The sequence below is a fragment of the Apium graveolens genome, chromosome 7, assembly GCF_009905375.1.
Source record: "Apium graveolens cultivar Ventura chromosome 7, ASM990537v1, whole genome shotgun sequence".
In the NCBI taxonomy this organism is placed as follows: domain Eukaryota; kingdom Viridiplantae; phylum Streptophyta; class Magnoliopsida; order Apiales; family Apiaceae; genus Apium; species Apium graveolens.
Genome location: NC_133653.1, coordinates 122,009,299 through 122,081,387, shown reverse-complemented (window position 1 = coordinate 122,081,387; position 72,089 = coordinate 122,009,299). Strand labels below are relative to the sequence as shown.

General features: G+C 33.4%; 2 protein-coding genes and 1 long non-coding RNA gene across 4 annotated transcripts; all 3 read right to left on the bottom strand.

Annotated features, from left to right (window-relative positions):
* Positions 1-14,955: 14,955 nt before the first annotated feature.
* On the bottom strand, positions 14,956-15,958 carry LOC141672797 (uncharacterized). The gene is made up of 2 exons (XR_012555707.1): positions 15,753-15,958; positions 14,956-15,282 (listed from the first exon to the last, which is right to left on the bottom strand). It is a non-coding gene; the product is annotated as an uncharacterized LOC141672797 (long non-coding RNA).
* A 3,110-nt stretch (positions 15,959-19,068) lies between these two features.
* LOC141672199 (putative proline-rich receptor-like protein kinase PERK6) lies at positions 19,069-23,343 on the bottom strand. Of its 2 annotated transcripts, none has more exons than XM_074478737.1 (9): positions 23,267-23,343; positions 22,575-23,023; positions 21,862-22,401; positions 21,661-21,747; positions 21,495-21,565; positions 21,311-21,387; positions 21,056-21,200; positions 20,530-20,691; positions 19,069-19,757 (listed from the first exon to the last, which is right to left on the bottom strand). In XM_074478737.1, the coding sequence occupies exons 2-9, from the start codon at positions 22,942-22,944 to the stop codon at positions 19,497-19,499; spliced, it is 1,713 nt and encodes a 570-aa protein (XP_074334838.1). In that variant the 5' UTR covers positions 22,945-23,023; positions 23,267-23,343; the 3' UTR covers positions 19,069-19,496. The 2 variants fall into 2 exon arrangements, with proteins under 2 accessions (XP_074334838.1, XP_074334836.1); XM_074478735.1 differs by having other exon boundaries at positions 22,575-23,026; positions 23,267-23,325.
* A 25,789-nt stretch (positions 23,344-49,132) lies between these two features.
* Positions 49,133-62,687, bottom strand: LOC141672243 (uncharacterized). Its single transcript, XM_074478800.1, has 10 exons — positions 62,523-62,687; positions 61,820-61,934; positions 61,172-61,239; positions 57,635-57,712; positions 55,527-55,591; positions 51,890-51,956; positions 51,621-51,803; positions 50,987-51,043; positions 50,769-50,864; positions 49,133-49,528 (listed from the first exon to the last, which is right to left on the bottom strand). Exons 1-10 carry the CDS (start codon positions 62,526-62,528, stop codon positions 49,394-49,396), a joined length of 870 nt encoding a protein of 289 aa, XP_074334901.1. The 5' UTR covers positions 62,529-62,687; the 3' UTR covers positions 49,133-49,393.
* Positions 62,688-72,089: the final 9,402 nt, after the last annotated feature.

The window sequence follows — 72,089 nt, the reverse complement described above, 5'->3', positions numbered from 1 at the left end:
GACATTGATAAATGAGTCTTTTCCCGATGAGCAGCTGTTTGGAGTGCAAGAAGAAGAACCATGGTTTGCAGACATTGTGAACTATCTTATGAGTAATATCATGCCTCTCGACTTATCTTATGCTCAAAGGAAGAAGTTTCTTCATGAGGTGAAGTGGTATATGTGGGATGAGCCATTTCTTTTTCACCAAGGAGCTGACCAAATCATCAGGAGATGTATTCCCTACAGCAAAACGGGGGGGATCTTGCGAAATTTCCACTCAACGGCTTATGGAGGACATTATGGTGGAGAAAAGACAGCAGCTCATGTTCTTCAAGCAGGTTTCTTTTGGCCAACATTGTTTAAAGATGTTCATCAGTTCGTTTTGAAATGTTATCGATGTCAACGTATGGGTAATATGTCTAAAAAGGATGAGATGCCTCTTAATGTGCTTTTCGAGGTTGAGGTCTTCGATGTCTGGGGAATTGACTTCATGGGGCCATTTGTCTCATCTTGTAACAATCAGTATATCTTGTTGGCAGTTGATTATGTGTCAAAATGGGTTGAAGTTAAGGCGTTGCCAACAAACGATGCAAAAGTGGTGCTTAATTTTCTTCATAAGCAAATATTCACAAGGTTTGGAACTCCAAGAGTCATAATCAGTGATGAGGGGTCGCATTTTTACAATCACACGTTCACTGCTATGATAAAAAGGTATAATGTGAATCATCGTATTGCTACGGCTTATCATCCTCAGACAAATGGTCAAGTATCTAACAGAGAGATCAAGCTCATTTTGGAGAAAGTGGTATGTCCATCAAGGAAGGGTTGGTCTTTAAAGCTTGATGAAGCTGTTTGGGCGTATAGAACAACATATAAGACCCCATTGGGAATGTCGCCATTTCAGTTGGTGTATGGTAAGGGGTGTCATTTGCCTGTAGACTTGGATGCAGCTGAAAAGAGGAGGATGCTTCAGTTAAATGAACTTGACGAGTTTCAACTTCAAGCTTATGAAAACAACAAGATGTATAAGGAGAAAGTCAAGAGGTGGCACGATCGGGGTCTAGTGCTCAAGAAATTTGTGTCAGGGCAACAAGTTCTTTTATTCAACTCTCGTCTCCGTCTTTTACCTGGAAAGTTGAAGTCAAGATGGTCAGGGCCCTTCATAATCAAAACTGTGTTTCCATATGGAGCGGTGGAAATTTTTGAGAATGATCCGGGCCAAATATTCAAGGTAAATGGTCAACGGTTGAAGCATTATTATGGTGACACGGCAACCCGTGAGGTGGTTAGTGTCATTTTATTGTCCACTTGATCTCAAGATTCTATGTCGAGCTAGCGACGTAAAAGAAGCGCTTTTTGGGAGGCACCTCAAGTTTGTTGTACATTAGTAAGTAGAGGAAGCAAGAAGAAAAGATAAAATCACAAAAAAAATCAAAAAATTAGAAAAATACAGGTCTGACTACAGAAGCCTGGCGCGCTCGCGCTGTCCCAGCGCGCGGTCGCGCCATTTACACAGAAACACCGCACGCCCGTGTTGTTACAGCGCACGGCCGCACCGGTTTGGCAGAAGTAGCGCGCGCACGCACCATCCCATCGCGTGCCCGCGCCGTGTCCCGACTTTGGAAAAAAAGTTTAAGGCAGTTTAGGGGGGGAAACGGGAATTTTGTCCCAAAATCAATTCCTAACCGAATTTTACTCCCCCATATCCCATAATTCCCTCTCCAAATCAAACCCATTACTCCCATTATTCCCATAATCAAATCCCACTTCTATTCCATATCTAATTCTCTTTTCACTACCTATATATACATACACCCCATACACAAACTTCTTCACCAATTAACAAACTCTCAAACACAAATTTTCTCTCAAACATAACTCTTATTCTCTCTAATCAATTTTCATGGCACCCAAGAGACAAAGAACTCAAGTCGATAGCAGCGCCACCGATTCTTCAACTTCGAGTGGTGTGAGGCCCAGGTTTTCTACTCCCGAGGCTGAGGAGGAGTACACGAGGCTTCTCGCGAAGCCTATTGCTAAGGAGAGAGGGTGCCTGCCATCTGGGAACGATGGTAAGCTTTTGGAGATGGGCTGGGTTCCTTTTTGCGAGGCACCAGCCGCTGTGCCTATGAGTGTGGTTCGCGAGTTCTATGCGAACACCAGGGCCGAGAAGAATGGTTTCACTGTGGTGCGAGGGAGGATGGTGGAGTATAGTGCAGAGGCTATCAGGACCGTGATTGAGCAGCCCGCGAGGAAGGTGGGGCAGGATACCTGGAATGATAAGACTCCAGAGGACTTTGATCTGGATCTTATTATTGCCACTCTGTGTCGGCCCGACACATATTGGAAGATCAAGAGGGGCACAACCACCGAGTATTCTATGTTCCCGGCATCCGGCATGAACAGGTTTTCCCGTGCATGGAACGCTTTTACATGTGCTAAAATCATGCCATCTTCGCATGAGCATGAGGTTACTGTGGAACGTGCACGTCTGCTATGGGGCATTTTGCAGGGTGATTATATAGATTTGGGGATGGTGATACACCAGGGGATTCTGAGGTTTTTGAGGAGGAGAACTACGGGGTCTATTCCGTATGCGTCAGTGGTGACAAAGCTATGTGTGGCATGAAAGTGTTTGTCCTAAATCCAATCATGTATGATGAGTTAGGAAGAACTTTCTTGTATTCCTATTTGATTTCATTTTGAATTAATAAAAGACTTGTTATATTTTTATGGGCTTTATCTATTTAAAGTGTATTAAATAAGATGTACCATAGTTTAGAGTAAAGCTTTTTATGGATTATGATGAGATCATAATAGTGAGACCTAAAAGATGATAACTCTAAACTTAAATAGTTCCCGGTCATAGGATTAGGTTTATTCTGGGCATAGGGATTTGTGTATAGAGATAGTTAACGTCAATAGAGGATCTACCCCTTCCAGTATAGGAAGAGAATATCCTATGTTATTCTTAGTATGCGAGTTCTGGAATCTCTGGCCAGAGTGTATGAAATTAGAAAGGAGTTTCTAATTTGCATTAATATGAACTTTGCATTATGAATAAGAAATCATATGATTAAATTTGATAGGCTTGACACGAGATCCATGCCTTGTATTTATTCGGGATATTATAAGGGTAGAAGGAATTCATTGTACGGCAACTATTCACTGACAGGTTCTTGGTATTCTAAGCAGTGAATTCATATTATCCGGATAGTCGCGATATGTTGAGAAGCATCACTCACGATGTAGAATAAATATAATTAATCAGTTAATTATATTTAGTGAATTTTAATATTCATATAAATAATTAATAAAAGTTTATTATTATTTATTTCTACTACCGGCATAATATTGAACCTACAGGGTCACACCATAAAAGAATATTTTTTTTGATGAAAAATGAGAGAGAGAATTATTTTCTAAATAGTTAAGAAAAAGAAATAATGATTAAAATAGTTTTAATTATTATTAAAGTATTTTATGAAGATAAAATGTGGAATGTGGGGGTTAATATATATAAAGATATATTATAAAACCCTAGGAGAGTCCTATAAATAGAATGAGATGGATGGCTCATAAAACATACACACACAATTTTGGTTTTGTGAAAACCCTAGCCTCCATCTTCTTCTTCTCTCTCTCTCCCAAAATTCCATTTTTATAAAAGCTTAGTTTTATAAAAAGGTTCATCGAAGCGGATCATTCTTGGTGGATACCGGTAGAGTGCTTCACACACTGAGGAGCAACTGCTAGCACTCCAATTTTATAAAGCTTCGATTCACGAGGTATGATTTCGATTCCTCAGTTTTTCCCTTTTATATGTTTTTCTATATGTGCGGTATATGGTTTTTACGGAATAATTGTTATTTCACGCTTCCGCTCATCCATAAATTCCTTCATTGGCATCAGAGCTAGGTTCTGCATATAGAGGTTTATATAAAAAAATTCAGATTTTTTAATGCATGTATGGATTTGTTATGATTTTTGCAAATTTATTTGGATTTAATTATGAATTAATTCGAAATAATTTTTGCATGAGATTTTGACTACTGATCTGGGTTCTACAAGTATTGTAGATCATCTAGGTATTTTTTTTCATAATTTTGTGATGTGTAGATTATTTGGTATGAATTTTTTAAAATCGTTTTAATTAAAATTCATGAAATAATTATGCATGTGAATAATTATGATTAAAATTTGCACAAAGACCCATGGCTGATTTAGTATTTTTCTGCTACTCCCTGATTTGAGAAATCATATTATTTTAATTTTTATTAATTTATTAATTTAATGTTAATTAATTTATTAATAATAAAATTAAAATAATAAATTAATAAAGAGTTATTAATAAGGTAGTAAAGGGAAAGGGGGGTTACATCTCCTAATTGTAACAGCAGCAAAAGGAAGCAGCAGGACTGTTAGCACGCAGAGAAAAAAAAACTGATGCAGAGCAACGGTCGGCCAGGTACGGGCGCGTGAGGCGCACGCGCGGGGGTGTTGCGCATTCCCGGAATGCGTTACACCCTGTTGCGCATTTCCGGGATGCGTTACACCCTTTAATGGCTTAAAAGGGCTGTAACGCATTACCAGAATGCGTTACAGGGATTGTAACGCAATCCTGTAATGCGTTACAACCCATCTGTCTTTTTAAAAATTTGATTTTTGGGAGTTTCGTAACTCTGTTTTGGGCGTGCAATATATCGTTGGATTCGTTTTTCCGAGACGGATCTAATGGAGTGGTCAAATATTTTTTATATAAAAGTTTTGAACTGTTTATATTCCCGAAAGTGTTTTAAAGCATGTTTTAATTGTTTTAATTACTTTTAAATGCTATAATAAATCCATACATCATTATATCAATGTGTGACATGATATTACTTGCATGCTTACTTGTTTATTTATTTTTATATATGAGATATATGCCTGTGTTTACCATGCGATGATAGATTTAGGTGAACTTAAATCAATATAAGGCGTGCTCTAGAAAATCTAGAATAGGAATCGTTTCTTGCCTTGACAATAATATTATGAATACAATCATGAGATTCTTGTGTTTATGAAACACGTAATTAAATATGAATTTTCAATTTTGAGAGAAAAGATGATTCTGTCAACAACAGATTTCTATCTGTAAGAAAGGGTTATTAAGTGACGCCTCTTGACAATGCTCCACCCGATCTGGGAATCATCTAATTATCGATTGTTGATTTGAAATATTTAATTTAAAAGGAAGAATCTCTTTATAATATGATTATGATTGTAACGTAATATAATCCCTCTAAAATTAAATAATATCAAGTAGTAATTGGCCAATGACACAACGGGCTTGTGTCGGTCATAACCTTCCAACATGATAGAAAGTGGTTCTTATTTTTAAATCATTGTCGTTTCGTGCTACAACCGAGGGCTTTGATTTCGAAATAAGAAATACTTGTCTATTACATAGAGATGTGTACATTGAATTAGAATCTAAAGGTCGTTACGTGCTACAGCCGTGGGCCGTTGGAGACTGATTCAGTTGTACGAAATGTTGGGTTAGACTTGACTTAAAATATTGAGTTTGTCGTGCTACAGCCGTGACTCAATTATTCAAGAGGCTAAAATTATATTAGGGAATAACATTAGATGTAATTGACAAGAGTTGTCTGCCTATTGAACATCACATGACGTTCCGTGCTACAATCGAGGTTGTGTAATGGAATGTAGGATCCCTATTCCCACTAGCATTATGAATGCCTAATTTTCACTTAGGGGGTGTATAAATTAGATAAACTAGTGGGAGCCACTTATGAATAAAGACCCGATTCATATAGTGTTTTGAAATGAAATTGAATATTTGTTATGTGTTGTTATGTGTTTATCATTTACAGATTTACTATATACGTTATGTCTTCTGCACTATCACTCCGGAGTATACTAGATGCTCACAAGTTGACTGGTCCTAATTTTGCTGACTGGCTTCGAAACTTGAGAATTGTTCTCAGGGTGGAGAAGCTGGAATATGTGCTTGACTCACCTAAGCCTACTGAACCTGCTAACGATGCACATAATGAGGAACATGTTGTGTATCGTAAGTGGATAGATGATGCAAATGTTGCTCAATGCATCATGCTAGCTTCCATGAACATTGAGCTACAGAAGCAGAATGAGCATATGGATGCTCAAACTATCCTTATGCATCTACAAGAGTTGTATGATGTGGCAGGGAGGACAGCTCGATATGAGATATCGAAGGAGCTGTTCGGTTGTAGGATGTCTGAGGGATCATCCGTGAATGACCATGTACTTAAGATGATCAATTTGATTGAACGTCTTGGACAACTTGGTTTTGCCATGGATGGGGAGCTGAGCCAAGACTTGGTCTTGCAATCACTTTCGGGTTCGTTTTCGCAGTTTGTTGTGAACTTTCACATGAATAAGCTGGATGTCAGCCTGGCTGAACTCCACAACATGTTGAAGACTGCAGAATCGAATTTTCCCCCTAAGAAGAGTTCTATTCTTCTAATTGGTGAAGGTTCCAATCCTAAGAAAAGGAAGAAGAACCCTTCCAAGAAGAAGAAAGTAGGTGAGAAAAAGCCTGTTCCACCAAAAGCTGAAGACCCCAAGAGCAAAGTTGTTTGCTTTCACTGTAACAAGGTGGGGCACTGGAAGAGGAACTGCAAGGTTTACCTTGCAGAGTTGAAGAAGAAGAAGGGGAGTGAGACTACCGCTTTTGATTCAGGTATGTTCATGATAGAAATGAATATGTCATTAAGTCAAATTTCTACTTGGGTATTAGATACCGCCTGTGGTTCTTACATCTGCAATTCGTTGCAGAGACTAAGGAGAAGTAGGACTCTTGAGGAAGAGGAGGTGATTCTATGGATGGGAAATGGAGCAAGAGTTGCTGTTGAAGCTATAGGATCATTTCATTTACATATGCCTACGGGCAAGACCATTGTTTTAAATAATTGTTATTTTGTTCCTTCGATTGTGAGGAATATTATTTCTATTCCCATGTTAGACTTGGATGGATTTTCGTTTGTTATTCAGAATAATAAATGTTCAATTCTTAGAGATAACGTTCTTTATGGAAATGGTATTTTAAATAATGGTCTGTATGTATGTGACATAATTTACTTCAGATTGAACAAACTAATAAAAGAAAAGGGATGATGAAAATCTCACTTTCTTTTGGCACTGCAGACTTGGTCATATTAGTGAAAATAGACTGCGGACATTGCATAAGGAAGGGTTACTTGATCCCTTTTGATTTTGAATCATATCCTACATGCGAGTCTTGTCTATTGGGTAAAATGACCAAATCTCCATTTAGTGGACATGGAGAGAGGGCTGCAGATTTGCTAGGATTGGTACACACAGATGTATGTGGACCAATGTCTACGCAAGCCATGGGTGGATTTTCATACTTCATTACTTTCATAGATGATAGATCTAGATTCGGATATGTGTTTGATGAAACACAAGTCTGATGCCTTTGAAAAGTTCAAAGAGTATAAGTATGAAGTGGAGAAACAAACCAAAAATGGTATTATAACTCTTCGATCAGATCGAGGTGGTGAACACTTGAATGGAGAGTTTCTGGATTATCTCAAAGAAAAGGGTATAGTCTCCCAGTGGACTCCTCCAGATTGGTATCTGAAAGGAGAAATCGAACTTTGTTAGACATGGTTCGGTCCATGATGAGCTATGCGAATCTTCCAGTATTCCTATGGGGTTATGCATTGGAAACCTCAGCATATTTACTGAATAAGGTGCCTTCCAAATCTGTTCCTCAAACTCTATATGAGATATGGAAAGAAAGGAAACCGAGTCTTAAACACGTTAAGATTTGGGGATGTCCAGCTTATGTCAAGAAAGTTGACCCAGATAAGCTGGAATCTTGATCCGTAAAATGTAATTTTGTGGGATATCCTAAAGAGATTTTGGGGTATTACTTTTACTATGATCATCGGGTGTTTGTCTTCAGACATGCTACCTTCTTGGAAAAGGAGTTTATCCTTGAAGGAAACAGTGGGAGCAAAATTGAACTTGATGAAGTTTAAGAAGCACAAACTACTACGGATCAAGTGGAAACACCTGTTCAGACTAAACAACCTTCTGTGGAACAGCCCGTTTGTAGGTCAGAGAGAGTGTCTCGCCAACCTGAGAGGTATTATGGCCTTGTCATTGAGAATGACAATGAGTTGTCAATCATTGATGATGACAACCCTGTGACCTATAATGAGGCCATGAGTAGTGTTGACTCAGAAAAATGGCAAAGTGCCATGAAATCCGAAATGGAATCTATGTATACGGTATACAAAGGAAAGATTAGAGCAGATGGCCAGGTGGAGACCTTTAAAGTCAGGCTTGTGGCAAAAGGATTCAAACAAAGGCAATGGATTGACTTTGATGAAACCTTTTACCTGTAGCCCTATTAAAATCAGTTCGGATTTTGCTTGCGATTGCTGCTTACTACGACTATGAGATCTGGAAAATGGCCAGATGGTTTTCTTTCCAAGGGAAATGAAAACCTAGTGTGTAAGCTGCTGCGAACCATATGTGGTTTAAAGCAAGCTTCTCGTAGATGGAACATCCGTTTTGATGAGACAATCAAAGAGTTTGGGTTTATCAAAAACGTAGATGAACCATGTGTCTACAAGAGGGTTAGTGGGAGCGCGGTAACATTTCTTGTATGTATTGAAAGAGAGTTGACACACATAACAACGTAGCAGACCCACTCACAAAGTCATTGTCTCAGATTCACTTTGATCGTCATAAAGAAAAGATGGGTATTAGATACCAGGGTGATTGGCTTTAGTTCAAGTGGGAGATTGAAAGTGTTTGTCCTAAATCCAATCATGTATGATGAGTTAGGAAGAACTTTATTGTATTCCTATTTGATTTCATTTTGAATTAATAAAAGACTTGTTATATTTTTATGGGCTTTATCTATTTAAAGTGTATTAAATAAGATGTACCATAGTTTAGAGTAAAGCTTTTTATGGATTATGATGAGATCATAATAGTGAGACCTAAAAGATGATAACTCTAAACTTAAATAGTTCCCGGTCATAGGATTACTAACTGGTAATTAATAATCCACAAAAATTTGTACATACTATGCTTGCTCCCTTCAGGAGGATGTCTGTTCTCATAGGCATTTGTGTGGTGACACTATAGCTAGTATGTAGGTGCTTATTAGGGAATAAGTTCACTGAATATGACTCGATAACTTGAACAACTAATGGAGATTACTCACGTGTCAATAGTTATTCACTGAGTGATAGTTGTACAAGTGTCCTTAGACTTGAGATCGTTAAAGGTATCTTATATATAATGAACTGTGCTTTGGTTTAGTCCTTAGTCTCAAGGACATCCATTAGGTCTATTCTGGGCATAGGGATTTGTGTATAGAGATAGTTAACGTCAATAGAAGATCTACCCCTTCCAGTATAGGAAGAGAATATCCTATGTTATTCTTAGTATGCGAGTTCTGGAATCTCTGGCCAGAGTGTATGAAATTAGAAAGGAGTTTCTAATTTGCATTAATATGAACTTTGCATTATGAATAAGAAATCATATGATTAAATTTGATAGGCTTGACACGAGATCCATGCCTTGTATTTATTCGGGATATTATAAGGGTAGAAGGAATTCATTGTACGGCAACTATTCACTGACAGGTTCTTGGTATTCTAAGCAGTGAATTCATATTATCCGGATAGTCGCGATATGTTGAGAAGCATCACTCACGATGTAGAATAAATATAATTAATCAGTTAATTATATTTAGTGAATTTTAATATTCATATAAATAATTAATAAAAGTTTATTATTATTTATTTCTACTACCGGCATAATATTGAACCTACAGGGTCACACCATAAAAGAATATTTTCTTTGATGAAAAATGAGAGAGAGAATTATTTTCTAAATAGTTAAGAAAAAAAAATAATGATTAAAATAGTTTTAATTATTATTAAAGCATTTTATGAAGATAAAATGTGGAATGTGGGGGTTAATATATATAAAGATATATTATAAAACCCTAGAAGAGTCCTATAAATAGAATGAGATGGATGGCTCATAAAACATACACACACAATTTTGGTTTTGTGAAAACCCTAGCCTCCATCTTCTTCTTCTCTCTCTCTCCCAAAACTCCATTTTTATAAAAGCTTAGGTTTATAAAAAGGTTCATCGAAGCGGATCGTTATTGGTGGATACCGGTAGAGTGCTTCACACACTGAGGAGCAACTGCTAGCACTCCAATTTTATAAAGCTTCGATTCACGAGGTATGATTTCGATTCCTCAGTTTTTCCCTTTTATATGTTTTTCTATATGTGCGGTATATGGTTTTTACGGAATAATTGTTATTTCACGCTTCCGCTCATCCGTAAATTCCTTCATGGCAGTTGGTGTGCATTGGCCCGCACATGAGCAGTTACAGATTTCGAGTGCTCCGATCGATAGCACTACTTTGGCTACGATGCAGGAATGGGATGGAGGCAAGCCCGATCTGATGGGGCTTGGGTATTTCTTTGACCACCTACCTGGTGGGAGGCCCGCTGCTGGTTCGGAGAGCAGGACTACATGGAGATCTCAGTTAGGAGATGAAGGAGGACCATCGCAGTAGCAGCAGGAGGCAGCGGGAGCGGACATGGGAGCTGGTTTGAACTCAACGCAGTATAGGCGTCTTGCAAGGAGGATGGATGCGATGCACGACATCCATAGTCGTTTTGCACAGGATCTCACCCAGGCACTTGGGACTGCATTTAGAGCCACCGGAATTAATATTCAGTGGCCAGTATTTGGTGAGGACTCTGTGTATCCGCCTCCTGACACACCTGACACTCCAGCCCTTGGGGGTGAGGATTCTGATTCAGAGTAGGTATGCCTGGTTCTTTACTCTTACCTTCACTGAGGACAGTGAATATTTTAAGTTTGGGGGTAGTATTTGGAGGAATATGTTGTGTGAGTCTCATATAGTTTACATGTTCATGATAATTTAGTTCATATAGTTTGCATATTTTTCCATGTAGTTTTTTTTTATTTTTGGTAGTTTTATGATATTTTGTTCATGTAGTTTCATGCATTTGCATTATAACATGATCCCTTAGATAATTTTTTTGATTGACTTGCGATATTGATGCTAGTGTAGTGATCTCGTATTTAGCGATGTTGAGTCTTATTGGATTGATTTGCATGCTAGAGACATTTGTATTTCACTAAGTCTTATAGGTTGCTAGAGTGCTAGATCATGATCATGGTTTATTTGATTTATTGAGGTTTAATCGCTTGTTTATATTTGGAATTTAGGGTATTCTCTTAATAATAAAAGACATTGATATTTAAAAATTGGAAAAATTGGATTTCATTGCTAGTTGTGTGGCTAGGTGTCAAATGGCTAGTAGCCGGCTCATATTTTTATGAGTAGTCTAGGGTTGAATGAGATGGAGCGAAACACACTCATTCAGAAATTGTTGAAAAAAAATGAAAAAAGAAAAAAAAGAATAAGTGTTATGTATAATGGATCACGAGTGGGCTCTTTGGTACTCGAGTTATTAAGTTCTTAGGGGACTTTGTGCCTAGTGACCTAAGGCTTTTATGGTCTGGGATCCGTTAACTTAACGCTCGCTACATGGTTGCTATTGTATAAGTCTTTTGTGGACCTCACTCATTGCACGATCAAATAAGCATATTTATGTTGTTTTGTAGTGAATAAAAGCATGAATACGTATATAACTCCAATATAAGAATTGAAGTGTTATAAGTTATTTTGAGTCTAGCTTTTTATTTTATTTATAACCTTGCGATTGCCTTGATGAGTAGTGAGTCATGATTATTGATCTAGTTGCGATAGTATATCTATAAGCATCTTCACACATGCACGTCTCTAGTTTGTAAGTTGATTTGTATGATTTGATTGATCTTCATGCGAATAACTGCATTTGTTAATATGTTGCTTGTTGGTTGGTTGAGTTATTTTATTGGGGATCGTTGCATTCATATAGTTGCATTCATGCATTTTTGTTTCTTGTTCTTTGAGTCTGTTTATACTTGAGGACAAGCATCGATTTAAGTTTGGGGGTATGTTGAGTGGCATTTATGACACTTTATTATGCTTTAATAAGCTTTGAATTAGTGTATTTGTACTCAAGTTGTTATGTGTTTTAATGTGTTTTCTAGTGATTTTGCATTTCAGGCACTATTCAGTTAATCAGGTGAATTAGCATTATTTTGGTGCTAATTTGGTGTCCAGGTGGTGTTGGAATAAAAGCTCGTGGAAAGCCGGCTCGAAGCAGCAAGATTTAAGAAGAAATCTGAGTTTTTCCCAGAACGACGGCGTACCCACGCTGTGATAGCGCGCGGACGCGCCGGGGTTCCAGAAATGCAGCGCGCCCGCGCTGTGATAGCGCGCGCCCGCGCCGAGGCCGAATTTCAGAATCCTGTTTCTATTACAATTCTAAAAGGGAAGCTTCCAGATTGTTGAGGGCTACTATATATATTCATATTAGGTCATTTTTAATAGATAACAAGTGAGAGACGGACCAGAGCGCAAGGAGAAGACGGCAAGAGACCTTTAGCACAATTCAACAAAGGCGAAGACGATCTAGTTTATTCTTGTCAATCTTTGTTTTGGGTTGTAATTTAGATGCTTTTTTCTTATTTTGCTGAACCTATACTCTTGTTTGTACTTGGTTTTATTTATTCGTATAAAGATTACGTTTGTTATATCATGTTTTTATCAGAACCCACGTTGATGATGAGTCTGATTATGGGCTAATCGTTATCATGGGGTTCTAGCGGATTTATTTATAGATTTCTTTAGTTAAATTGTTTGATGCCTTAGTATGTGGTGATTGTATGATATCCTAGTATTGGTTGTGCGTATTCGTCTTATGAGCGTCGCGAACTTATAAGATAGCGTGTTAATTCTTAATGAAGCGAAAGTGAATTTAAGGATTTAGAACTTGTCATGCTAGCATAGGTTCATGTATTTGTTATGCATGATTCGTAGGTAATTTTAACCATCTTACTTGCCCTATGTAATCAAGATAGATAACTTGTGCTTAAACCGTTATGTTGTCAAATTCTATAGATATATAAGGTCTCAATATAACTGGTGCCTATTCAGCTTCTATCTCTTTTGTGGATGTCTGGTAGAATGGTACTCGTGCAACGAAAGTTGGCGTTTATCAGTTTCGTGTTATCTGATTAGTGTCATCACCATTGCATGCTAAGGTTAAGAATAATAAGGCTATTGAATGAAGTATTTAATGAAGTTAGAATCTCATGTTTGTCATATATATCAATTCAGTCAATCTTATTCCCGTAGTTATAATTGTTAGCGTAATTCTTAGTTATAAACAATTTCAATTTGTTATCGTCTTACCATTGGATAATAACCATACATTATAAAGTTTATGGCTTTAAAATAGCCATCCAACAATAAAAATCTAGCCAGCCATAATCATAATAAAAATTATAAGGTTCATGAGAAAATTAGAATAAAATACAGAGTTAGAAAAATTATCCCTAAGTTGTTGATATCAAATCTCCAAGCATAAAGTCATCCTTCTTCTCCTCTTGGCTTCTTCTCTTGGTGGATATATATACATATCTTCAATCTCTAATAATATAAACCTAATATCAAAAGTTTTTTTAATGTTTCTAGAAATAAACAAGAGTTTCCAAAATTGAATGGAATTCTACGATCAAAATTCGTAGTTGACTTTTCTCTGCTGTTACTGGGCTGATCCGAGTGGATTTTAAAATCTGGACCATTCTCTAATTAAAGAGAATCTCGTTATCTTCGTGTGGGCTGTTGAATCACCCAAATCTGATAGGTAGAACTCAAGATATGGCCCAAATAATAAATCTTACGCGTGTAGCTAGGCTTGTCAATGGATCGGATTTGGATTGGATTTAAGTAAATTCATATCCAAATTCATTTAATTTTTTCGAATCGGAATCGGATCGGATCGCGTGTCGGATAAATTATCGCTCAATCCATATCCGCCCCATTAGGATTTTCGGATTTCGGATTGGAGCTCCAATCCATTTAAATCTAAATATATAAAATTTCTTAAATTAAATTATTCTTACTACATGATGATTTCTAAAAATGAAAATGAAAAATATTTGGAAATTAAAACTATCTAATATTGCAAATATGCAATTAAATAGTCACCAGACCCATCAATTACTTTATTTGGTGGGAGTTAGAACTCTAAGACTCAATTATTATTTAGAATTTAGAAGGGTTATTAGATTATAGAATATTTTATGATATAAAATATTTATTTTATTTATTAATTACGCAATTTAATTGCACAATAATTTTGTAAGTTTTTTTTTAAATTGCCAAAAGTTACGAAAAGTAACTTTAAGAAAATTAAAATACTTGTAAAATTAAGTGTATAATGTGCGTAAAATCAATTTATCATCTAATGAAAAAAAATCTCTCGAAATGGAATAAACTAATTATTCAACTTATCACACGAGGAACATCGAAAATGAACGAACAACGAAAAATATTTGTAAAATAAAGTGTATAAAGCTAAAAATGTGAGGAAAAAACCTGATATCATTTTTTTTGTCGGGAGAAAAATATTAAAAAAAAGAACGAACGAAGAAAAATATGAAATGATACGATGTATGTTTAGATAAATGTGCAAGCCATTTAAAGACTTGTGTCATCGAATTTCAATTTATTTATTTTTTCATATTGAAACGAGTCAATCGAAAGTTATGAATTTTAAAATATAGCACCGATATAGTTACATCACAAAAATTTGCACATAAATTCAGTTTTGAGGATTCATGTAGCGAAATTAAATTATTAGTAAATTGATTATGTAAAATTTTACTTTTCTACGGTTAAATATAGATATATTCTGAAAATTGCATAACCGGCAAATATATGAATACATTTGAATATTTCATATATCGGGTTTAATATATAAATTGCAAGGAAGAAATATTAAGGAATTTAAATTTAATGAAATTTTTGTACATAGAAACTTAAAATATTTAAATATATAGATTTTATTTTATATATGTATAATATAAGCCAGATCGGATCACATAAAATTCATATCCGCTTCTTAATGATACGGATCCTTATCGGGTCGGATTTTTAGCGGATCGGGCTTTTTTTATACAATCCTTATCCATTTATCAAGTTCCGGATCAAATCGGATCGGACCGGATCCCCGCTCCATTGACAAGCCTACGTGTAGCCCACTAAATTCAATTTTTTCTTCTAATTTAGCTCAAATCCTTTCCAATTTAGAATTATTTGCTTCCTACAGTAAAATATTACAAACTAATTAATAAAGAGCCAATTAAATACAAAACATAATCAATATGGGAAAAAATATCGTCTAAAATATAGACAAATATATATTCTATCACATGACCAAATCCAGCAACCAAGAAACCAGGCGTACAGCCGAGACGAACAAACTTGGTGCAGACAAGGCAATTTATTTCAAACTCTCAACTACAAATTATGCAAGGCCTAGAGTGTGGAAGCTGAGAAAGCATTAAAAGATTGAAAGATAGCATCACAAAGGCAGCAAACGTGAAATCGAGCAATTAGCTTAATTGCAGGAAAGATATAAGGTTGAGAGTTGTAACTACACTTCTAACCAACAATATCGGAGTATATGCATTCATACTGGAAGCTCCCGATTTGGATATTTCTTTAGGATAAAAGATAAAAAAAAAAAAAAAAAAAAAACTATAGACTATTGCAAAAAATGAAGAAACTTACCATCTACGGGCTACTTGAGCTCTTAAGGAAAAGGAGTATTTACCCAACAAGAACTACCTGGGCTTGGGCTTGATTACTTATATAGGATATTTAGTCATCCGGATTTGAAATTCTATATATCGTAGAATTAAATATGTCTTAAAGACCACATAAAAAAGAAGAAGAGGCCATTTGGGAAGATACTTGGTTCAGAGTATTTGAAAATAGAATAAGTTTTATGGGTCCCTTTTCCCGATCATGGTTGGTTGGAGTTTATTTCAAGGCAACCTACCTTCCGCATTGCGGAAGGTCGAAGACGAAAACTGATTAATTTTATTTTATTTAGTTAACAGTTTTTTCCGATTAAAACTCAAAAATAGATATAACCGACACAATTTCAAGCGATTTAGAGAGACGGAATTTCTTATTCTTCTCCTTTCACAAGTAATTTTATATTATTTTCATTTTTTTAATGATTTTTTAAAGTAATTAAATTTGAAAATTCGAATTAAGTGATAAAAAAGGAAAAATAAAAATATTTTTAAAAAATTTCAGAAAAATGTAGGAAAATAAAAACTTTGAGAAAAAAATATTGTAATTTTTTTGACTAAATTTATATTAATTAAAAATTTTTATGATTTTTTGAAGTAATTTAAATTTGAAAATTAGAGTAAGTAATGAAAAAATTAAAAATAAAAAATATTTTCGAAAAATTCCAGAAAAAAAATGTACAAATTATTTTTTTAGAAAATAAGCAGTGTAATTTTTTTGACCAAATTTATATTATTTTCAATTTTTTATAAATTTTTTAAGTAATTTATATTTGAAAATTCGAAAAAGGAGCTTGGTAAGAATGCATTTAATGCTCCTTCCGCAATGTTCCACAATGAATCATTGGAGAAGGAGTATTCAATTTTTCAACCAACCAACGCGCCAGTGACGCGCGAATTTGAAAAACATTTCTCTAAAAATTTCTCTCCTTCCGCAATGAATCATTACGGAATTCATTGCGGAAGCATATACAGTAAAACCTCTATAAATTAATATAGTTGGGACCGGAGAATTCTATTAATTTAGAGAGGTATTAATTAATCGATAAATTAATAATTATTAATTTATAGAGAATTTTCGGTAGCAAACAAAATTAACTTTTGATTAAATTTTTATTCACATAAATTTAAATAAAATGAATTGTACAATTTATATTTTATACTTAATTCAATTAATTCAATGTATATGAATTTAGAAAGTCAATGTAATGTACAATATATTAGATTCAAAGTCCATGTAGTGTATAAGTTAAATTCATTGTATTTTACATAGAAAATATTCATAGAGTATAGAAGAGATTGCAAACACCATCCTTGAAAATAGTGTTGAAGATGATCTTGAAGACGATACAACACCGTTGGAGCCGGTTACACGTAAAGAAGCACTCAAGGCATCAAAAATGCTTAATAACTTTTCGATGCAACATGAAAGCACCACACCCGAGCTTTTGGATGCAATAAGGAAGATTAGAGATGAGCTTCATGTTGATTTAAATTATATGAAAAAGCAAACTACAATTGAATCATATTTTACAAAGATGTAATAGCTATATTTTTATGAATATAAGGGAATTATTAATTTATAGTTTTATTGGGACCATATTTTTATACAGGGTTTTCAAAAAAATTATTATCTTATTATCTTATCGAAATTGATCATTTTTTGAACTGGCCCAAGTCGGGACCGGACAAAATTATTAATTTAGAGAGATTATTAATTAATCGAGTATTAATTTACAGAGGTTTTACTGTACTTCCGCAATAAATCATTGCAGAAGCAGTGAATTTTTTTCTTTTTTTCTAAATAAATATTTTTGTATCCAAAAAAAAATATAAAAAAATATAAAATTCATTATAAATTTGATACCCCTTGTTGATTTTATATAAATTTTTGATATTATTTTTTAAAAATTTTTGAACAAAAACATTGTTGATTTGACCTTCTATTTTGGTAAAATAAGTACACTAAAAAATAAAAAAAATTAACAAATATAATATTAATTTTAGAAGAATTTATTTATGATATAAAGTCCGGTTAGAAGAAAATAATATACAATTATGTATCAAAATATTTTAACACATCATAACCACGAATGAAGTATTTAAGTGTAAATTTTATCATTTTTTTCGAAATAAAAAGTTTTGTACATTTAAATTTGAAATATAAATATATATATATATTCAAATATAATAAATTAAATATTTATAAGTGGGGTTCTTATGTTCACATTTATATCTTTCAAAAAGTATTTTGTAAATTTAGTAAAAATATATTTCATTTAAATAATATAATGTTAATATTTTTTATTAAATATTACTCATTTAATTATTACTAATATACATTATTTTGAGAAATGTGTACACGTCATGATTTTTGATTCATAAACTCATGGTCTCGTGAGTTTACGAATCAAAGACCTTCTCGGATAAACGTTTCTCGAAATAATCTAATAGTCATAAATATGAAATAAGTATTATTATATTTGAATTATAATTTTATTATTCAGTGATACATATTTTTACTTAATTTATGAAATACTTAATTTTATTATAGTTAAATTATTTAATATTGACAATAAAATTTAAATATAATTTAAGGATGATATATTTATTTTATTTTAAAATAATTAAAAAGAAAATAATTTCCACATTGAATCATTGCTGATCCCTTGTTCACCAGAAGGCCAAAAAAATTTTGCCAAAGTTTTATTGTATAATATTAGTATGTTATGAAATAGTTGTCCGGCGTACTTTGTGTCCACGTTATACTAATAGTACGAGTAATAAAAGAAGGAAAAAAATTGTGGAATTTGGGTTTGGCCCTATAACCTAAAGGATCTTAGTATAGTTAGCTGGGGGTGTTTCAATTGTCGGTGAATATTAATTATTAAACATGTTATTTTATTGCTGAGCGTGACGACCAAATGGATTTGGGGGCTACAACCTTCTTCATATTGTACTTCTTTTCCCTTGTCCTCAACAGCAGATGTGGACTTTGATCTTTTGATTTGACTGCTTGATCGAGTGAAAAATAGTTAACTGTTTAGCACTTTTTATATACTGTCAAACAAATTTTGGAAGATGCTAAACAACTACTCTCGCTGTTCTGTTCTCCGTTGTTTGCTAGGTTGACCTTAATAATAGTTTAATACCTCGGTTCAACATGTATACTGATATTATTTCTCCCTTATGTTCATTACACTATAGTATTACCTGTGTACTCTAACTTCTTCGTCTGGATTTTATATCAGTAATACTCAATGTATACACACAGACACACTTGCAGAAACATCTTAACAAACTTATGGCTCGACTCTATATGTTTTTTTGGTTACGGTAGTAAGAAAAATGAGTCAAAAACACTAATCCAAAACACATAACCTAACCGTATACAATACCTCATTAGTAAGAAATTATACAATTTCACATAGGTTATCATAAGCCCCCACAAACTTATGAGGTCCACTTGTGAACAACTTTTCCAAACCGTAATTGGGTGATTCACCATGGCAAACAAATGCCTCCACCTTCAACTTAGTTTCTTGAGCACATAGATACCAAAGTGTACAAAGAATGCCTTTGCTACGATGATGATTCAGTCTGCGAGCTTCTGTTATACTAGTACTCCTGTATATATAGCATGTGAAATCACAAACTCCTCAAAAAACCAAACTTTTGGCGTTCCATTTTTGGAGATTGATGTCAAACAAAAAGCTCATGGGGTGTTCATATGTCTCCGGTTTGGACCCAATTCTTGTGACTGGACGACACTTGAATGTCCATACTCACCAGTGTCGCCAAACTCGCTGCTACTATATTCTTGACTTGACCCTCCTGCCTTCTTGAATTTCTTCATGTCAACACTGTATCCATCATACTCAGAGCTGGCACCTGAACCATTCAATGGACCAGCCCCACCCTTTGCTCCATTATGCAAGTCCTCCAGTGAGACATCGCCTTCCAGCGCCCGAACAATCTGTTTGTTTATTATCATCGATTGGACCAGAGTATAAACAAAATCTATTAATTTCAATTACACACTAAATATATTTGAAGTGGAACTACTTGTATAACTTGAGTTAAATATCAAAGTGGTCACTCAACTGAACGTCATACATCAGTTTAATCATCAAACTTAACGGGGTATCATTTGGATCACTAAAGTAATAATAAATATCAAACAGATAGCTCAAAATATGTGCTCGAGAATTAAAATTTATTTTATGGAGTTCTAAACATTTTTTTTAAAATCTTATTACAACCAAATGAAAATTTATGAATTCATAGTATTTTAGATGATTTTTTGAGATTTTTAAAATTTTATCTACTAATTATTTTTATTTAAATAAAGCAAATGACTACAAAATTAAAAATAAATAGTAGATAATTTTAAAAAATCTTATTATATTATAGAAAATACTATAATTCATACATTTTCATTTGGTTGTAATAGGATTCAAGAAAATATATAGAACTCCATAAAATAAATTTTAATTCTCAAGCACATATTTTGAGGTATATGTATGATATTTATTATGACTTTAATGATTCAAATGATACCCCGTTAACTTTGATGATTAAACTGATATATGACCTTTAGTTCAGTGACCACTTTGATATTTAACCCTAACTTGATGCCTTTCTCTGGTACAAGCCAACCGACAAAGAATACCATTGCATTACCAACTTTGATATACTGAAGATTCATTTTCAGGTATCAAAATGGAGATGTTTCAGCAATATTTTACCTGGCTCATTTTTGGGCGTCTTCTAGCAGAATGCCTAATGCATGCAGCAGCACATGCCACCATGCGTAGCATCTCATCAGCGTCATAGTTGTCCTTCAAGCGAGGATCCACCAGATCGTCGTAGTCGCCACCCTCTACTGCACGCATTAGAATAGGCCTAGCCTGCACATCCATAACCATATCAATAGAATAATTTTTATCCTCTACATAATTAAAAAATGCCCAATATTGTGATTATCAAAACCTAAACACATCAAACTAATCACTGTCTTTACCATTGCTATTTATCCACTCTCATTACATATTTTTTATTTAACAAGTTGTCAAGGCCAAAACATATGTATATGCTTACTTTCTTAAACCTATGCTTTTGTTGTTTTTATACTTTGGCTCAATGACTGAATCATAGACAAAATGTAGGGAGGAAGGGCTGAATAGTTGTACTTTGACAGCACAACATGTTTGAAGTAACAAATAAGTGAATAACCATATAGCATCTGAACTAATATACTAAATTAATCCTTACCCAGTCAATCAAAGTGTCATTTTCCTCATCGTCAAGATCCACAGGACGCTTTCCACTTATCAGTTCAAGGAGCATAACACCATAAGAATAGACATCAGACTTATCAGTGAGCTTTCCGCTTGATGCATACTCAGGTGCCAAGTATCTGCACCGTTCACATAATTCACATATATTCATTGTTAATGCATAACTGACAAAGGATGATTTGCACTTGTAGCTTATGTAGGAGCTAATACTGATGGTACAGATATATACCCAAATGTGCCCATGATACGGGTAGAAACATGTGTATTGTTTTCATTAGAAAGCTTAGCCAAACCAAAATCTGCTACCTGAAAAAGTCACATTTTCCGCATCAACAACTCATTGAAAAAGATGATCACCAAAATGATCAGGATTTTTTATTAAAAAATTAAAATATTATTATCTGGAGAACAACCTTGGCTTCGAAATGATCATCAATTAGAATATTCGCAGTTTTAATGTCCCTGTGGATAATGCGAGGATGACCTGTAATGGCCAGCAAATTATTCATAGATAACAAACAGTTCAGCATTACACACACACATATACATTGAGAGAGTGAGAAATTAATTATCACTTACAATCTTCGTGAAGGTATGCAAATCCTTTGGCTGATCCAAGAGCGACTCGGATTCTTGAAGACCAATCCATCACCTGAACACCTTTCCCTGCATATTCGACAAAATTCTCATGGATAAGCCATCAAAAGACAGACAATCATATTACGAGAAAGTTATATACTTGCTTCAGCATCTAGATTAAGTTGCATTAAAGGAGTGTACCATGAAGATGGTGCTCAAGGGTCTTATTTGGAATAAATTCATAAACCAACATCCTCTGAGGTCCTGCAATACAATAACCAACCAAAGAAACAAGGTGCCTGTGGTGAACACGGCTTATAATTTCAACCTCAGCTTGAAATTCATTTTCCCCTTGGCCACTATTAGCTTTGAGACTCTTCACAGCAACCTCTTTGCCGTTTGGTAATACTCCTTTGTGAACATATCCAAAACCACCCTGTCCAATCATATTAGATTGTGCAAATCCATTAGTGGCAGCTGCTAGGTCATCATACGTAAATGTGCTTTGGTTGAATCCAAGGGCTACTGCTGGGTGGGGAGGTCTCTGTGGAGGTTGAAACGGACCGGAGTAGCCATTTGAGCTCATATCACTACTGTGTCCCATAGGTGGTGGCGGTGGCGGAGCTCCCCACCCATATTCAGAACTAACTGCACCACTCTGAGGCATCTTAAGATGATATTCGGAAGATTGAGGATTAGTCCAATTTGTAGCTGGTGGTCCACTGTTGTAGTACACATCACCTAAAGTACATAAGAAACATTCTTAAATCTTAAAGACAGTATCATAACTCATATATATATATCCCAAAATTACAAAAGGACAAGAATTTAAATTCATCAGGCACATGCAAAAACAAAGTTCCTAATAATATTACTTTTGTTTCCATGAGAAACGTTCATGTAGTAATTATTACCCCTTTTCTTCTTCTTCTTTCTACAACAACAACAGATGGATGCTATGGTTAATAGGAGCAACAATGCTGCCCCTCCAAATACTCCTCCAATGATGGCTTTGGTATGAATGTCGGAGTCACTGGATGATTTGGACTTCTGCGGGGGTGCAAGTGCTTTGGCATGAGATTTTTCTGATTGCGAATATGGTGGTGGAGGGGGTGGAGTTTGTGACTTTTTGCTGGACGATGAAGGTGGTGGCGGTGGTGGGGACTTGTTATTCCCATTGTTGTTATTTTTATTTGACGGGGGAGGTGGAGGTGGAGGCGGAGGTGAGGATGATGAAGAGTCCTTATCTGATGGTGGAGCCGACGAGCTAGAACTTGAAGACATTTTCAGAGGAATTTTTCCAGAAATGGTACACTGAAATGTTTCAGCTGACTCCGGCCACTCCTCCAAACGACGACCCCTGCTGCTAAAATATCGTAAACAAAAAATTAATTTGTGCATAAAGAAATCATCTATAAGAATGACCAAAAATATAAATATCTACATCACATATTATCAACATATCATTTAATAACAAGATAATTAACTTGAACAACAACAATTTCTCCAATTGTTAAATCAGAAAATCGAACAAGCAATGTGATCATATATATGTCAGGTAGGATCGGAGAAGAAAATAGATGGACGGAGACGAAAAGATTTGTACCTATATGACAAGGGGGGGAGGGAGGAGTCTCAGAGGAGGAAGGGACAAAACAAAGAAATGATACTACTAGGGAAAATAGTTTCCAACAAAGAAACCAAAAGCTACAATCAAGGGACCTAAATTTTGTACATACTAAATTTAGCAGACTGAAGTTATTTTCAACCCTCTAATTCTACTTTTAACAAATTCTAATGTATTAACGTCTCCAGTCAGATTACGGGTTCAAATTTGAAAGTTGAAACAAATAAGATCCTGTTTCTGTACGAGTATATGGATAATCCAGCTACTCAACGCTTTACCATTGCTGCTGTAAAAAATAAATTTAAAATTTACTGAAATTAAATAATACTACTCCCGTCATGTACTATCACATTTCACATACAAACATACATTTGGTAATCAAACACAATGACTGACAGAATAAAATCAAAATATAAACATGCTATTTCTGCATTGATGGTACGGAAAATGCGAAGCATCTGTTCCTTGAATGGCCGTTGATGCAACATATGCAGAGATTGCTTACAGCTACAAAGTGTCACGCGTAATCAGGTGTTTAATGTGAGTGAGTTTGTGAAGTGCACAATTTTGCAATCAGCAAGAATATTGTAAACACAATTAGATTTCTTATTTACCAAGTGTCCTGTCATGTTTTGTGAAATTTACAGAAGAAAATGACAAAAATAGCCAATTTTTTAAAAATTTTACAAAATAATCATTCTAAAAAAAGTGGTCAATTTTAGCCGATTGAATACTCTACTGTCAGTTGGGTATCCCAATTTAGCAGTTAGGTATTTCATATATAGGATACTTAAAGTAAAAGTAAATACTCCACCTTAAAAAGTAAATACTCCACTGACAGTTGGGTATCTCAACGGTCAAAGTTTACCAACTTTTTAAAAATTGGTCATTTTTGTTAATTTTATATAAAAATAGGCTAAATTTGTCCTTCACCCGATTTCACACAGGTGAGAGTAAGCAACCTATTAACACTAGATCATCCTTCCCTCGGTCCAGTAAAAACAGAAAAAGCATTAAGAACACTCACTACTAGGGGGTTTAACAGGAATTGTACCTTGATTATCAAAGTGTAGGTTTGCTGAATTGTATACCATTAGGAAGCAAAATACCCCCTGTCATCCTACCACCAATCATTTGTTGTTAAATTGGCAACCCAAACTCATCCCTCTAATTAAATTACACACGCACACACTATAATTCCAAATTGTAAGGGAAACACGAGCTCAATCACCCCATAAACACTTGTTGGCCCAGATAATTTATTTTTGATAATAGCTTGAAGTACTCAAACTCCTAATTTTGAATGAGTTTAGTCTATTGGGCTGCACAACACCACCAAAGCTTTTAGAGAAAGCTGGTTAAGGTACTTTTGAAATAGACCATCAAATCTCACCTAAAGAAAATATTTATTTTTTTATATATTACAACAAAACATGTCTATCCCAAAAAATCACAATTTTTCTATCCATACTTTTTCTAACATTGTGACAATTTTTACCAACAATATCAAACAGAGCATGAAGATCCAAAGGGGTTATTTCAATATCCCTTCTCATGGCGCAAGTTTATATACTGACTTTTATTAAATTCAAAATGAATGAAATTAGAAAGTAATTAACGATTTTTTGTTGAAAAAATTATCAAAAAAAACAAATCTATATAATCTTAAACGCTACTATTACCCATATAAAATTTACCCATAACCCATGATACATTTAATTTTTTTATATATAAAACTTTATATTATACACATATCCATGTATCTTTCACATTTAAATCCATTATAACCCATTAACCCATTATCATTTCAACTTAACCCATTAACCCATTATCATTTCAACTGATCTTAATTGATCAATCCTATTTACACGTGAAATAAACCTACTTTATCATCACTCACAATCAAAATTCAAAATTTGAATTCTTATGTATATTTTTTGATTCTATAATACTCATCCACGCCTTCAATTGATTATCTTATTTTTAATTGATTTCCGTTTTTCCCATATATCTCAATTTTTCATAGTTTCTGCGTTGATGTTTGTATATATTCGTCTACTCATATTATTTTGATTTGTGCAGATAAGAGACGATGATGAACCCTAAATCATTCAAAAAGTATTAATTGAGGTATGTGTGTGTATATTTATTTATATATATGTTATTTTGGAAAACCTACAAATTCGTTATTTACTTAATTCTATTACAATACTTATTTTTCTTTGATTAGTGCAGAAAGTGAATCAATTTATAGTATTGGTGAATGAACTGGACACCTGTTGGGTTTGGTTAAGTGTCATAAAAAATTAGAAAGGCATCATCTTCTTCTTCACCTTTTATTGGTAATATTTGTCTGTGTGTGTTTATGTAGTTACAATTATTAAAATTAAAAAGGATTTCTTGGTATGAGAAAATAAAAGTGAATCAGACCAAATTTTATCATCAACGAATAATTTTGGTACATGTTCTTGAATTCTGATTCTACGTGTATGGATAATGGATTGAAAATTTGGGTAAAGTTAAGACCTTAATTTTGAAGTTGTATGTATGTTTTAATAATTATTTTATTTGTGTATATCTTTCAGCTGTGTTTGCCTTACTATTTTGTAATCAAAATATGGTACAAGTATATGAATCAGTTAGTATTTGGTATTTGTTATAAATTGAGACCGAATTAGTGTATTTGTTCTTTGTTAAGAGAGGAATAAATTATTCTAGAATTAAGTTGTTTGGAGATTATTTATTTTTTGCTTTTCTATTTTTCTTATCAGTGTTTCACTAAATGGCAGTGTAGTCATGGTGTACTTTATATATCACCAAAGATGGAGCTACTGCTTTTGTATCAGTGCGAGGCTATTTTTCAGGTTATATAAAATATAGTTATGCGATATACATGTCGAGTACTTCTTGCATTTTACTACTTCATCTGCTTTACAAAGAATGGTATAAATGTTCACAGAAGCATCATGAAGTTGAATGACCATTTTTGAAGGAGTTTGGTTAAAGATAGTTTGGTTAATTTTTGTATTTATGTGTTTATATATGTTCATATATGTGTATGTGTATAATATATATGTTACTTACTTTAATTTGTTTTGATTTACAGGACCTTAAAAAAGAAATCTACTTGCTTCAATAATTGTACTATGAATAGATTTTAGGGGTCTTGCTGCTGAGTAGGACTCCAAAAGAATTTTTTTGGCCTGGCTGGCTTTGTTTCCAGATACCATAAAAGATATACGAAGGTCTTCCTCACATTATTCTCATTATTATAGAGGTCGAACGATGTCATATTATAGGTTTTTTCTTGAAATGTATGTCTGAATGTTTAAGTAGTATTGGTTTTTTTTAATTATCTTTTGGTGTGTGAACATTGTATAAGATAGATTGAGAATTAATATGGACCCGTGATGCTGCTGGTAAAACCTACACTAGATGGGCACATAGAAGTGGGTCTGGATAAAGAATTTTTACGGTTTATGTGCAACCAAGACGATGCCCTAGATCCCATTGTATCACTCCCATCTTTTTTTTATTATTTTATCTTTTCTCTGTCATTTCCCTAAACATTAAAGGTAATGATTTTCTTTACTTATTAATATGCTATCAATTACAGTAAATAGAATATATAAGATATATGTGTTCTTTTCTTTATTATCTCACACGTGCATATTTTGTCAGGTCTAATCTTTTTAAATTTAAGATGGTGGATGAAAATTATCCGACAAGAAGGATACATTAAACAAAGGTAACCAGTTATTTCCCATCCTATATTACTCTTCAAGCAATTGTAGTTTTACTGTACTATCATAAATGTTATTTTAACATTTCTATGTAGGGGTTAAGCGACAATCTCTCGGACCATTATCTCTCATTCATCTAATTGGATCTTTACATCTGCTTTCTAAAATTTTGTCATGTGCGGATTAGGTGTTTGATCTATTGTTTAGAAGATATGTGTATTGAGCAAGAAAATCGAATTGGTCATCGTGTTCAAGGTTGGTTTTCTCCGGTTTACATACATGTAATATTTTTTAACTTATCAGAATTATTTATTCTTGATTTTAAGATATTTATTTTGGAATATTATCTTAGTACTGCTAATGAACTTCTCATTCATTCAGGTATGGTAGAGAATGATTTTGTTAAAATATTTTATTATATCATTTAGGTAATGAACACAGTTTACGGTGCTTCTCACTTTTATATTATATTGAAATTTTTAATAAAACTAATTTTTGTGTTTTTTCGTTTTCGGCAATTAAGAATTTACTGTTGTTTATGAATTTGCAGACCATGATAAGTTTTGAACTTATATATGTTGAAGTAGAAGTTCCCTTGATCTTATGTCACCGTCTTTTTGAAATAAGGTAATTTTTATTTTTGTATCATTGGCTTAATCTCATTGATTAATAATCTGTATGTTTTTATTCGGATTGCAAAGTTATAACTTCATCATTTATATATTTTGTTCAATTCCAAATTCATAAGTTATCATGTCTTTAAGTACAAATAAGTATCTACATGGAAAATGTCCCTAGGAAAATTTTGAACTGAAAAAATATATAAACTATGAAACTTATATTAATAGGTAAACATAACAAGAATATTAAGAAGTTCAGCGATTTTACATGTACATATGATTTAGACTACAAAATAAGAAGAAGGCAGGAAGAAGACATGGATTTTAGTAATGTTCTTGCTATATTCATTAGCATCTACTCTTGAATGTGCAAATAAACCACTAAAAGGAAAGATTGTGACAGTGCTTAGTAAATAAGGAGGTGGCATTAGAGGCATCATCCTAGAACCAGTCTCGCCTTTCTCGAGTCCAAGCTTTAGGTCTTCTTTAATCTTTCTTAAGATTCATTCTAAAGAATTGCAAACTGATCTTATAAGCTAATAGTTTGGTTAATATGCACGAGCTGGATGGCCAAAATACAATAATGGTACAATACTTAGATGTGATATATGTTGTACATCATAGTGCATCCTCTGTAGGGGCAACATACGATGGGAAGTACCTAAGATTGATAATTAAGGCATTATTAGGCAACATAACAATGAACCAGACTTTTACAGATGTTATCATACCAACTTGCATCAAACATAACAAAAAAATTACAAGTGATGTATGCCGATCTCTTAAACTACTTAGGATTATTGTAAAAAATTTTGACAGAGTAGTTATATATTTTTAAATTTATTAAACTCATTTGGCAAGCAAAAGCAAAATCTTGAAAAAATTTCTTACTATATAGCCTACAAAATTCATAGAAAGGCTCATACTTTATATAATACAAAAGACTTTATTTTAATTTAAGACCTTTAATTTTTTTGAATAAAATAGAGTTTTTCTAATAAAATTTAGGCGGTACTTTAATTTCCATAATCTAAATTGCTTCTGAAAGGAGCATACCAGTGTAAATCTCATTATTATTTTATAAGAGTATATCGTGATAAGTATACAAGCACCCAAGTATGAAATTTCTTAATCACATCTTTTTCCTGCATGTAGGTATGGTAGAGATTTGGGTTTAGCAAAGTCTGCGCTGGAGAGTGACACAAGAGTGGGTAATTTATACGATATTTCTCTATTTCCCTATACTATGAAAATTATATATTTTGACATTCATGATGGATTTTAACAATTTAAAATGTGTCTATGTTTGACCTTGAAAGCAGGAAGGAAGCATAAAGTCAGGGTCCAAGTTTGAAGGACCTGATCCAATTTATATTGTAGGACGAAGTATTAACAGCTCATGAGTATGATATCTCTAAACATATCTTCTCCTAAACTCCTTGCATGCTTTATTAAAGACTTGGAAGTTTTGCCTAAGTTTTACTTAAATTTACCAATACATTAAGATTCTGTGACAGCATATCCATGAATTATAGAGTAGTATAGAAGTTATTGCCAGTGTATTACGAAGATAGATAGTGAATCAGTGCTCGGAAGTGTCACTTTTTACAATAAATAATATATTCAAGTTAAAATTCAGAAAGTCCTATGAAATTGATAGTATATTGCTTCTTTATATATCTAAGTTTTTGACAGTTTTGATATGATTTATAGGCTGTATTTCTTTTTCATTTATAATTTTGATATGTGTTTGTAAAGGGTTTGATACAATGCATTAATGAAAGAGTTCACTTCCTTATTAAGGTGATATTTCTGCAGGTTTGACAAAATACTTAAATTAGAATGTTTCTTCATTGCACACGAGATAACATTATCCGATTTATTTCACACTTTGTAATCCATTATTGCCTATTACCAATTATTTGAACATATGATGATAATTTTATCTTAGTATTTGCTCAAAGTTTTGTAAAGCAGAGTAATGTATAAATATGTTTCAACTTTCAATTAGTGTCGTATGTTAGCGCATTTCTAAGATTAAACATGATTTTTTTCATTAATATTTTCATTAAAAAAGATTTGTAAGTATATTATTTATTTAATTACTTAAACCTTATAAGTCACAATCTACCGTGTACTATCTACATAAGTGTCAATTTTGTCTCTCACATTTCAGGGGACACTAACAACTTTTATACTTGCAAAGAAAACTATTCAACTCTAGCTGATAAGAAACAATTTAATAGTCCAATTAATAAATGGATTATTTAGTTACTATATATTTAAATTTGGAGTATGCTAATTATAATATCGAGAAAGAACTTGCGATATGTTACAATATATATAAACTTAGAGTACGCTAATTGCAATTTTTCACAAAAAGGTACAATCGGAATAACATTTTGCCTCAAAATACTTTTCACATATGTCTACATTTGAAATTGTTAATTTTGCATATTACTACCTGAAAATATTATTAAATACTCTACATATATATATATATTATAATCCAATATTATTAAAACAGTCATTGATGTGTGGGAGTTTTCATGTATCAACTACAAGTCATCCTCTTGCACATCAGGATCAATTAAAAGCTCCATTACAGCAATGTGCGAGCACTATTGAAAAACAATCAGGTACTGTAATTTTCAAATTTTAAAACTATAGTGATCAACAAAGAATTTCTGAATTATTTGAAACTTTATTCTGACGATTGTGATATATTTTATATAATGTAGTGAAAACCCTTATACACCAAAAGCTGACAAACATCTTGTAACCACAAAGAGTCAGCTTATGTTCTCGCTTACTGCTTCGCGGATTATAACGGACACCAATTGTGAAAGTCCTGTTACTCAACCACCTACATATCGTACAAATGACAGTGGTAATGAAAGTTTTATATCGTTATGTTGTGTATATGTTGTGTACTTGATGATTTCATGAACAAAACACCTTAGTAGATCTTACTTAGTGAAATAATGTAGCACTCGACGGATAAGATTTATAGTCCCGACGGATGACTCATTATAGTCCCGACGGATGATGATTTATTATCCATCGAGTGAGTAGCTTATGTAACAATAACTCTGTAGCACATTTCTGCATTCACCATTGTATAGATTATGTATGTAGTATTCAAGTCATGTTGACTTTAACTAGATATGCAGAATAGGTTGATTAATTTTACATAAATGATGTCTTTAAATTCTGCATAAATGAAATAAAGTCAAGTTCCAGTTTGCTACCTGACGGATAACCTACAATGAAGTCGACGGATGATCAAATAGACAACCTGACGGATGATCAATAACTCGACGGATGATCATGAACCCGACGGATAAAGAATTCAAATATCTGTTCACAGTAACAACACAGTCACATGCGTCGAGTGGATGCAAATGGAGTGTGGTAGCCTATTCAACTGGGTTTTCGAGAACAAAGAAGCATTGCCATTTCCATGCTATTATGAAGATATTCAAAGATGCTGTAATAGAGTAATGAAGTAGCATTATAAAAGACTAGATAGTTTTTATTTTATTATCTTGTCTTATTACTTTGTAATCTTGGTGATATATATAAACCAAGTAGTAGCAACTAAGACACTATCGATCTAAGCAAGAAAGCAGAGAAACATTTGTAAGCGGGATTCTTAGCATTTCTCTGTAGTTTTAGAAGTTCAATTGTTGTAAGCAGCTGTGAGCATTTTTGCACACAGGGTTCTCTCGATATATAATATATATCTCTGGTGGAATCATTCAAATCCACCAGAAAGTTTTTAAAGACTCTTGTTTTTAATTACTTGTGTTTTGATTCACTTAAGTTTTTATTCCGCATTGTGCTAATCAATACACTTATACTTATATTTGAGTTAGAACATTTTATTTCAAGAAAAAGTTTCAAGAATTCCATTCAACCCCCCTTCTGTAATTCTTGTCATATTGTTAAGGGACTAATAATTGGTATCAGAGCAAGCTCTTAACTTACAAATAGTTTAAAGATCAAAACAAAACAACAAGATGAACAAGAAGGATGTTGGAGTCAAGATCCCTTTTCTGGATAAAGATAATTACCATCATTGGAAGGTAAAGATGCATCTTCATTTGCTTTCTCAAGATGAGGCCTATGTTGACTGCATAGAAAGAGGCCCTCATGTTCCAATGAGAGCAGCAACAGGAAATGAGCCATCAGTCCCCAAGCCAAGGCATGGATGGTCTGATCCTGATATTGAACAAGTCAGGAAGGATAAAAAGGCCATGAACATCATGTTTAATGGAGTTGATGGAGATATGTTTGACAACATTATCAACTGCAAAACTGCCAAGGATGTTTGGGATACAATACAGATAATCTGTGATGGCACTGGGCAAGTTAGAGAAAACAAGATGCAGCTCTTAATTCAGCAATATGAGCATTTTCACAATGAAGAAAGTGAGTCTCTCACTGATATTTTTAGTAGGTTTCAAAAACTACTAAATGCTCTAAAGTTGCATGGAAGGGTTTATCAGACAAAAGACTCCAATCTGAAATTCCTTAGATCTCTTCCAAAAGAATGGAACCAATGACAATCTTATTAAGAAACTCACAAGATTATAAGAAGTTTATTTTGGAGAGACTGTATGGCATCCTGAAAACCTATGAGCTTGAAATAGAGCAGGATGAAAGGATGGAAAGAGGAAAGAAGAAAGGAGGATCCATTGTACTAGTTGCTGAGTTGGAAAAGGAGAAGGAAGTGAAGATGGAAGCTGTTAAATCAACTTCAAGAGTTTGTGAGAAAAAGGGCAAGGGGCTTGCAGTAGAAAGTGAAGATTCTTTGAGTCAAGATGACATGGAGGACATTGATGAACACCTAGCATTTCTTTCCAGGAGATTTGCCAAGCTCAAGTTCAAGAAGAACTTTGGAGCAGCCAAGCCAAATAGAAACATGGTGGATAAATCCAAATTCAAATGTTTCAAATGTGGCTTGGCAGGGCATTTTGCCAGTGAGTGTAGGAAGTCAGATTCCAGTAAGAAAAAGTTTGAGCCAGTGGATTATAAGAAAAAATACTTTGAGCTGCTCAAACAAAAGGAAATGGCTTTCATAATACAAGAAAATGACTGGGCAGCAGATGGCCTGGATGAAGATGAAGATGTCAGCTATGTCAATCTAGCCCTAATGGCCAAGTTTGATGAGACAGAAACAAGTTCTTCAAGTAATCAGGTAATTACTACAAACCTTGCACATTTATCTAAAGCTGAGTGTAATGATGCCATAAATGACATGTCTACAGAGTTATATCATTTGTGTGTTACACTTAAGTCTCTTACTAAAGAAAATGCTAAAATCAAAGAAAACAATTTGTTTTTGAGTGAGAGAAATAATGTGCTTGAGTCTCAGTTCATTGATTTTGCCAAGGAGGAATTAACTGAGTCCTTGAAGAAAGAGGAAATTCTAAAGAAGCAGCTCAAGCGTGAACAAAAGGTGATTAAGGCTTGGAAAACATCCAGGGATGTCCATGCTCAAATCACCAAAGTTCAAGGAATTGAGTCTTTCTGTGATGAATCCTGGAAAAAGAACAAAGAGAAACTAGAACCTAATTTGGTAGATGGAGTGCTAACAGATGTAGACTCGACGGATGATGAGGATCATCCGTCGGATAACAAAAAGTGTTATTCGTCGAATGATGAAAATCCTCATCCGTCGGCTGTGAGCAAGCCTATCAGTAAAGACAAACTTGTTAAGCTGAATGAGAAGTATGGGTCTGTTTCCAAGAACTTTGTGTCAGGAGAATCGAGTCAGGTTAAGAAAGGGAAAAAGGCTAATATTGGTCACATGACTGTCAAACAGTTAAGTGACAAACTTGAAAAGATTGAGGTAAAAACAGAGACTAAAAAGAAAAATAATAGGAATGGTAAAGTAGGGATTAACAAACACAATAACTACACACTTGATAAATATGCTCCTAGAAAAATCTGTATCAAGTGTGGTAGTGTAAATCATTTGTCTATTAATTGCAAATTTGCCATGCCTACTTCCATGTCTGTGCAACCTCAATTTCTTAACATGAATGCCATGCCTCCCATGCCTATGAATGTTATGTCTGCACAGAATATGAATGCTCAGTTTGCTAACATGCCATTTGCACCTAATCCTTATTATGCTACATTTAGTATGCCACAAATGCCATTTAGCATGTCATACTGGAATAACATGTTTACTAATACCATGCCATTCCCTGTTAATAATAATATGCATGATAATTATGTTGTAATGAATGGTTTCAAAGGCCAAACTCAAATGACCAAGGATGAATCTGATATCCCTAAGTCAAATGAGATAAAGCCTAAGAAACAGAAAAAGAAAGCTAACAAGGCAGGACCCAAGGAAACTTGGGTACCAAAATCAACTTGATTTGATTTTGATGTGTGCAGGGAAACATAAAGAATCTTTGGTACTTGGATAGTGGTTATTCAAGACACATGACTGGTGATTCTACCCTGCTCACAGAGTTTAAGGAGAGAGCTGGCCCAAGTATTACTTTTGTAGATGACAGCAAGGGTTATACAGTGGGATATGGATTGATTTCAAAGGACAATGTCATCATTGAGGAGGTTGCCTTAGTGGATGGTCTCAAACACAACTTTTTGAGTATCAGCCAGCTTTGTGATAAAGGCAACTCAGTAACCTTCAATTCAGAAGCCTGTGCTGTGACTAATAAAAGAAGCAACAAAGTGGTTCTCACTGGTGTGAGAAAAGGAAATGTGTACCTAGCTGATTTCAACTCATCTAATGCAGAATCTGTAACTTGTCTTCTCAGTAAAGCAAGTCAGGATGAAAGTTGGCTATGGCACAAGAAGCTATCCCATTTAAACTTCAAGACCATGAATGAGCTAGTAAAGGAAGAACTGGTTAGAGGCATTCCTCTAGTTGAGTTTTCTAAGGATGGACTGTGTGATGCCTGCCAAAAAGGGAAGCAGATTAAAGCATCATTCAGGCTGAAACTTGATTCAACAATTAAAGAGCCTTTGAACCTGCTTCACATGGATTTGTTTGGACCAGTCAATGTGTTGTCCATCTCAAGAAAAAGATTTTGCCTAGTAATTGTAGATGATTTCTCAAAGTTCTCTTGGACATATTTCCTAAAGTCTAAAGATGAGGCTAGTGAAATCATCATCAATCACAAAAGGCAAGTCAATAATCATCCTGATTTCAAGGTTAGAATAATCAGGAGTGACAATGGAACTGAGTTCAAGAATTCTGTCATGAGAGCATTTTGTAAGGAAAATGGGATTCTGCATGAGTTTTCAGCAGCAAGGACTCCATAACAGAATGGAGTAGTGGAAACGAAGAACAGATCACTTATTGAAGCTGCAAGGACAATGCTTGAAGAATCTAAACTGCCAACCTATTTCTGGGTTGAAGCTGTAAATACTGCATGCTACACTTAGAATATTTCTCTGGTTAATCAAGCTAGATGCATGACTCCCTATCAATTGTTCAAGAACAAGAAACGAACTCTAAATTTTCTTCATGTCTTTGGCTGCAAGTGCTATATTCTGAGAAATCAAACTGATCAAAATGGGAAGTTTGATGCTAAAGCAGATGAATGAATTTTTGTTGGGTATGCTGTTGGGAAAGCATATAGAGTCTACAATCTAAGAACCAACATTGTTGTGGAATCAATACATGTTGTGTTTGATGATAAAAAGATTAAAGGACTGAAAGATGGAGATTACCATGAGAGCCTCAAATTCGACAATGTGGAGATGGTTAGTGATGACAGTGATGATGAAAGTGATCAAGAAACAGTGTCTAAGGATAATGCAGATAAATCTACTACCAATGAAGCACAAAACTGAACATCTGTCGAGTTGCATAATGCTTCATCCGTCGGGAGGCAATCTGCGTTATCCGTCGGGAGACAACCAGCTTCATCCGTCGGTACTCAAAATTCACCATCCGTCGGGTTATCAAAAGGAGCAGGAAGTCAAGATAGATCACCTATAGAAAGTTCCCCTTTCTCAAATCAAAGATTCACAAACTCAGGGGGAGTTTATAACAATCAAAACTCAATCACACATCAAGACAACAATGAGGTTTCTTCATCTAGCTAATCTACCTCAACAAAGGAAATGGACAAAAGATCACCCCTTTGAGCTTATCATTGGTGATGTTTCTTCTAGAGTTCAAACAAGAAGAGCAACTCAGGAAGAATGTTTATACAGCAGCTTTCTTTCCAAGGAAGAACCAAAGAAGGTGGAAGAAGCTTTGTTGGATCCTGATTGGATTTTAGCTATGCAGGAGGAGCTAAACCAATTTGAAAGGAATAATGTATGAAAGCTGGTGCCCAAGCCTAAAGGAAAGAATCTAATAGATACCAAATGGGTATTCAGAAACAAGATGGATGAAAATGGCATGGTAGTCAGGAACAAAGCTAGATTGGCTGCTAAGGGCTATTGTCAGCAAGAAGAAATAGATTTTGATGAAACATTTGCTCCTGTTGCAAGACTTGAAGCCATCAAAATCTTCTTAGTCTATGCAGCCCATGCCAATTTCAAGGTCTATCAAATGGATGTCAAAAGTGCCTTTCTGAATGGAGATTTGGAGGAAGAAGTCTATGTCAGTCAACCTCCTGGCTTTGAAGATCCAAACTTTCCAGAACATGTCTATTATCTTTTGAAAGCACTTTATGGATTGAAGCAAGCACCTAGAGCCTGGTATGACACTTTATCAAAGTTCCTTTTGGAAAATCACTTCACAAGAGGTACTGTAGATAAAACTTTATTATTCAGAAATGTTAATGGCTCTAGTATACTTGTTCAAATTTATGTAGATGATATTATTTTTGGCTCTACAGATGAGAAACTTTGCAAAAAGTTTGCCAAATTGATGCAAAGTAAGTATGAAATGAGTATGATGGGAGAACTAACTTACTTTCTTGGCTTACAAGTTAAGCAAGTTAGTGATGGAATATTCATTAGTCAAACTAAATATATTTTTGATCTTTTAAAGAAGTTTGATCTAATAGATTGCACATCTGCAAAAACACCCATGGCCACTGCAACTAAGCTTGAATTAAATACTACTGAAAAGTCTGTGGATATTTCAAGTTATAGAGGCATGGTTGGCTCACTTCTGTACTTAACAGCTAGTAGGCCGGATATAATGTTTGCTACATGTTTATGTGCTAGATTTCCGGCTGATCCTAAAGAATCTCACTTAATAGCTATTAAGAGAATTTTCAGATATCTCAAGGGAACACCAAATCTTGGCATTTGGTACCCTAGAGATTCTGGTTTTGATCTAACTGGTTATTCAGATGTAGATTATGCAGGTTGTAGAATTGATAGAAAAAGTACAACAGGAACCTGTCAATTTCTAGGAAACAAGCTTGTGTCCTGGTTCAGTAAAAAACAAAATTCAGTTTCTACTTCTACAGCTGAAGCTGAATATATTGCTGCTGGTAGTTGCTGTTCACAAATATTATGGATGAAAAATCAATTGCTAGACTATGGTTTGCAAGTTGAAAGGGTTCCTATTTTCTGTGATAACACAAGTGCAATTGCCATCACTGAAAATCCCGTACAACATTCAAGGACAAAGCACATAGATATCAAGTACCATTTCATAAGGGAACATATAATGAATGGTACTGTGGAACTATATTTTGTTCCAAGTGAGAAGCAGCTTGTAGATATCTTTACCAAGCCACTGGATGAATCCACCTTCTCAAGGTTGGTAAGTGAGTTAGGTATGCTTAATTACTCTTAAATCTATCTGAGTTAATTTGCAAGTTGAAATGCAGCCAGAAACTTAATTGATTTTTCAGTCTTGGATGAAATTTTGGCTAAGTCAAAATTTACATCTCGACGGATGATCTTTATCCATCGAGTTTGATCATCTGTCGATATATTATTTGCTAACAATAATCAATTATGTTTTTGGAATATTTTATGTCTCGACGGATAACAGTTTATCTTCATCCATCGAATTGTCTTAATCTCAGCCGTTAATTCCATGTACATTATCCATCGAGTATACTTACAGTTTGTAAGCATAACACGACGGATAATGGGTGAAATTTTTACAGTTTATTTTTAAACGGCTATTTTAGGCAATTTCTATTGGTTACTTTATTTTAATTTATTATTTTTATTAGTTATTTTTGAGATAGTATAAAAGCTTATTTCATTGTAATTGCTTTTCTTTTATCATTCTCAATTCAACTGCTCTAATTTCATTCTCTCTCAAAGCACTTACTCTCTTTCTCTTCAAGCTCTTATTCTCTAACAATGGCACATGTTGTAAAGATTATGTCTCAAACTGGTTTCATTTATGAGAAGAACAATTTCACCGCACTAGTGAACAAGGGTATTCAACAATCTGGAGACTATCACAAGATGATGAACTTTGTGAAGAGTTGCAAGCTCAACTATACCATGCTTGAATCACCCACAATCTTCTGTGAAGTTGTTGAAGAGATGTGGACCACTGCTACCTACAACTCTACAAATAAGACCATCACTCTAACCATTAAAGGTAAAGAATTATGTATCAATAGTGATGTGATAAAAGCATGTTTCAATATTCCTGATAATAATGTGAATTCACCACACATTGACACTGATATAATCAATATGCTTAATTCCATGCACTATGCACTTCCTACTTCTAAAATGAGTGATATTAGGAGAATGGGTCTTAGGAAAGAGTGGAGTTTCTTGTGTGATGTAGTTACAAAGGTTTTCTCAAGAAAGAACAGTAATTTTGATTCAGTGAATATTTTCATGCTTAACTTGCTCTACATGCTAGTTACAGATAAATTCTACAATTTCAGTGACCTTGTCTTGTTTGAATTAGGTTTTAAATTAGGAGAGTTAAATAAAAGAGGTAAGAATGTGTATTATGCTAGATTTCTTATGTTATTAGCTAACCACCTCTGTGAAGAGATTGTGCTTGAGAACCCTAATAACAAACTAGATTGTTGGATTCAAGAGAGAAGGCTCATTGCAGACTTGAACAGGGCCAATCATCACAAGGATGTGTCAATGTTCTATTTTCCTGTAATGCAAGCACCTCAGGTAAGTGAGGTAAGTTCACCTATCCCTACAACTATTCTAACCTCCACAATTTCTTTGAGTTCAAGTGTGGCTATGGCAACTGTGTCAATGACCAAACAGTTGCCTACCAAAGCTGCCAAACCTACAATTATTTCAAAATCCAAATCAAAGAAAGCCCCCTCTGGTGTCTCCCAAAAGATGCCAGTTGAAAAATCCACTAAAGGCAAAGAGGGGAGTGTGAAGGATGGTAAATTAGGTGAGGGAAGGGGTGAACATAAAAGAAACCCCAAGAATAAGGTTGGAGAGTTGAGTGAGTCCCAGCCTAGCCACACTACAGTTTCCCAACAAACTGCAGTGCTTAAAAAGGATAAAAGCTCATTTCTAGCTGCATCCTCCCAAAAGGATGTAGTTATTGAATAAAGCTCTCAACCAAGAGCACAGGCCAAGAGGGTTAGAGACACAATCTCACCCCAAACTTATGCCAGAAAGAAGAAATCTAAAACCTTTGGGGATGCATAGGGTACACACACTGTGCAAACTGGTGCTAAAGACACAGTCATTGCACCTTCACAAATTCAGTTTGATGTGGCTCCAATAAATGTGGAGTCACAGCCAAAATCTCTAGTTATAGAAGCACCTCAAACACCAAACTCACCAACAAATTCTCTGGATGTGGATATGATAAACACATCAATTCCTGATTCCCCTTCTTTAACTCTGTTGGGGAAGCCAAAATCTAGTGCAAGTGAGCATCATCTTTTAGATGATTTGTTGGCTCACTTACCAATTCTTTCAGGAACTGTTGTGTCATCTGTGGCTAAAATATCTTCAATCAGCACAGAGTCAACAATAGTTTCAATTCCCAGCTCATTCATTTCTACTCTCTCAACGGATATTGCTCATCCGTCGAGTAGTGATTGTATCCCGACGGATAAGCATAACAGCAGTTATCCGTCGGATAGCAAAACCACTCACTCGTTGGATATCACTCATCCGTTGAGTATCTCTGCACAACTTCAAACTTCAATTATTTCCAGTGCAGAAGATTTAGTGGTTGTACAGTCACTCTTAGGATTGAGAGAGAAGAGTGTTTTGAGTGAGAGTCTAGGTTGCTCCCAGGAAAAAGGAGAGGAAATGAGTGAAAATCTGCAATCCATTACTTCAGGATTGGCAAAAGAGAGTGAGAGGAGTCCCACCTTAGTAGGTGAAGGTGAGGGTGTGAGGGTGGGGAGCCAGGGTGAGACCCTGATGCAACAAAAGAGAGAAAATGAGAGAAATGCAGGTACTGGAGCAATAAGGATGGATGTCATTGCTAGTGAGTCAATGAATGTCCAGGATGCAGACAGTAAAGGACTATCTCAGCATCCTAAAGCTATTATAGATTCCACTTCCCTTGATGCTGAGGCATTTACTCACCCTGTTCCAGCTTATCAACTTCTAACTGAATAGGGAAATGACAATGCAGAAAGGATGCTGAATTTGGTGCATACCACACAGTCTATAATGAGAGCTAAGGATGCCATCACAGCTTTGCCTTCTACAGCTGGTGATGTGGACTATGAGACTGGTGGTTCAGCTGATTTCTTTGGAGATGGGAGTGGGGATAGTGAAGATAAAGCAATGGATATAGGGGGAGAAGTAGGCTCAAGTTCAAGGTCAGGTATGCCATCATGGGCATTCTCAAAGTATTGTGATGAGCATTACTTCAAGACAACCCAGATCCAGTTAATCAATCAGACAAATACTGCTCTTCAAACCACTACCAATGCTAGCACCAAGAAGCTCCTTCAGGCACATCTAGCCTCCCTGCAACTTCAACAAATCCAGGGCTTCTAGCATGCTAGGGATGTGAACACCATGAAGGGTGATATTGAGGAGATGAAGAAGGTCCTTTCAGACAGGATAGATTCTAAACTTCCAGAAGCTACAATGCTTGACATAAAGAGGCAATTAAGGAAAAATTCTGATTTGTCAACCAAGATAGATGCCTTGGACACAGGAATGTCATCCATGGAAGCATCTTTAACTGCCATTCATCTCCATCAAGCCCAACAGACTGATCTACTTCAAAAACTGGTGGCTGCTCAAACCCCCTCCTCTACTCAACTTGATGATAACAAAAAGGGGGAGAAAGGATCAAGTGAGGGGGAGAGGCTTCAAATTCAAATCAGTAAAGTAATTGTACCTTCAATTACTATCTCAAAGCCATCAGTTACAGATAGTATAGATCTGATCAATGCAGCAGCAGCCAATTTAAGAGCAGCTGATAAGGAAAAGTTGAGTTTAGTCAACTGAGAGAAGATTGATGAGAAAATACAGAAGAAGTTTGAACTTGTCAAGAAGCCAGTTAAGTCAGCCATCCATCACTCTCAACTCAAGCAAATTAGTGTGAATGAGATGAGCATGAACTATCTGGAAATAGGACAATCTTCCTGCATCAAATCTCCAAAGGCTGAAATAATTCTTAAATCAAGGGTAAACTACTCAAAATCATCATTGAAGAACCCTTTGGACACTGTGTATGAGACACCTAAGCCTGATGAGAAGAAGCTTCTGTCAAGGTCAATGGCTTTATACAAAGATCCAGCTGATTCAGCTTCCAAAAGGAGAATTGCCAAGATTTTCAAAAATGGGAAAGAAATTTGTGTGGTGGCTGGACATCCTCAATTTGCTTAAGCAAAGAGAGAAGAAAATGCTAGATTGAAGCAGGAAAAGAAGCAAGCTGCTCTGGATGCTAAAAAGAGTAAATAAAAGAAAGAGCAAATTGTTATCTTGGCCAAGCTACATGCTGTAAATTCATCACAATAAATTCCTTCTCAACCATCTGAAGCTATTGAATCAAAGAAGCAAGTTGAACAACAGAAGAAATCTCCAAGAAAGAAGGAATTGGCTAAAAGAACTAAAAGGAAACTGGATATTATTGACAAGGAATTGGAAGATCAATTTCCTAAGGAATCCACACCATCTACAACTCAAGCATCAAAGCCCTCTGTGGTATTTGAAGATATCAGGGTGGTGGATCCCTACAGGAATATACATGGCGAACCTATTGTGCCCAAGGATGAGCCAATAGAATGGGAGAGCATATCAATTCCTGACTTCAATCTACCAATCCTTAGCAAGCCAAAAAGAACAAAGTCAAGAGCAGTCAAGAAAGTGAAGTTGTCACCTCTCAAATCCAAATCTCAAGTCAAATCTCAATCTAAAGTCAGTAAGGGAGACTATCTGTACTTGTGTGACATCAAAGAATTTTCTGATCTAAACCTCTATCTGGATGAACTAGATGAAGTGAGAGGAATTGATGCATACAGAAACCTACCTGAAAGGTTAGTGTTCAAGTACAAAAGAGGAAATGAGATTCAGTGGCCTCTTAACAGGATCCTTCAAGAAAGCCAAGCTGTACTGATTAAAGTTTATTCATCCTTCAAGAAGAACTTTGGGTTCAACATTACTACAAGAAGATTAGTATTGAAGAAGATTGAAGAACTAAGGAGTGTTAGAGCTAAAGATGCACTCCCAAAGACTCTAATCATCCCTTACACAAGGAGAAGAATGCATCTAAGGCCCTACTGGCTGATGGAGTTCATAGATGAAAAAGGTGTGAGAATATTCTTCAGATTAGAAGACCAATTGAGCATCTCTAGCAATGAGACTCTTTTGGAAATGCAAGGAAAGCTAAATCTCTCAGAATATGATAAACTGGAATTCCACAGGCAGCTCCAAAATCAGATTAAGGAAAACAACAGAAAGCTTGGAAAGCGATCCAGACCTTCAAGAAACTAGACAAATCTGCTCAGGCTAGAGGAGCATCTTGAAAAATGACTGTGAGCAAAACTTTGTACATTTTTGTTAATTGAAGCACTTTTCAGTAATATCTACTTTCTCTTAAAGTTATATTTTTAGGGTGTTTTGTTATCATCAAGTATCTCTTAATTTATGGCTACAATTCCAGTAGATATAAATTGGGGGAGATTGTTGTGTATATGTTGTGTACTTGATGATTTCATGAACAAAACACCTTAGTAGATCTTACTTAGTGAAATAATGTAGCACTCGATGGATAAGATTTATAGTCCCGACGGATGACTCATTATAGTCCCGACGGATGATGATTTATTATTCATCGAGTGAGTAGCTAATATAACAATAAGTCTGTAGCATATTTCTGCATTCACCATTGTATAGATTCTGTATGTAGTATTCAAGTCATGTTGACTTTAACTAGATATGCAGAATAGGTTGATTAGTTGTACATAAATGATGTCTTGTAATTCTGCATAAATGAAATGAAGTCAAGTGCCAGTTTGCTACCCGACAGATAACCTGCAATGAAGTCGACGGATGATCAAATAGACAACCCGACGGATGATCAATAACTCGACGGATGATCATGAACCCGACGTATAAAGAATTCAAATATATGTTGACAGTGACAACATAGTCACATGCGTCGAGTGGATGCAAATGGAGTGTGGTAGCCTATTCAACTGGGTTTTCGAGAACAAAGAAGCATTGCCATTTCCATGCTATTATGAAGATATTCAAAGATGCTGGAATAGAGTAATGAAGTAGCATTGTAATAGACTAGATAGTTTTTGTTTTATTATCTTGTCTTATTACTTTGTAATCTTGGTGATATATATAAACCAAGTAGTAGCAACTAAGACACTATCGATCTAAGGAAGAAAGCAGAGAAATATTTGTAAGCAGGATTCTTAGCATTTCTTTGTAGTCTTAGAAGTTCAATTGTTGTAAGCGGTTATGAGCATTTTTGCACACAGGGTTCTCTTGATATATAATATATATCTCTAGTGGAATCATTCAAATCCACCAGAAAGTTTTTAAAGACTCTTATTTTTAATTACTTGTGTTTTGATTCAATTAAGTTTTTATTCTGCATTGTGCTAATCAATACACTTATATTTATATTTGAGTTAGAACATTTTATTTCAAGAAAAAGTTTCAAGAATTCTATTCAACCCCCCTTCTGTAATTTTTGTCATATTGTTAAGGGACTAACACGTTCCTACAAGCTAATACGCATACACATTAACTGATGATAACATGTACCATGGTTGTTTGAATTTATAGTTTTAATGTCTGTAATTTTCCCCGACTCATGTGTTAAAAAAGTAAGTTAATTGATGGAATCATATTTCTGTTGAGTTGTTATCTTCAAAAAATTCCAATACCTCTGTTGATCAGAAGCCTATACTTGCTTGCTGCACATAAAAAAATGAAATAATCAAGCCCACAGAATCAGTTAGAAGCATCATTAAAGGAGTTGGGTGTAAAAACCTTAACATTACTCAAAATGCATTGATGACGCTTTTAATCCTGGAATATCCAAGGTGTAAAGAAATGATGAATTTGACATTCACATACTCTATCAGATTATCATGGATCATTTTTACCAGGAAGGTCTATTTGATGCAGCTCATTGCTTTGATAAAAGCAGGGACCAGAGGTCATCTATTTAAAATGTCAAATTGTCGAGATGTATGAGATACTTGAGACTGTTAGGTCTAGAAACCTCAAGCTTGCTTTTATTTGGGTCTTTGATAACCCTTGAGAAATTTTTATATTCGTTATATTCACTCAATTATTTTCGTTATATTCGTTTATGTTTAATTAGTCCATAATCAAGTCTCATTTGTTGGATGGTCCTTGGGTGCATATCATGCTTTTGTATGTTTTAAAACTGTTGAAAACAACAAAGTTAAGATCCAAGAGCCTCAAGTTTTGGTGCCCAGTATTGTGGCTAATTTTTTTTTACTATTATATATAGAGGGTTGTGGACAATGGAAAACTATAAATTTCTTATTTTCAATTGGTTATAGAATATAGAAAACGACGGGGAATGAATGCATTCAGGATTGGAACAAACAACATCCAAGTAAATTCTTTTGCGAAGCTATATACATCTATCAAATTTATAACATTTTATACTATGTAATTGGAGGCCTCATTCAGCCACCATGAATCAAGGTCATGGGTGCAGTCTGTATGTAAATTAAAAGTCAGTTATTGACCTTATTGTTGTGGCTAAACATTGGGTTTTAGTTTGCACTAGCCCTTAATTTTGCTGTATTACTGATGATGAATTTTAGTTATCGAAAGGATCAGTGATATTTTTATTTCTTGGTACGCAAACCTCTCATAACCCTTTATAAATATTTAATTATGGATTCAATTGTATCCTTTATTTGTTAGGTTACCATGCGTAACATTGTTAGTAAATAACAGAAAAAGATTGATACATTAAACAAGGGTAACCTGTCATTTACCATCCTATTTTACTTTGCAAATAATTGGAGTTCTATTGTATTATCATAATTGTATCTTTTAACCATTTTTTATAGGAGTTAAGCGACTTTCTCTCGGACCATTGTTGCCATCATCAACACACAGTGGTTTGTAATTTTTTTGTGGCTTATATGCGCTTAATTGTTGTGCTAACTATAAAGACAACTATGTTTTCCATTAGGTATCCAGAAAAAACATACTCATACACCTGACAGTGGTACCAAAGCTGCGAAATTCGCTTCGCCTACAGGGTTAAATGAAAACATAAATCCTAATGTCATGTGTTCGCCTAAATTTGGTATGTTTTTCTTGTTGTGATTGTGCTGTAAACTACCATTAACCGTAATATGCAGACTCATTAGGATTTAATTATATACACTAAAATTTTCCTCTGCTATCATGTTTTGAAATAATTTTTTAAGTATATTGTTTAACTTTACACGTTATCTGATACTTTTGTCACGATCCAGAACCCAAAAATAAAAAAACTTTTATTCCAACTCCCTGCTTCGCAAATTTCACCACCCATAATGCGTAACATTGAAACAGAGCAACCCAATAAGAAGGATACATTAAACAAAGATAACCAGTCCTTTCCCATCCTATATTACTCTTCAAGCAATTATAGTTTTACTGTACTATCATAATTGTTTTTTTAATATTTCTATGTAGGGGTTAAGCGACAATCTCTCGGAGAAAAAATGACAAAAATACCTCTTTTTTTAAACTTTGTGACAAGAATACCATTTTTTGGAATGTTTGGCCAAAAATACCTACCTAATACGCATTTTAAAATTGGGTATTACTAATACGCATTTTAGAAATGGGTAACTTGTATAAAAAAAATTAAAAAAATTAAAAAAATAATAATTATGGATACGCATTCTTGAGATGCGTATCATGCCTTTGCAAAGCATGATACGCATGTCAGGAATGCGTATCATGATTTTATTTTTTTTTTAATTTTTTTTTGTTTTTTTTGTTTTTTTTAAATAATACTCATTTGTCAAATGCGTAATAGCCTTACCCACTTTTGAAATGCGTATTAGAAATGTATTTTTGGCCATATCTTTCAAAAACGGGTATTCCTGTTACATTTTCTAAAAAAAAGTATTTTTGGCCATCACCCTCTCTCGGACCATTATCTCCATCTTCAATACTGTTTTAATAAATTTTTAGGTTTTGGTGTGTGGACATTATATAGAATAGATTGAGATTAATATGGACCCGTGATGCTGCTGGTGAAGCCTATACTAGATGGGCACATGGAAGTGGGTCTGGATAAAGAATTTTTATGGTTTATGTGCAACCAAGACAATGCCCTAGATCCCATTGTATCACTCCCAGCTTTTTCCGATTATTTTATATATTTCTCTGTCATTTCCCTAAACATTAAAGGTAATGATTTTCTTTACTTATTAATATGCTATCAATTACAGTAAATAGAATATATAAGAAATATGGGTTCTTTTCTTTATTATCTCACACGTGCATATTTTGTCAAGTCTAATCTTTTTAATTTAAGATGGTGGATAAAAATTATCAGGTATATATTGCTCATCAGGTACTTTTTGTCGATATCTCAGTCTCAGAGGATTACAGCTAGGAATACTGAGCAACTTTTGATTCAACAACCAAGTTCTAATGAAGTGTTGAATCCGTATATTTGTAAAAATATACTCTGCGGCAAGTTGTTAAGAGACATGCGTCTGAATCAGATATAACTTTGTGCTATTAATATACCAGTAAAAACGCAAGGTCTTGGAGCTGGTAAAATTGTAGACTTGACCTATTAGGAGAGTGCATCCTGAATGATTTTTGGTGTTTCTGAATCTATGAATCTAAGCGTGGGATTGGGAGATTAATTGTCCGGTGAAAAGAGTAAGAAGATCCTGACACATCAGAATAAGGAAATCAAATTTTGAATTCTGTCTAACTCGAGTTTCTTGCTAAAGCAATTACAATAGAAGACCGTTTTAACCCATGCCCTGTACTTTTTGTTGGAAGAGAATTTCATTTGGCCAAAAGGAAATCAAGGCCATAAATGTTTTTTATTCACACCGAGTATTGAGAACGAAATATAAGTAAAAATTTAATTTGATCAGATTTTTATAAAATTTAATAATCAAAATTGCGCACTACTAATTTCACATTCTTTTTTAATTCAGACGTGTTTATGAAATAGACATATTTTATACTTATACTCTATATCAAAATTATAAGTAAGTTTTCAAAAATTATTGTATATCCTTTATTATACCTTTTTAGTGCAGAACACGATGCTTCATTGAAGAAGACACCGAGAAACTGTTAATACATATTATTTTTTTATTTAATTTCAATTTTAAAATTATTGTATATTCTCTATTATACCATTTCAGTTGTAAAATACGAGACGTCGTCGAAGACGATGCCGAGAAGCCGTCAATAAAATTTTTATTTTGATTTTGTTTTAATTTCAAAAATATTGAGAAAGAAATATAAGAAAAAATTTCATCTGATGATATTATGATGAAATAATAGAATAAGCAATCTCAATAATCATATTATCTTCATTTATGATTGAAGTGATATTATGTAGTTGTATTTGTGGTAGAAAATGAAAAATCAATTTTTTTGGGGCAAACGCCTGATACAGGGGAGTTGTGTCAATTGTCTTACATAAGCACTTTGATCAAAATTTGGGATTTACATCTTTTACGGAATTCTACGTATTAGTGTTTTTCTATGATTATTTCTCACAATAATTATTTTTGATTATCTATTCATTATAAAAAAATGAAAATTATAAACTAAATGAAAAGTATTTGTTTATCTATTCATTATAAAAAAATATAAATATTACAAACTTTTACTATCAAGTTAGAATATTGCTTGAGAATAAAAGAATATGCAGGTAAATTTTTATTACCAGAACATCATTATCTTTATTATAAGGATAAGAACATTAATGGATTGTGTAACATCTAAGCGTTCAATTTTCATATACACACAAGAACAAAAAGAGAACTTTAGTACTATAAGTACAGGTTGTATTACAGAATGTTTGTTGTGCATTTAAGTATTATATGGATTTATCAAATATATGATTGTAACATTTGAGGCTAAATACATTTTCAACTCAGGCTCAATCCCTAATTTTCATTTCTGATCTAGAATGTTTCATTTTCATCGTTAAATATCAACTCACTATATGATTACTTAATAGCAAATTAGTTTTATATTATGAAGAAAATGCATGAATGAATTGAATCATATTAGAATAATTATTTAATCAAACTCATTACTACTGTTCAACAAACCTAAAAATATACACAAAATTATCATATACACTACCTTATGATGTGAATAAAAATCAATGATGTAATGTAAGATATAGAATATGAAGTAATAGAATGAGGTGACTAACAATATATATTACCTCCATTTTATATTAAAATAATGGTTATTTTATAGTTGTACTATAAAATGATAACCGAAACTTTTTGGTGTTGAAGCCTGATAAAAGAATAGGAGACGTTTCAATTGTATTTTAATTTGGACACAATTTGCGATCAATACATTTTTTAATAGTTTAATTTATAACCCACATTAATTAATTCATGGTATTATTTAACTTGAAATATTTATTTTTTATTATATATTTCCAACAAAAAATTTAACCAACATCATATTGCAATTAATCGTGACAATGTTATTTGAGAGACATTTTTCTAAACTTGACACCTTAATTTTCATCGAAAAATAAAATATACAAAACATAAAAATAAATGATAAACTAATTTATTTAGCGATAATCATAATAAATAGTAAAATTATAATATTTTTGGCTAGCACACGAAGCGCGCAGGAAAGTTCCCTATGAAAACTAAAACGTATAGCATAGCTGCTCAATTGAGCTGAACTGAGTAATATATGTTCACAAAGTAAAATATTTCAGCTCATTTGTATGTATCAGTCTGCCGTGTCAGCGTTCTCATCTCACCGAACATTCAATTTTAGTCTCAAATTTGTTGATATAAACTTCAAAATTGTCGCTCCATCAGAAAAGGGTTTACTACAATACATACTGAAGAACACACTAGTAACACAAGTACACAACCATATTTTAAGTAATACGGTAGTAGCTAATGTAAAAGACACGGCCAAACAATCTTACTCTGGAATTCAAAATCATGACTAAACTCACCAAACCGATTACACAAACCTTATCTCTGCTTATAGAATTAGTGGCTTTTTCTCATAGTGTGATATCAGTAATTTCAAAATCAAGACTGCTGTTTCAAATCCAAAAACTAGAATAGATGAATACAACACAAATACTACTTAGCAGTTGTGTCCCCATCACACATGGCAGCATGGTTTTATCTGTGTGAATGCAAACCAGAACATATTTAATCCTGGACAGGGTCAGAGCTGTTTTCTGCTGTCTGGGTTTGCTTTCTTTCTGCATGAAGAGACCGACATAAAGATTCAAGCTTCTCTTTCTGATTCTTGGTTTTCTCCAACTGTTTCTTCAAGTACTCGCGCTGCTCAAAATGAACAAAATTAATTGTAAACTGCTTCTGTACATACACAATAGGTGTGGAAAGAAAATAACATCTTTATTAGTTGTATAATGTAAAGAGAATTAATTACTGTTGTATTAAATGGTTCAACATCCATCAATATATTTATGGGCCACATCTTTTAAGCAGTTGACAAAATTTAATTTGCGAAACCATTTCGGCAAGTGATCTACAAGTAATTTTAAAATACAGAGGGGGAAGGGGTCTAAATACGATACTAAACAGGATGTTATCATATAATCAGTGCCCAGTCCCCCGCCCCCTCCCTCCTTTAACCATTTATTATCTACTCAGCACCCTCATGGTCCAGGCACTGATTGCGTCTAACTTCGCAGCATCTGGGTAGGGACAATAGGCTCTTTCATTGATGCAGGACAGCCAATTAATTAGAAATTCATACAGCATGTTTTATTTTATTCAATTATCTTTAGCAACTATCTTTTTAGAATTTGGGGTTTATAGGAAAGAAGATTGTTTTAATCATAAATAGGACTTCACTACTTGTGCTTCTGCAAAGCTGATTATATTGAGAATCGTTTATTGTTTTTCTGAATATCTCTTGTGAGAGTTTTCTGCCCCAAGGACACAGCAATTACCACCACCTTTGTACTATACCATTTATCAGCAGCTTATTATAACTTATACCTTCCTACAAAATTTATTTCTTTAGATTTGAAAAAAATTTATTATTTTTGGGTGAGCCATAAAAACTCACGCTGTATGAAGTGGAATAGGGTTGTGGACAATAAATATAGTTTTTTTTGTACTTTTGTTATTCATAAGTCCTAGCAAACACACGAGATAGATATTATAGTATGTACTATGTAGGGAAGCATCCAACATAGATACCTGACTACAAAAAAGTAAAATCAAGAACTACAACAGGCAATTTTGTACACAACACAAAACTGATGAAAATTTTGATTAGGAAACCTGACTTTCAAGCCATGTTTTTTGTACAAAAAGATAATTCGTGTTAAGTTCGTGCGACTATCCAATTTATTTTTATTTTTTAAAAAAAGAAGGATTCGTGTTGGACTTGGAACATGCGACTTTACACTAAGCGAAAGTGGACAACAGGACAGGATTGCCAGGTATAACCCGAACCGTATTAAAAGTTTCGGATTTTTTTATAGTTTACAAAAATCAAGAATCATGAGATCTGTCCTGAGACAGTACACAATATGCAAGCAGAGATTACCTCTTCGACCAGTTCTATAAGTGTAACGTCAGACTTATCGCATTTGCTCTTTAGAAATGCATTTTCCTTTTTGAATTCATTTATGGATTTTTCCATCTAGCAAAAATACAAGAAAGTGGAACTGTCAGTTGCTTTAACATATATTAATATTTTTAAAAAATAGGAACACCCTGTAGACGTAGAAGTAGGAACAGAAACCTCGGAAGGAAATCAAATACCTTCTTAATCTCTTTCTTATATGTTTCAAACACCTCATTGCTTTTCGTCAAAGCTTCCTGTAAAATATACGAAGAACAGGCATATGAGATTCAACATACAGAGAAGGATATCAGACGGGTGGAGATTCTGATAGAAAAGCTAAGTTGTTGGCAGTTATTATCCTACTGTTTCATCAACTAGTTAAATACTACAACATGTGCACTGGCACGACCGATGCCTAATGACTGAAATTATTAGCTCTAAAATAGGGACATACAACTTAATATTCCCAGTCCTTTGAAGTTTCGAGTTCGAAGAGAAAAAATTACTATAAAGTTGTAATGTCATGCGAAACTTTTAAAACTTAAAACATGGCCATTAAAGCATTTTGTAGAAAACTTGAAAAGTAAATTACCTTCCATTGATGTGTAAATGTCAACACAATTAATAGAATATTCTTTATCAATAGAACACAAACCTAGAATCTGATTTAGTATGGAGGTACTATAAAATGCATGGAAGTTGAGTTTAAAGCCTTTGACTGAGAAAAACAATTACTCGTACATGCTAAATGAGATAATATAATGGAAATAGTTAATCAGGTCTCCGCTTACATGCCAAATAGGATAAGTTGAGGTGGCCAGATTTATTAACCTGAAACTGCTGAAATTTTTCTCCATCAGCTGTCAATTGCAACCTCAAATCCTTTTCGGTGGCCAATAATTGTGACACTTGCTCAGCATACAATTTGATCTGAGATTGTTCATGGACCAGTTTTCCTTCATGCTGCTGAACTTTTATATCAGCAATCTGAAGTTCCAGTGATTTTTGCTTCAACTGCACAGTCAAGCGCCAAACTCAGAAAATGAAACAAAGACCTGAAGCAGAACTGTGAAATTTAAACCCTAAACAAGGGGGCTTGCCTTTTGTGTATATTGTTGTTCAGTAAGAGCATACTGATCTGCAAGATGCTTCAACTTGACTTTTAACCTAAAAAATCATGCACATATTTTGAATCATTCAAAAGAATTTTAATATTATTGATCATCAGGGTAGGGATTAGGTTTATCTCATTAACTTTATTGAAAGAACTTCGGCATACTTTAGATTCATGAGGAAATTGAGGCAGGAGTTCCATTCAGAGAAGATGTCAGATACGAACCAAGCCCAGAGCCAAGGATAATTTCGTATAATTCAAAACTAAATATGAAGGTACTTTTATAAACTAAAAGTAAATTTGGTACTCAGTTCATAAAACGAAGATCCGCATAATGATAACTTAAATAAAATCTATGATAGCTGCAACTGTAAGCAGAGAGATACTTGACGCTGATTAGCAGCTTAATAAAAGATATATTAGTGTTTAAAATGGCACGAGTGAAGATTACAATTGTGCATCTAAATGACTAAATCCTAACAATGCACATCTGGATAACTCCTAATATCCTTCATGCTGTTTGCTCTTATAAGAGACAAAGTTAAACAATTAAAAGATATAGATAAATTAATCATTCAGCTCTGTCCTCCTGTAGTAAACTTACCATTCAGCTCTGTCCTCCCGTAGTTCACTTACAAGTTACAACCATACCCACCAATGTTAAACCAAAAACACTCTAGACCTGGCAAAGCTACGTCTGTGGTTGTGGTAACAACAGCTTTCGGGGAGAATGTGGCTGAATATTCTGTGTAATTTGCATGTTGCATCCCTCAGATTTAGGAGTTAAGCAAAAGTATAACTTCGGCCATGTTTGTTTCGAGGGATTAGAATCCCAGGATTATTATCTGGGTATCTGGGTATAATAATCCCATCATTAATAATCCAATGGATTTTAATCCTTTATATTATCATATCCCATGTTTGTTTTGAGTAATAAGTTTAGGATTGGACTATAGAGAGGTGATCAAATGGTAATTCATTTTTCTGGGTAACCGAGTAACTAAAGAGCATTTGTATGATACGAGACATGATGTATGACGTAATGTAACATCCGTTTAGTAAACAAACTACCTAACTACGTCCTGTTTGGTTTCATTGTTTTTCTTTATTGTTTTCATTTACAATTTATCAAGTTTATATCAATCTCACAACAAAATTTATATACATCTGTAAATATAACATACCAACATAATTTTACAGAACATAAATTACAGTATATATTTTCAAAAAACACAATATGCAAATAAATAGAAAATTAGAAAAAAAGAAAGAGCACAAAACATAAAGAATACCATACATTAAACAAAAAATTATAGAACATAAAAAATTACGGGACACAAAAAAATTTATGATGCAGCAAATTAGAGAACATGCAAAAGTTAGGACACAAGAATAAAACTGAAAACATAAAACAATTATTGAACAGGTAATAGAAGGTAAACATAAAAATTATGGGGCACAATAAAATGTACTTCCTCCGTCCCGGTGAGTTGTTTACGTTCACTGTTTGCACGTATTTCGAGACTTCTATAAAGTATAGTTTCATAATATTATTTTTAAATTTTTTTTTGAATAAAAGTTTAAACATAAAAATTTTATTCAGAAAAAAAAATTAAAAATATTATGGAACTATACTTTAAATGCGTATTGAAAAGCGTGCCGAAAAGTAATGTAAAGAATCCGGTGGGACTGAGGGAGTATAGCTTAAAAAAATATACTTAACACATAAAACTGCAAAAGATAAAAAATATAAAATAAAATAATAAATATAATATACAAGAAAATTTAAAAATACATGCATGAAATTTCAAATTTACATAATTCCTACACAAAAAGATACATGATATAGGAAATTAAAAAACATAAAAACAATTAAATACAGCGAAAATATTAAACACATGTGAAAGGAAAATGTACAACATTAAAGATTTCAAAACACTTGGTGGGACATCAGTTTATTGTGGATTTGTTTTAAACTACAAATGTGCCATTTTGATTATACAAATAATCAACGGCTATGAAAGGAAATTAAACACATGTGAAAGGAAAATGTACAACATAAAAGATTTCAAAACACTTGGTGAATGTAGTGTACGTGGACATCAGTTTATTGTCGATTTGTTTTAAACTATAAATGTGCCATTTTGATTATACAAATAATCAACGGTTATGATTCAAATTTACTTAGTTGCTCAGATATTGGAGTTACCCCCAGAAACAGCCATTGGACTATAATCCTTTAAGTTATCATATCCCGTGTTTGTTTTGAGGGATAATCATGGGATTGGACTATTGTCCTCTCAATTATTTAATCATATGCCTGTTTTACATGGAATTGCAGTGAGGGGATTATTATCCTTCTACAAAAGGACTTGTTAGAGTTAGAGGGGGTTGAATAATAACTACCAGGAGTAATATGAAGGAAAAAAACCAACGGCTCTTTTCTCCCCTGTTACCTCATTGAGTTACATGTATGTATATATATATATATGCTTACAAAATAAAATAGCTTTCAAACCCCAGTAAAAATCATCAAATGATCCCTAGGAATTAAATATCTCACAACAGATGGCATACATGTGCGCTATTGTGGTGAGCTGCTAATTGAACAGACAGCATTCTGCAGCAAATGCCTCAAAGTAAACTTTGGGACTGATTTAGATATAATATAAGGAGTGAAGCACATGCACACATGCAGTGTGTGTGTGTGAGTGTGTGTTTGTTTGCAAGGAATTGCAAGTGGGAGAGAAGAGGGCACAGGTGTGATAAATTTAGGATTTTATTCTGAGTATAGGAAAGTCTTTGTAGTGATCCATCTAATATGACCTAGAGAAAGTTTTGAAGGAAAATTTGGCAGAGAATGCAATATTCCGTTATTTTCAAACTAACGGTGGTTAAGCGCAACTTTTCGAAATAAGTATAGACTTTTTCAAATTTGTATTTCTGAGGGATTCTTATCATGAACCCCAAAAACAGATCTTAAAAAAGGACTAATGCTTATCTCAAAGACAGAAATAGGAAAAACAGAATGACATAAAAGATTACTAGCTCCTTATTTAGCTTTTTACACAACAGTCAGATTCTACACAAACCATCTTGGCTACACTATCACAAGGAAAGGTGGAAGACAGAGCTTCTCCACTTTAGAGTGTGTTTTGCAAGACCTACATGGTTAATTTGTATACAACCTAAACAGTTTTGACAGAATGATGAAATGTCAGTCTTCTGCTTCCAATTAGTCAGCTTATTAAAATAGAAAATAGCAAGAATGCCACAATGAATGCCATTCTCCCAGGATATACGAAAAAAATTTATTGACCTATGGTGCATTTCCAAATATCTTTATACTTTTTTTTGCTAAATGAATGTGTAATGATTACTGACAGTCGTAACAGAAATGCAAGTGAAAGCCGTGACAAGTCATTAACTTTGGTAGCACAAGATCCTGATGGACCAATTCATTTTTTTAAAATAGCTTAACTGTCAAAAGATACGAGATACAAAGACTGGAACAACTTTTCAACAGATCACGAATCATCCAGCACAGTATATATTTATTATTATAAACTTCCATGTACTGCAGTATGAATTAGACTACACTTTCAGCATATTTTTGAACTTACATCTCATTTTCCCTTAGCTGAGTCAGTGATTCATCTTTTTGCTCTTCCAGCTTATTGCCTATTTCCTACAAAAAAAGATAAGATAAAATTTCGTCATAAAGAGATCATAAGTCTCAGGCAGGCAGGACGACAGAGGGAAAGTGCATAACAGATAAATGTAAATATAAGAAACATTTTTTATGAACTTTGCAAAAGAGAAGGTTTTGAATATGATATGGTCATATTATTCTTAAATATTTAAATTTAATTGTACTCGTTAAACAAGAAACATCATCTTCCGCAAAAGTAGCATATAGCAATTCCCTTTAAAAATTTGCGAACTGGTACCAATTTTAGGAATATATTAAAATGTGCTCATCACTACACTTAACAATAATATCTACAACTTCACTACAAGATTAGGTAATTATTTGTGCATAAAATATTAAGGGACACATTTGGATACTGAGTAAATTTCCACTTTGTCAGCTACAAGATCTATATCGTTTCTCTTCCATCTATTGACATGCAAGTTAGGCAACCTTTTCCTGAATTATTAAGATGTTCTGATTTGAGCCTAACATGAATCATGAACTGTGACTATATCTTTTCTCGGCCTTAATATCTTTCCAAATATTATCTGCCTTTACAGAACTAGTTAGTTATTCATAAATTTATACTTTAGCATGTCAAGTTAGATTGTCAATTATTATTTCTTATTTCGGTAAAGATCAATTATAAAGATCCAAATACACACGTCTACATTCCACTGAGGCTCGAATCATCCACCTCCTAATAAACAAGAGAACAAGGGTGTTCGCAAGGCTACAATTTAGGGATAGGTCACCTATAACCTGCATATCTAAAGGTATATCATGCATCTTAAGACTCCGTAATAAAAGCTGACTCTAGTTTCTATACCTATCGAATATGAAATGTAACTGAAAGTTGACAACATGCCAAGACCACTTCGAACCTTCAGGTGTTGAGAATTTGGTAATAATGCATAGCATCCATTCTTCAACTCTATAACTGTACCAGGGAGCATGATGCCAAGTACATGCATTGTTAAATTGTAACTTACACATTACCTACCTAGTTTTTATTGGGAACATCAGTTACGAATAACTAAAGCAAAAAATTAATTTTTCAGAAAAATTTTAAAAAACATGATCACACAAAAAAAAATATTGAGCCTAAAATAGGAATTTGGAGAAAGGGGAGAAAATACATTTGCCTGAAAGATGAAATCAGTAGCACTAAGGAGTAGAGACCAGACCACATGCTACCTATTCCCATTACGAATTACACACAAATGCTTTTATCTGAAAGATGAGATCAGCAGCACTAAGGTCTAAGGAGTAAAGTCCAAAAACCTAAAATCTTGACCAGGAATTTGGATTGCAAATTTTTACCACCACCCCCCCCCCCCCCCCGAAAAAAAAACTTGGACCGATCTTCCAAAATCCTTTCAGATTTAACAGGGAACCTTTATTTCATCTAAAAGTACCCACGTCACACACACGGACATTGGCTTAGGTATAATACTCGACAGTTGGACACTTCCAAACAAGTCACCTATGTTCTTTTCTTGGTCAAAACCGAATAAGGGCAAATTATAACACAAAAATCGCCTGTGCAACTTTTCATCCCCTGGCCAGTAAAATTTTGGCAAAATCCTTTAGAACTTGTATCAGACACCCTCTTAGGGTAAGTTATATAAGACCACAAATTAAATGCAATCTCACTCAAAAACTACTCGTAATTGAACTTAATTATTCAGAAAAAATTATATGGCATACAACTAACAGGTTAATGCAACAGTTGTTGAGCTTTCTGGAATATAATAGGAAGAGGGTTTTACGAATTAACCATTTACTTTCTATAGAGCATAAACGAATTATTATCTATATACATTGTTCCTAGCTAGTTAGCTATATGGGAGTCAATAGATTCCTGGCTTTGATATTACAGAGAATAATGCTCATGTCACACTGTCCACGAAATGTTATTAAATTATTTATACTCACAACTTCTAGAAACTAAATCAAATAATATATCAAACATTTGATCTAACAAGACTTGTAGATACGAGTAGGTGACAAAAACAAACTGAAGTTCATATCAACCTTAATTGCATCTTGAAACTTGGTTGACATATCTACTCTCAAGCTTTGACCCTCTGTTGACACTCGTTTGCATTCGTCCTGCAATATAGCAAGCAACAACTCAGTATCTTCAGGTATGCAATAAGAACACTGTTGACCAATTTACCTTTTCAATTTATTGGAAAATTAGGATCTTCATGATATCAACATGTTGTAGAAATATTATTTTTTAAATGCACCATCGCTTATCATGATACATCATTTATCAATTAGGGGGCCAAACTATCACCTTAAAAAATATTGCTATCATATTATATCTATAAGAAAATAAATGTATGTTTTATGCATCAATGGCATTTTTATAAAATTCTCATTGTAAAAAAATGCATTCTGGTTCTTTGAGGACTAGAACATATGCAAGCAGTCGCCACAAGAAAGAACTTTTAACCGACTGGAAGGGATTAAAATATGGTATGCAGAACTATAGAATCAATTGCCATATAATAAAATTAACACCCTTCCCATTTTTATTAAAATCCAGATAAGATCATGACTAATAATGGAATCACATCACAATTCACAACAATTCACTAGCATCCTTACCAAGTAAAATACAAACATGCTAATAGGATGATTGATGACATGAAACCGTAGAAAAGATATTACATAATTTTTATTTTAATAATTTTCATATAGTGCTACTAATTCAACTCTCATCTGTAAATGTTATAGATACACATTTTGCTTAAAATGAATATTTTAAATGGTGCAACAAGCTCACAATACCTCCTAATGAATACAGCAACTTCATTATTGATAAAAAGTTCTCCCTCCGTCCCTCTTTAGTTGTCACAATTCTATTTTTATTGGTCAAATTGACTAATTTTTTACCAAAGATTAAAAATTACTCTTATATTAATTTAAAAAACTGAAAATTATATATTAAAGTAGATTTAATGTACTTTCCAATGATACAATTTTTTATTTTATTTAATTATAAAAAATTTAATAAACTTTAGTCAAACTTTGGTCAATCTGACTGGTCAAAAGTCAAATGTGACAACTAAAAAGGGACGGAGGGAGTAAAATGTATTGACATAGGACAAAGTTTAAGAACCAAAAGAGTAACGGATATAATCTATCTTTACAGAGAACATGTACAAACAAAATATATCCTTCTTAATTATTAAGATATATAAGTTTATATATTCAAATTTGATTGAAGGTCAAATCTAACTTAAATAACATGAATATAACTTTTAACAATTATCTAGATTCCTCAATTATTGTATGTTTTTTCTTGAACATTTAATCACTAACATATTAACAATATATAATACTTACCAATTTATATAATAATTAACAATTTTTTAGTAGCTCTATTCTGTTACTTCTGCATCATTCTAATTTCATTTAAAAAAAATTCAAATGCGAGTTTTGAAGTTAGCAAAAGCCATGATCGCCAAACAGGGATCTAAATATAACTTTTAACAATTATTTAGATTCCTCGTAGATAACAATTACAGTATGTTTTTTCTAAAATAATCGCTAATATATTATAAATATGAGAAAAATTCTATGGAGACCACGTTTTTATCGGAGGCCTCGAAGACCATCTATGTTCTGCAATCAAAACACTATGAAATATATTATTTTGTGAAGTATGTTCTTCTAATATCACTAATTCATCAAAATTGTTGAAGATTATTTAAGTTTAATAAGTATAATGTGTATGTTCTGCAATTTGAACAAATGTTCTGCAAACTAAACATGTTTCGTAGATAAAACATTTTTTAATGTTCTACATAGTACATGCATGATGTTCAAGATTTTGAATAAAAATAATGATCTTTGTAGAACATAATTCGCAAAATAATACGTTTTGCAATATTTTTATGCAAAATTTTAGTTGCAGAACATAAGTGGTCTCCAAGGTCTCCAACAAAAACGCGGTCTTAATAGAACTTGACTCTATAAATAATCACTAATATATTAACAATATATAATACTTAGCGATTAAAATATATGATAATTAACAATGTTTTAGTAGCCCTGCTCTGTTACTTACGTATCATTCCAACCTCACTTATAAAAAAAGGAAAGTCAAATGCGAGTTTTGAAGTAAGCAAAAGCCATGATCCTCAAACACAGGGATCTAAATAGGGTAGATAAAAACATGCGGACGCCACCAAAAGACATCACTTGCATCTTGACTTTACTAAAGAATCTAGGAATAATGAACTCAACATACAAGGATTAGTAACCATATTATCGTGTATCATTCATTTTCGTGACATTCAATTACCACCTTAAAGACATAGTTACCTTCAATTAAATAACCAACAAGCACGTCTTTAATCGGGGCATCATTGTCTTTGATATTACTCTTTGTTTCTTTAGATCATGAAAACCGTATGTCATGGATCTGAATTGCAAGCATGTCATCGAAAAGTTTGTTTTAGTTACATCTTAGCAGGATGTTTACCTGCCCCCTATTAGTGTCTTTGGTTCCAAATCATCCATTGATAGATGCAACATGTTTCCACACAAACCAATACATTTGAATTTGCTTTTCCTGTTAATTAATTTTAGGTCCTGCTTCAATAAGAATTTTATGTGAACACATTTTTTCAGGATAAAAGGTCTAAAAGCTTCAAAACTCTAAAACTTGCAAACTGTTATAAAACCTTAATTGGTTCGGGGTTATAAAACTCTTACTGCAGAAGAGAGAAGACGACTTAACCAAGAAGAACAAGTCTCACAAGGCAGGCCAATATAGATAAGCCTCTAATATTTTCCAGCTATTTTTTTCTTTCTTAACCTACCTACTTTCTGGGTGCAATTACAAGAATTGCAATGAAAAGGACATTGTTAATTCAGGGATTCAGTTGGCTGCAGATCTTGGGAGATGATACTGCAAGGCGATTCCACAAATTGATTTCATAAAGATATACACATGACTCACTCATTTTTGAAATGTATGTAGTAGCATCTGTGTTATCAATCTAAAACTGAGCACACAAAGGTACATATAACGATCTTATCCCGAAAAACCATTTGCGGACTGGCGGCATATATACTGGCAAGTGGCAAGTATGTGCACATTAGTCATGGAACTCCTATTATTATTTGTAATTAAATGTTGATATGTATAAAAACACATAAACAAATAAACCAACAAAAGAAAAGATAAGATATCAAAGTACAAACCCCAAAGGGCGAGCTCATATACACGAAGATGGAAAGTGAATACGAGACTCATATTGCAATACAAGCACAATTTATGCAAATATAGGTCGAACAAAGAAACCTGAGCTGATTTATTTATTCGAACAACATGTATATTAGGTGAAGCAATGCCAATAACCGAGTACAGAAGGATGCTTAACAACAAATAATTTATTCAATGTTGTTCCACTGCAACCAATACACAATTCATGCACCTAAAAGTATAAAGTAGAAACCTGATATCTATACACACGCACGCACACACACACACACACACACATAAAACATCTTTATTAGGTGAAGCAATAATTCTGTATATAGGATACTCACCATTAATATTTTGTTTTGACGTTGTAATTCCCGACACAAGGACTCAAGCTTATCTCGAACAGATATAGCTGAAAAGAATAATCATTAGTACGTTAAATTGATACATACAAATATTAAAAGCAGAACATAAAAGGACAACGAAAAGAATCAATGAAGCAATTCCATGTTGTCAATGCTAATTCTAAAATGCATTTTTCACAAACTCGTCTATAAAATTAAGATTCATATCTTAAACATATATCTGGTTCTTGTCTTGAAATCTATAACGAGCTACATGAAGCCTGTGTACTTCTTAACTTCACAACAAGTTTTAATTTAACATCCTATATAATATACAGCGAATGATTCATACTAATATAACTGTAACTAATGCAAGAGATTGTTGTGGGCTTGTAATTTGTCAACATCATGTTCTTGTAGAATAAAGCGTGGGTATTCTTATAATTAGTAACATAATGTATGTTACAATTCAATTTGGAATATGCACTGTACAGATTATCAGTATGTCCGTATTTTGCAATAAGTATTAAACAGTAATTATAACAACAAAGACTGATTTGCATCCATGTGCACTAATTATTTATTTAATACCAAGAGACTGAAGGACTGAAAAAAAACACAAATACAGTTTCAAATAAAATGATGTACCGGAATCTCTTTCGGCAATAACTTGATGATACTTCAAAGTAAACTCTAGGAACTCCTTTTCCGATTTAAAGGTGCGCTTGGGCTTGGGATTTTTAGGTTTCACTTGAGTGGAGTCCTGAAATGAAAATAACAAAATAGCAAGCAATGAGCATGTGAAGCATCTTTTGTAAGTAAATTATAAGATAATACCATAACATTCAGGGACACGTTCTTCCTCGTCCTATACATTTTCCGCTACGATATTAAATTTAAGTATCCTCCTCCCTTACTAGCCATCATATCCACATTTTATGTGTGTTAATTAGGAGTAGTACATATAAGTGGACCGCAAATTTCTTTCTATCTGACTGAGGGAATACGATTTTACAATTCCCTATCCGATTGTGAATTCCTCAGTTATGTTGAGTAGTGAATTAATTGTGAACTCAGTTATGTTGTATATACTACTCATAATTAACACACAAAATTTGTGGTGAATCAATTGTAATCAAGGTTCGGCGCATAATTCACCTCAAAATCGATTGAATTATGTTAGGGTTGCTTAAAGATATTACTACTTAATGTTTAAATTGCCCAAAAAAAATACATATTTGAATTAGCAAAAAAAAATCAACAGCGTTAGAAAAGATAATTAAACATTTCGATGGGATATTATATACCATGTTTAACGAGGGTACAAAACAAGAGTGAGGAAATAAAGTACCTCCATTCTGTCTCTGCCGACGGTCGCCAGAAATAAGCTTTTGGTTCTCCGTCAGGGTTACTTAATACCCAGAGGTATCCCCTACTGTATATCGCTGTTTAGGGCCTAAATGAGCCCAACCGAAGTGTTCATGTTTCAACTGTTCAAAATATACTAGCTCTCAACCGTACAATGCAAGAAATTTTTATTTTTCCTAAATAAATTTCATCTTCTTCATCAATAATGTATTTTTCAAAAAAGTTGTACTTTTTATATCTATATATTTAGTTATTATTATCTCCTTCTATATATTAAAGGGCAACCATGGACAAATTAAGTCATTTTAATGGTTGTAAAATTACAAATTTACCCTTTTATTTTCAAAAATCACACAAATGACACACAATATAATTTAAGCAAAGAATTTATGTATATACCAAGATTCAACTAGGGAAGGGCATTTCGCCCGCTCCGCCGGACCCCGATCCGATCTCCGCCCCGGACGGGGTGGGGAATCGGAAATTTTTTCGGGTACGGGGTGGGGATCGGGGAGATGTGTGTAAAAAATTCGGGGATCGGGGCGGGTGCGGGGATTAATGTCTTCCCGCCCTGATCCCCGACCCCGAATCGTATTTTAAATAAAAATAATATTATATATATATAAATATCTCAAATAAATACTGAAATATATACAATATGTTATTATTTTCAATTTCTTATCTTCTAAATCATTTAAGTTTCCTTATCGTATTATTATTTTAATATAACAATATTGTTTTTGTTCATTATTATACTAGAAATATATATTAATTCAAATTAAGTTTAAACATTAATATTAAATTTTAAAGAAAATGTAGATATTATGATTTATTATGTATATTTTTATTAAAAAATATTATTTAAAATTTAATTTTTATTAAATGAAAAAAAATTAAGAAATTTTTCGAATCCCCGCGGGGATCCCCGTGCCCCGTTTGGGGGAGTAAAATAATCCCCGTTCTGGGATCAGGACGGGTTCAGGGATCAGTTTTGGGTTCGGGAATCGGGGGCGGGCATAACCCTCCCCGACCCTGAAATCACCCTATGGTCATCCCTAATTCAAACCCTTACCTTTCCATTATTAAGTACATGTCACTTCCATTATGCTACATTCTTTATTGAGTCGTATTTAAAAATCTTATTAGGTAAACCACATTAACTCTTTCTATTATAATATTTTTCTATTATTTTAACTTTTGAGTAAAATTAAAATGCTGCATTATATTATTTATGTTGCATTATATTATTTATGTAACTCCCGTTTTTTAGTTTTCATAGTTTAATTTATAACTATATCTACTTTTATATATTAAAATTGAACCATTTTAATTGCGGTAAAATTACAATTTTGCGCTTTTATGTTGAAAAATTATAAAAATACAATTTCTCGCACAATTTTAGCTAAAATTAGGTATATTGTTGTGTTCACTAAGAATCAAACCCCAAATCTTCCAATCATAGATTTCATATCACATTGTATTACATAACATCCTTACTTTAAAATTCTTATTAGATTAACCAAGTGCACTATTTTTATCAAATTTTTCTTTTATTACTTTATTTTTTGAGCAAATAAAATATTGGTTTATATTATTTATATATCTCCTTTTTGTTTAGTTTTTGTAGTTTCATTATAAAATTTGGGCAAATTGAGCCATTTTAATGGTTGTAAAATTACAAGTTTACCCTTTTATTTTCAAAAATCACACAAATGACACCCATATATAGTTTAAGCAAAAATTAAGAAGAATTTATGTATACACCAATATTCAAAACCTTGCCCTTCCATTGTTAAATACATGTCACTACAATTATGCTACATATCTCATTAAATCCTATTTAAAAATCTTATTAGATAAACCACACAAACTCTTTCTATTATAATATTTTTCTATTATTTTAACTTTTGAGTAAAATTAAAATATTGCATTATATTATATATGTTGCATTATATTATTTATGTAACTCCCGTTTTTTAATTTCCATAGTTTAATTTATAACTATATATCCTTCTATATATTAAAATTGAACCATTTTAATGGCGGTAAAATTACAATTTTGCCCTTTTTTGTTCGAAAATTATAAAAATCCGATTTCTCGCTCAATTTTAGCGAAAATTAGGTATATTGTAGTGTTCACTAAGAATCAAACCCCAAATCTCCTAATCAAAGATTTCATATCACTATGATTGTTCTAGATAACATCCTTACTTACTTTTAAATTATTATTAGATTAACCGAATCCTCTTATTTTATCAAAATTTTCTTTTATTACTTTATTTTTTGAGCAAATAAAATATTGGTTTATATTATTTATGTGTCTCTTTTTTGTTTAGTTTTTGTAGTTTCCTTATAAAATTTTAAAAATGCCACCATCTCATATTTGTTTCACTCGGCTCATATTTATTTCTAATTTGTTTCACTCACTTCACATTTATAAATTCTCTTAGTGTGTATATATATATATATATATATAGGGTTAGGTTCTATGGAGTCCCATATTTCATTGGAGTCCTTGGAGTCCATATATGTTCTGCAAGTAAAATATAGCTTAAATTGTTGCAAAACGTATTATTTTTTGAATGATATTCTACAAATATCACAATTTTATTGAAAATCTTGCGGATTGAATAGATTTTACAAGTCGAATGTTGCAAAACATATTATTTTACAAAACATGCTTAGTTTGCAGAACATAAATGTATATACTTTATTAAATAATTTTTATAAAAACAGTATTTAAAAAATTATAATAATTTTAAAATAATCTATAATTTTATTGATCAATTTTTTACATTATAATATAATAAACATTTTTAATTTTTCATTCATTTACATTATAAATTAATTTTAATATGATTTGATATTTTAAAATATGAGATATTATCAATATTTTTATATTTACGAATTATTAGACAATTTTTTATTTAAAAAAATATATTAAAAATACAAAATTATTGTTTTTTTAATTATTTCCCGCATCACCGCGGGAATCCCCGTTCCGGCGGGGACCAATAATGAAAAGAATTCTCGTTTAGGATTCAAGGTGCATTAGGGAAACAGGGCGGGAATTGTACTCCCTCACCCCGAAGTGACACAATGCATATCCCTACAAACAAACTTCAAATATTTTTGTTATAATTATAGTTTTTAATTATTTTATTAACATATAGCTTACAATAAATATCTAATCTCGAAATTCTCGGGCTAAGTTAAAATCGAACTCTACGATAAAAAATAATTTTTCACCACTTAAGTTATCCAACACCACTTTATTGGTATGTATGAAAAGAAAAAGAAGTAAGACAATCGAGTAAAAATTTAAAATAAATTATTTATCATATTAAAAAAATTATATCTGTATAAATACAAATTCATTCGAAATAATATTTTAATATATATGAAGGCCCGTGCCTCGCACGGGCTTTTACGATAGTATTATTATATTTGATATTGATAATTTCAATATAACATATATTTTATAATTTATTTTATTTCTTATTTGATTATTTTTCACATTATAAATTTGTAACTAGAATATAGGTAATTTACTAAAAATATTACTTTTTGTAAAATTAATTGTGATTCTACTCAAAAATAATATTTATAATACGATGTTATTTTAGGTTGAGGGTTGCATCTTAGGTTGTAAATATGTTTTGCAATTTAGAGAACCTATATTTGCAAACTTTTTATAATCTTAGGTTGCACGTATTTTTGCTAATATTTTTAAAAAATGATAGTATTTTTTGCAAACAAAATTGTAAAACTTTGGTATTTATTAAAAATCTCAATATTTAATAATATCATATAATATGTTTACGTAATTATTTTTTTATTTATATATATTTTTTTTTCTTAATCTTGTGGAGTTTGATCAAAATTAGAACGTTGTGTGGATTTGCATCTTGCGGCGTTTGTAATAATATTTTATAATTTTTCGGTTCTAGTATTGATTTTGAAAAAAAAAATTATACTTAATTGTCATAGTACTTTTAAATATATTTTATTAGATTGGTATTTCAATTTTGAATTATAATAATGTTTTATTATTATTATATTTCTTCCTATTTTTTGTGTTTTATAGGATTTATGTGCTCTAAATTTTTTAAAGACAACCCGTAATTTTCCCTTGAATTTTATAAGATGCATGTGCTGTAAATTTTTTAAAAGACAACTGTAATTTTTCTTGTTACAAAAAAAAAATAAAATACATGTAAAACTTATACATAAATATAATTTAAATGTGTTCTTTATTTTATAAAATTAAAATTAAAACTATCTATTCACAAATATTTTAAATTAAATTGTTTCTTGTATTATATATATAATATAATAATTTTAATAATATTTTATATCATTTAAGAATATATAATTATAGTTCACATAATATGTTTACGTAGTTATTTTTCTTTTACTTACATATTTTCTTTTCTTAATATTGTAGAGTTTGATCAAAAATTTGTTTGGTGTTTGCATCTTGCCAATATTTTATAATTTTTCGATTGTAGTAATGATTTGCAAAAAAAACTTTACATTTTGTTGTGATAGTACTTTTAAATTTATTTTATTAGTTGGTTTTTCAATTTTGAATTATAATAGTTTTTTATGATTATTATTATATTTCTTCATAATTTTTATGTTTTATAAAATTCATGTACTCTGAATTTTTTGAAAAACAATGTGTAACTTTCCCTTTTTACAAATTGAAACATGTTAGGAAATGTTGTGAACTTGATGATAAATTAAACAAAACACCTTAGTAGATTTAACTTTGTGAATTTTGTAGCACTCGATGGATGATCAAATACAGTCCCGACAGATGATTTAATATAGTCCCAACGGATGACGATTTGACATCCACCGGGTGAGTAGCTTATGTAAAAATAAGATATGTAGCACATTTCTGCAAACAATTTTGTGTAGATTTTGTAGGAGCATATGAGTCATGTTGACTACTAGTGGATATGCAAAATAAGTTGATTAATTGTAAATATAAGATGTCTTTTAATTATGTATAAGTGAAATGGAGTCAAGTAACAAATAGCTACCCGACGGATGATCAACAAAGCTACCCGACGGATGATCAACAAAGCTACCCGACGGATGACAAACATGTACCCGACGGATGATCAAATTCAAATATCTGTTGACAGTGATAACATAGTCACATGCGTTGGGTGTTTGCAAAAGGAATGTGGCATCCTGTTAAGCAAGAATTTGAGAACAAAGATGCATTACCATTTTCATGCTATTATGAAGATATTCAAAGATGCTGGAATAGAGTAGTGAAGCAGCATGGAGTTAGACTAGATATGTTTTGTTTTATTATCTTGTCTTATTGTCATGTAAACTTGGTAATATATAAACCAAGTGTAGCTAGTAGAACATTCAACTAAGCAAACACATTTCAAAGAGAGATAGAAAAAGCTGTACTTGTCAAGAATTTCTCAGTAGTTTATTTGTTCTACTTGTAAGCAGCTGTGAGCTATTCAAGCTTCACAGGGTTCTCATTCGATATATATATATATATATATATATATATATATATATGTATATATATATATATATATATATATATATATATCTGGTGGATATTGTTGTGCTTGCTGAGCAGGCCTAACTCCACATTAGTATGATATTGTCCGCTTTGGGCCGAGCCTGTACAAGTTTGTTTTTGGACAACTCCCAAAAGGCCTCATACTAATGGAGTTATCTGGCTGCTTATATTCTAGCAATCTGCCCTTCCCACAAACGATGTGGGACAACTCCTAACAATCTCCCCTTCACACATCGAGCTTGGCACCAGTCGAATCTTCCACCTGATTATGAATCTGCTCCCCCTGGACCCATACTGGAAGTTCATCTGGCTATCTGCTCCCCCTAGGCCCATACTGGAAGGACCACCTGCCTATTTTCTTGAGCCCATACTGGCTAGCCCATCTGCCTCCTCCTCGGTCCATTCTAGAGCCCACGTGAGATTGTTATGGACCGTTTATAACCTTAAGCTCTGATACCACTTGTTGAGTATATAACAACGAAAGCAATACCCAAAGCGAATAAACAAGAACAAGAAAATAAACGACAATCACACAAGACAAAGATTTATGTGGTTCGGAAATTCCTACTCCACAAGCCGCGCTAATCTTGTATTGATCTCTCACAATTTGTTGTGTCATGATTTTACAATTACATGAGTATTTATAAGAGAAGAAACTAGGCTTAAATCAAAATTACAGTCCAAATCTGAAAAGTAGACTAATCCATAAACTAATCTGAATCTGAATAGTCTATTTTCATGGGCTTAATTAATAGACTCCATAAAACCCAATAATCTCCCACTTAGAGTCTGGCCAATCTTCACTTCACTCTTGTAAGTCTAGTAAAATTAATTCTTCAATCAATAACTCTAACTAGTGCAGCGCCTTCTCATCAATCAATTTTGAAGGCAAGTTGAAGCTACACAAAGCTTCAACTTTTCATTCGTAACCACCTTAGTCAACATATCTGCAAGATTCTTTGAATTAAGGATTTTCTTCAAGGATAAAGTATTATTGCTTAACAACTCTCTTGTAAAGTGATATCTCAGCTGAATATGCTTCGTCCTAGCATGAAACACGGGATTCTTTGCAAGATGAATAGCACTCTGACTGTCGCTATACAAAGCACTGTCCACCTGTTTCTTGCCCAACTCCTCAAGAAAATTCTTCAACCAAATCATATCCTTGCTAGCTTCAGAGATAGCCATATATTCTGCTTCTGTGGTTGAAAGAGCAACAATCTTTTGAATTCGAGATATCCAACTAACTGCGGTGCCACCCAAAGTGAAAATATAACCCGTTATATTTTTTCTTGTATCCAAACATCCACCCAAATCTGCATCAGAGAACCCTTCCAAGATAACATCTTTCTTACTGAAACATAGTGCAAACTTGGATGTGCCTTTCAAGTAGCGTAACAACCACTTGACTGCTTCTCAATGCTCTCTTCCTGGATTAGACATAAATCTGCTAACAACTCCCACTGCATGAGCAATGTCTGGCCTTGTACACACCATAACATACATTAAACTGCCAACTGCAGATACATAAAGAACTATAGCCATATATTTCTTGCCTTCATCCGTTTTAGGTGATTGCTTCTTTGTGAGATTAAAGTGACTTGCCAACGGTGTACTTCTGGTCTTCGCATCCGGGACACTGAATTTCTGCAACAATTTCTCAATATACTTCTCCTGAGATAATTTTAAAGTACCTTCAGTTTTATCGCTTATGATGCTCATACCAAGTATTTGTTTTGCTGCACCCATATCCTTCATCTCAAACTCCTCAGACATCTATCTCTTTAACCTATTAATTTCCCTCATGTTTGATCCTGCTCAACATGTCATCAACATACAACAACAACAATATGATTTAAGATGAGTCAAACTGTTTTAAGTAACAACAATGATCCATAGCACTCCTCATGTATCCATTCTTCATCATAAAGCTGTCAAACTTCAAGTACCATTGTCTCGGTGCTTTCTTTAAACCATACAAGCTTTTTATAAGTTTGCAAACAAGGTTTTCTTTCCCAGCTACCTGAAATCCCTCCGGCTGAACCATATAGATGTCCTCCTCAAGATCACCATGTAAGAACGCGGTCTTAACATCTAGTTGCTCTAGATGTAACTCCTCTGCAACCACAATGCTTAGCACAATTCTAACTGTAGTCATCTTAACAACATGAGAAAATATATCGATATAGTCAATACCCTTTTTCTGTTAATAACCCTTGACTACTAACCTTGCCTTGTATCTTTTGTTGCTATCATGTTCTTCTTTGATCCTGAACATCCACTAATTATGTAAAGCCTTATTTCCTGCTGGTAACTCTGTTAAAGACCAAGTCTCATTCTTATCAAGAGAACTCATCTCCTCATCCATGGCTGATTTCCACTGAATTGAATCATCCACTTGTACTGCCTCTGAATAACACTGAGGCTCCCCGTCCTCGATCAATAACATATAATATGCTGAAGGAGAATATCTTTGTGGTGGCCTCACACTTCTGCTAGATTTTCTTACCTCAGTCTGTGGAGTTACTGGAACCCTGTCATCAATATTCTCCAAACTCCCATTATTTCCTGCAAGATCTGTTTCTGTAATATCTTCAAGCACTGCTTCCTCTTTCTCAGGTTATTCCTTTGTAAACTCAGAATCGACTACAAGTTTATCCTTATACACTGCATTCTCATTAAAAGTAACATCTCTACTTCTAACGACCTTCTTAGTCAGTTCATCCCAGAAACGGTATCCCATATCATCTGAGCCATAACCAATGAATATACACTTCTTTGCTTTCGGATCAAGCTTGTCCATGTCGGAATCTTTAACACGCATATAAGAAACATAACCAAAAACTCGCAGGTGTGAAAGATTTACCTCTTTTTCCTGCCACTCTTCTTCAGGAATCTTGAACCCCAAAGGACTTGAAGGTCCTCTATTTATGAGATACGCAGTTGTGCTAACTATATCATCCCAAAACATCTTTGGCAACCCTGCATGTAATCTCATACTCTTGGCCCTCTCATTTAAGGTCTTATTCATGCGCTCTGCAACACCATTCTGTTGCGGTGTCTCTAGAATAATTTTAATCATTCTAATCCCATATTCCGCGCAATAGATTTTAAACTCATCACTGATGTATTCACCTCCATTATCTGACATCAAACTCTTCACCTTTAAACCAGTCTGATTTTCTACTTCAGTCTTCCACTTCTTGAAAGTAGCAAACATATCTGATTTATTCTTCAAAAAATAAACCCATACCTTTCCAGTGGAATCATCAATGAAAGTGACATAGTAGCGAGATCCACCCAACGTTGTAACTGTTGTTGGACCATATACATCTGTATGAACTAGCTCTAACTTCTTAGCCTTGGGGGTCCTCCCTGATTTTGCAAAAGTAACACGTTTCTGCTTTCCAAGAACACATGGCTCACAGAATCCAACTTCCACATTCTTCAACTCTGGAATCTTCCCCTTCGAAGTTAACAACTTCATACCTTTTTCACTCATATGACCAAGCCTTTGGTGCTACAAAGTTGAAGACTCAATCTCATCAGCAACTGCATTTGCTTCATAGCTAGATTGTTCAACAACGTATAAAGTCTCATTTTTCTCTCCACGAGCAATAACTAGATTCCCCTTTATAACCTTCCATTGTCCGTCTCCAAAAGTAACTCGATACCCTTCCGTATCTAACTGACCCATAGATAACAACATCTTCTTCAGTCCAGGAATGTACCTTACATCTTTCAACGTCCAGCTAGTTCCCAAAGAGGTTCTGAGATTAATATCTCCCATGCCCGCAATATCCAAAGTCTCATCATTAGCAAGATGAACTTTACCAAAATTTCCAACTCTGAAATTTAACATTAAATCCTTGCAAGGGGTAGCATGGAACGATGCACCAGAATCCATAACCCATGATTCAACCGAACATTCAACACATTAAATCAAAGCATCGTCATCCTCCACTTCTTCAACTACGTTAGCTGAATTAT

What these genes read in the sequence shown, in the direction of transcription:
- LOC141672199 (XM_074478737.1), bottom strand. Translation starts at nt 22,944, where the DNA reads ATGTCTTCAAGTTCTAGCTCGTCGGCTCCACCATCAGATAAGGACTCT. An exon ending in CCTTGAGCACCATCTTCATG is followed by an intron (nt 21,748 to 21,861) that starts GTACACTCCTTT and finishes TCGAATATGCAG; the next exon opens with GGAAAGGTGTTCAGGTGATG. An exon ending in GACGCCCAAAAATGAGCCAG is followed by an intron (nt 19,758 to 20,529) that starts GTAAAATATTGC and finishes ATAAACAAACAG; the next exon opens with ATTGTTCGGGCGCTGGAAGG.
- LOC141672243 (XM_074478800.1), bottom strand. An exon ending in AACAACAATATACACAAAAG is followed by an intron (nt 51,804 to 51,889) that starts GCAAGCCCCCTT and finishes TTGACTGTGCAG; the next exon opens with TTGAAGCAAAAATCACTGGA. An exon ending in TTATAGAACTGGTCGAAGAG is followed by an intron (nt 49,529 to 50,768) that starts GTAATCTCTGCT and finishes CATTTTGAGCAG; the next exon opens with CGCGAGTACTTGAAGAAACA.